The following is a 71,084-nucleotide window of genomic DNA, read 5'->3' on the forward strand; positions in this document are numbered from 1 at the left end:
ATTCATTTTAGGGGCTGTAAGTTAAGGGCCCTAAAACAGAGCCTTGTGGGACACCATTTCACACTATATGTTCAGACAGCTCCTCAATAAAACTGGGTATACACCTCAAGGAATGGGAAATAAAACGGCTGAACTAGAAACGGGAAATAAAACATAAATTGCTTTCTCTGTAATTATGAGGGAAAGGCAGACTTTATGTTTCACTTGTTTGCTCTTAGTGGATTCTTCTTGTAGTTTTTAAGTAGTTCTGGAGAAATTTCTCTTTGGTGTTTCCAGCTGTTTTTTTGTTTGTTTTTGTTTTCTTTTCTTTTTGATTAGATACCCACCTGGGTTAAGTACTGTACCAGTCACCCCTTTACAAAAGTGTGACAAAGGGCTGCTGTTTGCCACAGCCTTAAGCAGAGGAGTCTACAGGTGTGCCAGGTTGGGTCTATTTGGAGCTTCTGGGAATTGAAGTTGCTTGAAGTTATGGCACCTCGCCACTGTCGCCCTCTGCTGGCAGCCAGTGGCACAGGCTGGGCTCTTACAACTTTGTGACCTGTGCTGATCTAGTCTTTGGTGTTTCTATATGTCTGTATTGTATTTACTTTGACAATAAGCAGACATTAGTCATATATCTGAATTATTAGTTAGTTTTACACAATTACACATTAAAGCCACTAAATGAAATGACATGACGGGTCAGTTCTTATAGTCCATTGGTGAGTTTTACACAAAATGTAGACGGAAAAACAAATGCACTAATTGAATACAGTGATATAGAGATGACGTGTGTCTCAATCCCTGTACATAGTCTCATAACTCCAGATGGGAGTCACCAACAACCTCATGATTAGATAGGAGGGAAAGGGCGACTCTACAGATTCAGGAAATGTTTGAAATGCAATTCTGTGCTGGATTATCAAAAAGAGAGAGTAGCATATATAGAAACATTGATTCTGGCCAAGTTTGTTGACACCAGAGTGCTAATAAGCAGTAGTTGTTAAATCATTCGTCAACGCCCCCCACAATGAGAGCTGGAATGGAGCAAAAATGTGTAATCTCTGGGGGTCCAGAGCGCTGGTTTGAGAACCACTGCTGTAAAATGTTAGTCATAATTGTTCTAACAGTTCATATATTTATTATCTCTGCTTTCAGGATCTCGTTGCTGTCTATTCTAATGTGGAAGAGACAGGAAATCTTCCTGACTCAGAGGCTAGAGTTTCCACAGTCTACTCTTCTCTCAGTTCACCTACAAACCCCTCTGATTCTTCTCAACATATATATGACAATGTCTAGTAACCCGTAAGCCCCTATGGGTTTTCAGACCCTGTTTATTCTCACACTCAGTAACCATCTAGCTCTTTTGATAAGGACGTCTACTCCACATGTCCAGGAGTGATTTTAGTGCACAGGCTGAAATCCAGGAGCCCTGAGTGATTCAGCTTTTAATGAGATTTATATTTTCACACATCCAAACACAAACACTGATGATTCTGGTTTTATATGTTATTCATATCTGTGGCTGCTGATTGGCCAGTTTTATTCTGAATATCAGCTCTGATGGGGATCGGCGGCTCTATCAGACGCAGAAGAAGCAGCTCAGAAGAGCAGAAGTTCATGACTTCGATTCTGTCCAACATGTTGGTGGAAGTGACTAGAGTAGCAAGTTGTTATTTTTACCATTTTTCTACTAAAAAAACTGTAAATGTTCCCTTTCTTTCCCAGATCTTTAACTCTGGAGCTGTGTGAATATATGCACTGATTGTTCTGGGAAATATGGTCACTTTGAAACTTGATTTACATTAAGTTGATATTGGACTGAAAAATGATTTAATGTTTACAGGAAGGATGTAACATATATCCTTTGTTTGAATTGATAATTAAGTGTATGACTGTCTCTGGTTACCCATATTTAGCCTATTGAGTGCATTTTCAGTATTTTTCCTGGACAAAGAAACATTGTATTACATTTTTTTTTTGTATTACAGTTTTTTTCATTTTCATTTTTTTGTGAGCTGTAATTGCTGTAATATAGTCTGTTAAGCTGCTTGGAGTTGTGATTGTGTTGTGCTGTGTGACTGTAGTGCTGAACCAAATCCATGAAAGCCTATTGTACAATATTTCTTAAAAAGAGTCAATAAAAGTTGCACCCTGTGTTATTGCTGTGTGTTTTCTCAATTCCTCTTGTGTGTGTAGTGTTTACAGTGTTTTTGATGGCAGCATTGAGCACTTCAGATCATGTGGTGGTTATCTTTCCAGTTTAGCACAGAACCTCATATTCACAGCCTTCTGTAGACGGTTTATCACAGTTTTATCATTAAATACAGACTATTGAGAAGATCACCATCTCATTCTGTTGTACACTTCCCCCTTTAGCCACTAGATGGCAGAACACGCTAAACTGAGGATCTGATCTACTTGAGGACAAATGCTACTGAGCGTTTGAGAACATGTGAATGTGTGGAAGTTCTATTCTCTCAGAACCGAAAACGTCTAGAGCCCAGTCAAATCCCCCTCAGTGTATCCCTCCCTCTTTCATTAGCTTTATATCACTGCTGTCGGAGCAAAACCTCGTATCTCCATTTTTATTTTCCTTTTTTTTTTAAATAATTTGAAAATACCTGTTGCCCTTTACAAAGTGTCTAAATTTGATGATAATTGGACCTAAAGAAATGGCCCAAAATGACTTTAATTAATTCCACTGACTTATAATTAAAAGTACTTTTTTCCTTCCGACACTTCGTGAATGCAGCTGTAGATGATGTGCTCACCAATATTGACAACAAGCTGGTTGTTATTCCATGGATGTAACTAGGGCTGGGCGGTATGGCCAAAAATTTTATCACAAAAAATTTCATATCAGTCCATATTGATACATATCGTCTTAAATGTCAAATCATTATTTCTTTCAAGTTTCAACGCTGAATTTTGCTCCTTAGTGGTTAATATTTTTTTTAATCATTACTTTTTTTAATTTGTGATATTGTACTATTACCTTACTAATTTCTTATCTATTTTTGATCTTAATTTCTTACCATTTAAATCTCAAGTTCTATTTTTATCTACTTTTATCTTTTATTCACTGTTATTTTAAACTTTCTTTTAATTTAAAATGATTAAATGTAGTTATTATTTTCTTTCTCATGTCAATCCCTGTTTTTGTAAATGCTCGGCTACATTGAAAATGAGGGTTGCCCTCAATGTACTTCCGAGTCAAAATAAAGGTTGATTGATTGATTGATATTCACAACTTAAGGAAGAAAATATATACATATATTTTTAACTGTCTGGTGACAAGTGCTAAACCGTTTAGCTTCTCGACAACATTGGCGTAATACAAACAGCAAAAATTTGCTGACTCAGTACATCGTGATGGATCACACCACCTTCCTGCCATGACTCCTACACACATCAACCTCAATTTTAGAGCATAGCACAGCTTGCAAACAGCTAGATTTCTTTATTCTGTCGTAGTAGTTTGAGGGATGGAAGAGCCACAGCACATCCTGACACTCGCTGTGTAAAAGCAATAACTGCAGTGTGAATCTCACAGCAGGCAGAGTCCTGTTTAAACTGAAACCAGTGCTCTTTTGTCCTCATTGATCTACGGTAACATCACTACAGCCATGCTGTGCGAGTGACAGAGCACTGCTTCAAGTTAGCCAGCTGCTAAAAACAGCTGGCCTAGGAAGGTAGCGCTCTCCTGCTCTGCAACGCCCCACAAACAGAATCCCCAGTTTACTTCAGTTTAAATCAGGTCTGTAACCTGAACCCACTTCTTTCTTTCACTTTCATCGCTCAGGAACCCAACAGTACTAAAATATGACTGAGCACAGTAACAGTGCTGTAGTTGTGAGTATCAGACGTGATGTAACGCTGCTAAAGCTTGTTAGGATGTACGGAAAGAGGCGAGTTCACTGTAGGACAGTACAGTTATGCCACTTATCTCGCACACTGGGTCACAGGAGAACAGATCATTCTCAAACAGGGAATGCATATCTCCACGTTTCAGATAGCGCCAAAGTACTCATGTCACTCGTCGCCCCCTCCCTCTCTAATCATGTCCAAAATTCTGAAGTCATCCCTCTCATGGCAACAACAGAGTAGTGTCGCTTTCCTTGCAGTAGAAAACAGCACCAGGGCTGTCGTTAGATGTTAAAAGAGCATGGACTAGAGGAACATGAGGCTTGGTTTCAGAGGGGGTGTACACTTGTCAGAGGCAGATTTCACTGCAAACCTAGAACTAGTTTAACAATTTGTTCCCAGCTGTTTTCTCATTATAAGATGTCTTGAGAGACAGTTGGAAATAAAGGTTGATTTGTATTTATATTCAAGAACCCAAGCTGGGCCAACTCACCTGATTCGATCATCATCTCCTTCAGCACAACCAGAACAGAGAAACTCTCCAGCAGGTGATTCTCCCTCTGCTCCACTACGCTCTACAATACTTTCCACCAACTACATGTGTGTGTGTTGCAGGTCTGGCAATGTCCTCCCTTATCGGTGCTGGTTCAGTCTTAATAACTGCTGGTCTGATTACAGCACCCTGCTGCAAAACAAAACACAAAACCCTTGCATTATTACACTAGTTGATAAACAGTGTAGGCTCTAGACCTACGCAGATCACGCTCACCACAGTACTGAGCCTGTACTGCTCCGTACCACGACGGCTGCATCCAAAAATGTAAAACACTCTGCAAAAACCTCTTCAATCATTGCACAAGTTAATAAGCAGTGTAGCCGTCAGATCTGTGCTTGTTCACATTCATTGTGAAGTCTTGTGATATCCTGCCATTCTGAGCTGTGCTTTTTAATGATGGCTGAGACACTTGAAGCGTTTGAGGCCTCTTCATGATTACGTCCAGAAAAGACTCAAAGAGCAGAGTGACATCTGGCGGTTAGCAGAAATGATAGCAGCCATAATCTTAAGACTGTGGATGAAACACACACATTTATTGATATTCATCTATTTATTTAATTGACATGGAGGTGCTGAAATAAACAACCATGTGTTACAAATGCATTATTGATGGTTAAAGCCCGTCTGCTGTCTGAAGCTTGAAATGCCACCAGTCTAGTGACAACAGTAATGCAATAAAAGCTTCAACGCAATATTTTCCAAACGGTGTGTATTGCAAAAGAGAAATAAGCCTCAATACCAAACGTTTCATCGCTACGGTTTTTCCTCTGTGGCTTCTCTGGTTCTCTGAGTCCTGTGTCAACACAGTCCAGGTGATTCTGTTTTGGACTGTCTGTCTGATTTTGAATGACTGATTTCCAGATTTGATCCTGTGTGAAGTAAACAGTGGTTCTGTTATTCACTCTAATATCCTGCGCTTGAACTTAGTGATGGGGATTGAACTAATGTCATCAGTCAGTACGACTCCAGACACTAAGATGCTGCAATTTAATTAATCTGGAATAAAAAATAGCAAGACGTTAAGCAGAACAGAATACCGCAATTTTAGCCTTAACTGAGCTGAGTACTCTTTTTAACTGCAACAATCAGACAAGCCATAAACACACCACCCTACAACATACAAACCAAGCCATTAGATTTGCTTTGGATGAGTGGAAAACCAAAGTTCACATCTCCAAACATATCCATAACTTTGTCCGAGAGAATTCGGTTCTCCAGAGGGTAGTCCACAAGTGCAGCATGAAAACTGCTCTGGCCAAAAACGAGCAAAAATCCCAGACTGTTAAAACAGTAAATGAATAAATAAGCAGGCCCAAAAAAAGGCCAAAAAAAGAGATAGGTCTCACCCAGCTTCTTGGCTTGATCCCAAATATCAAAATTAGCCCCAGAACAATGATGAGAAATGAAGACAGGGAAGAAAATGGAGAATTAGATTCCTTTCATGCTGGCATTGATGCTCCCATCAATCTGTTCCTCCAGGCTTTGTTCTCCTTTAAGATGGGGCTGCCACCCCCCTCGCTCCCTGACGTGCCACTATATCCAACTTAAAAGTCCCGGGTCCTGTCTAAACAAGGAATTTAACCAAAAAAAGCAAGCAATAAACATAATACACCGAGTTAGACATGCATCCCTTTTACAGGTAATTAGTCAGACAGTTTACATAGACCATCTAATGGAGTACCTAAGCTACATGAAGGCTGCACCAGAGCATAGCGTCTTGCGTGTGGAGGTGAGTGCTTAGGTACTCAACAGGTTCTATTATGTGGCAGCGTCCCAATGCTCACTCTGAACCATTTGAGGAAAATGAATCAATTGCTCTGATCTGATTCAAAGTTTAGAAACCAAGGTTTCACACATGACCTGGGGTAGGGCACCAGGGTTTTTTATTTATTTATTTATTTTAAATATTTGGTCCAAATTGACAGCTCTGCTGAAAGCTAAACATGTTCAATTTCACAACTGAGCATTACATCTCCATGTTTGTGCATAACCCATTATAATTTATGTGGAAAATTGTTTATACTCAGCCTAACCTGCTTACTCATGCTTACCCCCCCACCTCCCTCTCTCTCTCTCTCTCTCTCTCTCTCTATCATTCATGAAGATTTACCCAAATGTTATTAATTACAAATGTGGAAGTTCTCAGCTTTAACACTTTTATTTCCCACTGTTCATTTCACTGCTTTATCAGTATTACACAGCAATGAGACACGATAAGTCAGTGTTACTGTATGCAGAAGAAAGATGTGTAAGGAATTCTGATCGCATGGAGCTGAATCCACTATGCAGGGATGCAGAGAATGCATTTCAAACCATTTTGAAACCTGTTAGAAAGCTCAGTATTATACTCTGTGTTCAGGATCAGCATCATATCAATGTTGAAACCACTTACTAACAACAGCGTAATGATCTTTAGTGCACCCGTCCTAGCCGTACACTTTGTCTCACCCCTGGTCTACCAGTGCACTTCTCCTTTGTTTCACCCACTGGCTGCTGAACACACTTCTCCTTCTTTGACATATTAAGACCAGTATACCAATGAGATGTATTGTTCTTATGAAACACTAAGACAGGGAGAGCTGGTGGGGGGGGCCTAAGGGAAGCACGACAAATGACCCGGCTCATCACGAGGTAATGGGAGGTGTCGGCTTATCTGGAAACTGGAAGCGGGGTGTAAATCTAACCACTAAAGGTACAAAAGCAAGACGCGCCCAGTGTACTTTGAACATTTGCCTCTCTACTATGTTCTGCGTGTAACTGCTCCCTTGCTGCCAGAAGAAAGACTTCAAAGACATCTGTGATCTCAGGCTGAATATTTCAAAAGAATTTTTCTGTCAAAAGCTCTGCCTTAAATCTGAATTCAAAATTAATGATTCAAATGAATGATTTGAAGATTCAAATTGTGGACAATAATCTTGGTTATTTTTACCATCCCTGCTTGACTTTTAACGCCTGTTGTAGAGCACATTGTTACAGTAGCACAGAATCACTGAGATATTATCATTTGGTAACATACTTCAGTGCATCAAAGTAAAACAAACACTGTGAGACAGAAGAACATAAGATCAGCTTTATTTTCAAAGGGGGGGGGGTTCCATTGACTGTGGTATAGTGTCACTTTGCTGGCCCAGAAACAGTCCTTAGCCATGGCGCCTCATTCTGCAACTATGGTGCATTACACAAGAAGGCAGCCCGGGAAGCCTCCAAGGCCTTCCTGCAGCTTTTCCTGCAGCTGAACACCACCGGTCCGGGCAGCCTCATAGCTGCAGTGCAGCGACACCCAGGTGGCCGGCCCTGACAGCAATGTAGCTGTTATGTAGCGTCGCTTTACGAGCTGATTCAAGAGGCCTCATAGTTGCGGCATAGCACTGTTTATGCAGCTGAACGCTACTGTTCCTGAGAGCCCCACAGCTGCAGCGCAGCATCATCCAAACAGCTGGCTCAGGTCACCATGCATCTGCTCTGTAGCATCAATTAGGTCCAATGTCTCCTTTCTGTTTTAGTATTTTGTTTATTAGCATTGTTTCCTTGTTTGATCACCTTTGTGGATTTGTGTTTTCAAAAAAAAAAATACAGCCTGCACTTGCATCCTGCCTCTTCATCTCTCTCAGCATTATGATCTTACATGAAGTGATTAAACAAAGCAGTGATGTTTAAAGCTTAGTAGTTGTCAAGAAAAATATCAAATGGGTAATGCTGATACTTAAGGTTACAATATCTGTATCAAGTGCCATAAAGAAGTGGTGAAACTAAAAAGAAAAGAACACATTGATTCGTATTTATGTCCAGAAGCCCAAGCTAGGTAGTCACCCACATGGCCAGTTTACATCACCATCTCCTTCAGAACATCCTGAACAGATGACAGTTGAATCTCCTTCTGATCCACTACACTACGTTTACATTTACAGCATTTGGTTCTTATCCAAGGCGACTTACAATTTGATCATTTTACACAGGTAGGCCAAGGTGGTGTTAGGAGTCTTGCCCAAGGACTCTTATTGGTATAGTGTAGGGTGCTTACCCAGGTGGGGATTGAACCCCAGTCTACAGTGTAGAAGGCACGCTGTAGATCCACTACACTAACCAACCACTACACAATTTAATTCTTATATTTTGTTAACTTATACTTCTCCTGCTGATCAATAAACAGCTCAGAGTATAGTTTTCACAACAGCTCTTGAGGTGGCAAAAGAAGAATACTAGTTCAAAACTAAGACACTATTATAGTTTAGTGTTTGAAAAATCTGGAGCAATTTTTGAATTTGCAGGCAAAGAAAAACAGTTCAGAGAAAACGATAACTTTACATTAGTGCTATAAAATTTGTGTACATTGTACAGACAACAGGATTCACTCCACTGGTTTTGGTTGGGATGAAGCCAAAAGACACACAGACGAAGATTTAACGAGGGAGTAATTTTGTAAAAACAGACAAAAAGGGAACTGAAAACACTTAAACTCTTGCACAACATTAGTGCTGAACTGTGGTGCATTTTACAATGCAAAAGAGCGTTTTATCAGCACAACAGGCAAAAGGGTGATGAAAAAGCACAAGATAGAACATGCTTCATGCATCATCTTCAGGGGAAATTTGAACTTCTTAATTACTCAAGGTCAAAAAAGGAAGTGGGAATGCCATCACTCTCTGGATTAGACCCAGCTGAAGACACAGTACTGTCACAATCACCCAGGGTAAGCGACAGAGTGTACGTTGAAGAACCTCTGATATCTGAGCTGGTGTTAGTCTGTGATGCTGAACTCAGAATGAAGGTCCTCCTCATCTTCACCCTCTTCCTGATTTCAGGTAAGGAGATGCTCTTCTAAATAATCAGCACTATCAGCAGCGTCAAATGAAGCCTTTATTCAGATGGACGTTTGTCCTCTTTTAGTAGGTGGAGGAGAATCAGGGAGAGTGATGGGATATTCAGGAGGAGGAGTCCTCATCAATTGTAGATATGAGACACGATACACATCAAACCCAAAATACCTCTGTAAGGGTCCATGGTCAAACTGTGGTGACAGGATCAAGACCGGAGTTAAAAATAAGTGGACAAATAGAGGAAGATTCTCACTGTTTGACGACACCAGAGCTGCACAGTTCTGGGTGGTGATCAGGGAGCTCACTGTAGAGGATTCTGGAACGTACAAGTGTGGAGTTGATTTAGATTTGGCCATTGACATCTACAAACCAGTGGAACTGAATGTAGAGGAAGGTGAGTCTCTCACAACACTGCACTTGTTCGCTTTCCTAAACTTTCAGCATCATTAACATCAGCTACAGTGAGGATGACTGTATAAACTCCTATAAAAATCAAAGATCAGAAACTGTATTGTCTAAAAGTGCTTTTCTACTGTATCACTTTAAAGAATATAATTACTCTTTTAACAGTGTGATCTAAATGTGCTTCTAGTACAGCAGAGTGAACTATAGAGAACTGACAGGTTAAAAAGGGGGGAGAGTCAGTGAAATACAGAAATGAGAATGAATACAAAACAAAAACCTCAATACTTCTGTCATTTCTGATCATCTGTCCGGTAAAAGGAGCTTTTAAAGTGCAGTTAATGTCTGTGAAACAAGTAATCCTGACTGATCAAATCAACATGGACCAGTTTAAGAATCACTAATCAGAGCTAAAAGCAAATCTACAGCTCAGACTCAAACGGTATCACAGGACTAAACGCAAGTCTGGATTAGTTTGATGACCCATGAGTTCAGAGATTAATTGTGCAGTTCAAAAGAGTAAATCAGTAGAATTCATTAGATGTTTCAGTAATTAATGATGAATTTAGAATTAGGAAAACAAGAGAACTGTTTTACCATAAACAAGCTACTGGAAATGTATGCAACTGTTATATCTGATTATATGATTGACAGATCTGTCCTACGAGAAGAGCATCAGTGTGACTGGCCATGGAGGAGGAGGTGTGAACATCAGCTGCAAATACCCACAATCCCACAGCAGTGACCCCAAGTTTCTCTGTAGGAGATTGGGCATTGTTAACTGTAGTCATAAAACATCAGTTAAGGAGAGCAGAAGATGGATAAATGAGGGAAAACTGATTCTACATGATGATGGAAAGCAGATCTTCACTGTGGTCATCAACCATCTGACTGAGGGAGACTCTGGTGAATACTGGTGTGGAGCTGAATCAGACTGGACATCTGACCATGGATACAAGGTCTATATCACCCAGATCAACCTCACAGTTACTGGTGAGTGTATGCCATTTAGAGCATTTGGCAACCTAAAATTTGATCATTTTACACAGGTAGGCGAAGGTGGTGCTAGGAATGAATAATTATAAAAGTGAAAGAGATTATAGATTGCATAGTCTAATAAACATAAACTGTAATAAATGAATGGATAAGCATTTTAAATATGAATGAGGTTGTAGTTTGATATATAGAAAATAGATTAATCTATATGAATAAATAAGGACAGTGGAGTGAAAATATAAGATAAGACGATATTTGAAATTTTCATCTCCATTAACAGAAGCACCAGCAACATCACCATCAAGCTCAACTCCACAGAGCACAGAAACACCCTCCTCTACAACTACAGTGATTCCCTCATTTAAGACTTCAACGGGTATACAATTCAGACTGTATATATCCTGGAAAACTTGGGTCAGTCAGCAATAATGACATCTACACAAACACCTAAACAAACTGACATTTTCCCTTCAGGTCCAGATGTTCTACCACAATCATCAACACACATCAGTTCATCAACCACACAACCAACCACATCCTCAACTCCTAAAACCACATCTGCTACAAGTGATTTCACTTAAAGTGGACATGAAACAGGAGATGCAGTTAGAACCCATGCTAAAAATCCTTATAAGTTTAACACTGACAGTTAAACCTGATTTAAAAAAAGATGGTCAGTGAGTTTTTGATAACATCATCGCAATCAAACATAGGATAAATAAAACAATGGCGCACTGTAATCATCCAAAACTCGACAAAATGAGGGCGTTTCATGTCCACTTTAATATACAGGACACACATAGAACATCTGCTTATGTACTGTTAGCTTGATCAGATCGTTGTTTGTGTCTGATTCTATGATTCTGTTTCTCAATCTCCTGCATTTCCAGTTTCCTCTGTAATCACTGTTGTGTCTGTGGTTGTGATGCTACTTCTGATTGGACTCTTAATCTTCATAGTTACATTTCGAAAGAGACGCAAGACTCAAGGTACAATCACATACAGAAACATGCACAAATATAAGATGGATACATACGCAGATATTCAAATTTGGGCTCCTCATTTCACCATAGAGAATAATTCATTTAAAAACCTGTAGTCAAGATTTTAAAATGAAAAGTGGTTATCAGAAATCATAGCAGTCATAATCTGGAGACTGTATATGAAGCACATTCATGTCAAATTAAATTCAGTTTGGGCTTAAGAACACTTGTTCATTCTGATCTGTTATGTCACTTAATATTTACAGTGAAGTTTAGATTTATTCCATTGAAATAATGTAAAAATCTGCATTTGTTCTCTGTTGCTTTTCTTCTTTACCAAAAGGTCTAGAAACAAACACACAATTTTCCAGAGAAGTGAGTACAACACTACATTTTTTTTCAGCAATTCATTTGTCAAAAATTTAAATCTCTTATTATTTTACCATTTTATTTCAGAGTACTGGGAACTTTGAAAATGATCCAACTTCATGTTCTCTTCAACCAACAAAAAACACCAACCAATCAGATTCAGCCTACCAGAGTCTAGACCCCACCACTACCCAATCAGATTCAGCCTACCAGAGTCTAGACCCCACCACTAACCAATCAGTGTCAGCCTACCAGAATCTAGACCCCACCACTAACCAATCAGATTCAGCCTACCAGAGTCTAGACCCCACCACTAACCAATCAGTGTCAGCCTACCAGAATCTAGACCCCACCACTACCCAATCAGATTCAGCCTACCAGAGTCTAGACCCCACCACTAACCAATCAGTGTCAGCCTACCAGAATCTAGACCCCACCACTAACCAATCAGATTCAGCCTACCAGAGTCTAGACCCCACCACTAACCAATCAGTGTCAGCCTACCAGAATCTAGACCCCACCACTAACCAATCAGATTCAGCCTACCAGAGTCTAGACCCCAACACCACCCAATCAGATTCAGTTTACCACAGTCTAAACCCCAACACAAACCAATCAGATTCAGTCTACCACAGTCTAAACCCCACCACTACCCAATTCGATTCAGCCTATCAGAGTCTAAACCCCAACACAAACCAATCAGATTCAGTCTACCACAGTCTAAACCCAAACACAAACCAATCCGATTCAGTCTAACAGAATCAAACCCCCAACACCAATCAGAATTAATCTTACAGTATCTAAACCCAACCACAAACAATTCGAATCAGACTCCCAAAGCCTGACCCATCAGCTGACCGATTACACTCAGTCTACCAGAGGCTAAACTTCTGCAGCAACTTAACACAATCATTGACTCTACGTACAGACTGAGCAAATGGTCAGTGTGGTTGTGATGCTTCTACACTTGATACATCTTCGCTTGGTCAACTTGTCATATTTTATTATTTGTTTTTCAATTTTTCTATATTTTTATACCTTTTTCAACATTGATTCATCTTTATCTTTGATCGCCTGTTTGCTGGAATTCTTAAACTTTTATGACTTTTCTTTAGATTGTGATTATTAAATGTGTTTGTCTTTGGCTGTATTTTCCTTTTTACATATATCAACGCCTAACAAGAGATTTATTACAATCATATTATGCTGCAACAAGCAAAATGAGAATAGGGTGTGTTGAGCTGGACATTCATCATGGGACATATTTAATAAAAAAGTAATCTTCTAAAATAGTTTAACCTTTAAAATAATGTTTTATTTGTTAACTATGTAGCTATATACAGAGGAGAATGTTTATTTTTAATTGTATTTTCACTCATAAAAATAGTTTGATTGATGCACCTGATTCTGTGTAATAAATGTGTGTGTGTGTGTGTGTGTGTGTGTGTGTGTGTGTGTGTGTGTGTGTGTGTGCGTGTGCGTGCATGTGCATTCAATAATGTAGTGTCTCATTTCATGTCAGTTAAAATTTCAGGATTGTGACAGGCAAGCCAATCAGATTCAGTCGATCAGAGTCTAAACCCATCACTAACTAATCAGATTCAGTCTAACAGAGCCTGAAGCCCAACACCAACCAATCAGATTCAGTCTAACAGAGCCTGAAGCCCAACACCAACCACTCAGATTCAGTCTAACAGAGCCTGAAGCCCAACACCAACCAATCAGATTCAGTCTAACAGAGCCTGAAGCCCAACACCAACCACTCAGATTCAGTCTAACAGAGCCTGAAGCCCAACACCAACCAATCAGATTCAGTCTAACAGAGCCTGAAGCCCAACACCAACCAATCAGATTCAGTCTAACAGAGCCTGAAGCCCAACACCAACCAATCAGATTCAGTCTAACAGAGCCTGAACCCCAACACCAACCAATCAGATTCAGTCTAACAGAGCCTGAAGCCCAACACCAACCAATCAGATTCAGTCTAACAGAGCCTGAACCCCAACACCAACCAATCAGATTCAGTCTAACAGAGCCTGAAGCCCAACACCAACCAATCAGATTCAGTCTAACAGAGCCTGAACCCCAACACCAACCAATCAGATTCAGTCTAACAGAGCCTGAAGCCCAACACCAACCAATCAGATTCAGTCTAACAGAGCCTGAACCCCAACACCAACTAATCAGATTCAGTCCATCTGAATCTCATGAGTTTGAACCCTGTCACAATTCAATCAAATCCAGTCCACAAGAGCCAGATCCTGTCCCTACTACAGTAGTATCTGATGTTTTAGTCCCATTATTAACCCAAATATGTTTTTTTTTTTTTTTTAAACAGTCATCTCCAAATTTGGGACTAACTGTCGAGTCATCAAAAGAATGTTACTTTGCTGGCAAGAACTTCAAACTATGTCTGTTAATGAATAGATGCATGTTACTGCACTATTAAATATTCATGTTCATGTCATGATTCTGTGCTGGTCTGTGCCAGAACAAACATCTAGGGCACAATATGTGTAACTGAGGAAGAACATTTCAGAGGGACTGAACACTTTCACTTTCTATAATCCATAGAAATGTGATGAAATGTAGAGAGACACAGAAACAGGGCCACTGATGGATCACAAACATTTATAGTTCTACTCTTGGAGACAAATCTCCACATATTCCATCCCTACCATTATCATTATCTGTAGTTTTCATTATTTTATTGTTAAAGGTATTGTTCTCAACTGACAACATTAATTGTAATGTCAAAGTGTGAAATATAGATGTTTCCGCATTTTAAACGTAAAGGTTCTATAATCAAACATAACATAATCCAACATTTCGGCTTCATTTAACACTTAACATTTCAAACAATTATATTTTCAAGAGTGTACTGCCACCTAGAGGATACATGATTAGAGTGCTTGAAGAAGAGCTCTATTGTTATCTCTATTGTTATCTCTATTGTTATCTCTATCGTTATCTCTCATACTTCTTATTCTTCTTCCACCCTTTTCTGCGATTAATACAGCCCGAACCACTTAATGTACAGACACCGTTCAAACTGCTTTTCGGAGTCCTCAGCGCTGTGACTTGTGCTCTGTATTTTTGGAGTCGATCGGATTGGTAGTTTTTAATAAAATTAAGTTTAAAAATAAAAAACCTCCCATAAGAATGAACGGCGGAATGTTCAGAACTTCAGATTTTAACTGGCATCGGTGACAAATCAGACTCAAACAAGGCTTCTCCACTAAGAGCTGCATAATAACAGAGTGACAGTTCATTTGAATGACCCCCCCCCACATACATCGCTCTCTCTCTCTCTCTCTTTCTCTCTCTCATACACACACACACACACACACACACACACTTGCAGCTCTTTTCGAGCAGTTTTGCAGTTCCTTCAGGAAATGCACATCTAGAAATATGTATCATTCACACAAGTGGGAAAAGTATGTTATGAATGAGAACTTAAACATCTATTGATCAGCATTATCTCCAAATAGAAGTGAACAAAAAAGAGAGGATCGTGAATAAATAAATCTTGTATTATTGACCATGGAAACACCAGCAGATGTGTATTTATTTGTATGTGGTTGTAACACAACAATGTAAACACAGCACATACATAACGTTTTTTTTTTTCTGTGCTATGTAAAGACCGATCAGGAAAGCAAAGTGAAGATAAAAGATTTCCAATTTAACATTTATCTGATTGATTAGTTGTGTGTTCAGACTCTGAATGACTAACTAACACATGACTAACCAATCAGATTCAGTCTCCCAGCACCCAACTAACCAGTCAGATCAATTTTTAGTCGGAAAGCTTTTATCTTCTCTTTGCTTTCCTTGTCTCTTTATGTAGCACAACAGAAGAAGGCATTATGTGTGTGCTATGATTGCTGATGACCACTGGGATAGGCTCCAGCACCCCACCCCCACGACCCTGAGGGAGAAGCAGCTTAGAAAGAAAGAGAGAGAGTGAGTGAGTGAGTGAGTGATTGAGAGTGTGTGTGTGTCTGTGTGTGTGTCTGTGTCTGTGTGTGCGTTTGCACTGTTTTATTACAACTACTTATGAATAAATAAGCAATTATTGGTATTTCCAGATAAAATAATACAATATGTTTACAGTCTTCTCTTTTTTATTCACAATTATGTAGAGACAATGGTGACCAATGGACACGTACGTTCTCATTCATAACATAGTCCTCCAACTTCTGTGAATAATAAATAATATTTATCCTCTAGATGGCAGTAGACACAATGTTTTTGGAGCAAATACATAGCTGAAAATCAAAAAAACATGTAGGAACCTTTATTCTTAAAATGTAGAAATGAATATTTTGACAATTCAGTTAGTTTTATCCGTTGAAAACATTAACTAAGTCTACAAAATGACATCTAAAGATAACTTTGCAGCACTTTGGCACTACTGAATATGTGCATATGTAGACAACAGCATGACAATGGACTATGTGGAGGTTTTTCTCCACGTGTAACAATATAAACATTAGTTTATATAGTTTATTAGTTTATGTAGTTGTATATTAGTACCACTATAGTATATGACTATAAATGACGACCCATCGGTATCCCTCTATCTGTAGTTCCCATTATATCAACACATTTGTACTGAATATAGAAAAGAGGGGTCAGTCTTTTTGAGATGTTCTTCAGTTACACACATTGTGCTCTAGATGGCAGTAGAGTTCTTCTGACACAGAGCAGTAGAGCACAAATAACATGAACGTAAATATTTAACAGTGGAGTAACCTGTATCCTTTCACTAACAGAGATAATTTGGAGTTCTTGCGAGTAAAGTAACTGTCTTTTGATGTACCAAATTGTATACCACTAACAACAAAAACATTTTTTAAAAATGTACAGATTTGGGACAAAAATGGGACAAAAACATTCATACTCTAAACAGGATGGGATCTGGTTTTTACACACCTCCAGGTACATCTTTGGACCACAGCTGAATTTTCAAACTGTGCACTGCAAAATAACTGAAGACATGAGGAAATGGCGGATAGCTAGGGCTTGAAAAATGAACTCGAGTTTGGATTATATCCCTCAAAGTCAGGAATGATGCAGAGAACATAATGACTGACCAGAAAACATTTATAGCACTGACAGAAGTTCAGTTTCACTGTCTTTAAAATGAAGTTCAATAAATAATCTCTTCCCATTTGATTGGACAGCCCTGTGATCAGTGTGTGCAGGCCCAGGCTTACCCAAGCCTACCTGTGGCTGCCCCTCTGATACACACCGCAACAAGCTAAAGGCGAATTAATTAAAACATGAAGTGCTGTAGAAGCTGCTTCAACACAATGGAAAGCCACAATTTACTGTAACACATATCTTTGAAAGCATTTTATACATTTTCATTTAAACTTTGCTCACATTTCACACATCATCTTACTGAGAGGTCTGCAGCTCTCTCTTTGTCGTGATCAGCAGGGGAAGTGGGCATGAATACAGTTTCTATTTAAGATACAGTTGAAGATATGACAGAGTCAGAGTCAGACACATACAGAGGAACCACACAAGTTTCAATACCTCTCTTATCTAGATCTATGATGACTAGTGCGAAGTCGAGCTGGTGTCAGTCTGTGAGTCTGAACCCGAAATGAAGGTTCTCTTCATCTTCACCCTCTTCCTGATTTCAGGTAAGGAGATGCTCTTCTAAATAATCAGCACTATCAGTAGAGTCAAATGAAGCCTTTACTCAGATGGACATTTGTCCTCTTTTAGCAGGTGGAGGAGAATCAAAGAGAGTGATGGGATATTTAGGAGGAGGAGTCCTCATCAAGTGTAGATATGAGACACAATACACATCAAACCCAAAATACCTCTGTGAGGGTCCATGGCCCTGCATGACAAAGCCAATTTGGACAGACGCTAAAAATGAGTGGATAAACAGTGGAAGATTCTCACTGTTTGACGACACCAGAGCTTCACAGTTCTGGGTGATGATCAGGGAGCTCACTGTAGAGGATTCTGGAACGTACAAGTGTGGAGTTTGGAAATCTGGCATTGATGTCTACACACCAGTGGAACTGAAGGTAGAGGAAGGTGAGTCTCTCCTACCACTAAACCTGTTCGATGTCCTGCATCATCAGCATCAGCTACAGTTGACTACTTTCAGCTTCTTTTAGGTTGCTCACTTCTCCCATTCTTTAGAACATGTAGTTTTGTATGTCTCTTGTCCTTAGGTTCTGTTAACAGACATGTAGAACCTCTGTCTGGAAAATTTGAATATCAGAACCACATTAAAGCAAGCCTTCAACATCAAAAAATGACAGGATTGCACTATAATGTGGAGGTCAATGTAAATGCTTTCATCTGATGGTTCTGGTTTATAGATCTGTCCTACGAGAACAGCATCAGTGTGGTTGGCCGTGTAGGAGGAAACGTGAACATCAGCTGCAAATACCCACAATCCCACAGCAATGACCCCAAGTTTCTCTGTAAGAGAGTGGGCACTGCTGACTGTAATTATAAAACATCAGTTAAATTTAATAAATCATGGATAGACAATGGAAAAAATTCTCTGTTTGATGATGGAAAGCAGATCTTCACTGTGATCATCAACAGTCTGACTGAGGGAGACTCTGGTGAATACTGGTGTGGAGCTGAATCAGACTGGACATCTGACCATGGATACAAGGTCTATATCACCCAGATCAACCTCAGAGTTACTGGTGAGTAGATCTTTTTTTACAGCAGTATATGCAGAGCTTTATATTTAAGATCCTGTCAGTGAATTACACAGAGCCTAGAGCCTACACAGAGTCCAGCCAAGGTCAGACTTTTTATCCCTCAGTTAAATCAAATCTCATGATATATGCAATCTCATTCATCTGAGGTCATGAATTAATACAGCCCAATTTCTAAAAAAAGTTGGGTCATTGTGCAGAATGTAAATAAAAATAAAAAGCAATGATATGGAAATCATGTAAACCATAGTTTTTACCATAGTAAACCATAGAAAAATCCTGCAAAGACATCATCAAATGTTGAATCTGAGAAATGTTACTGTTTAAAAAAAATATTTGCCCATTTTCAATTTTATGTCAGCAACACATTCCAAAAAAGTTGGGACCGGGACATGCTTACCACTGTGTTTCATCACTTCTTTTAACAAAACTCTGTAAGCATTTGGGAACTGACGAGACACCTACTGTAGTGTAGAAAGGGATGTATTTACTTGATGTAGTACTTCATCTACCTCACAGTTCAGGGACACTTTTGTCATATTTCTCCTGCCAAATGTTTTCAGTGGGTGGCATTTCAGCATGCTATGGGTAGTAATGCATCCCTTTACCATCAAGAACACAGGCTTTTGAACTGTGCACTGATAACAAGCTGAGTGGTCTTTAGCCCGTAGGACCGTGTGCATGATTCCCAAAATGAATTTCAAATGTTGATTCGTCGGACCACAGGACACATTTTCATTTCACCTCTGTCCATTTTAAATGAGCTTGGGCCCAGAGAAGGTGCCAGCATTTCTGGATCATTCAACCACCACAACTTTACTAGCCGTTTCAACAACTGTTGTCTTTGTACTGTTTTCAAAAAAAATATAGGGTTTAAATTATCATTGCACTTTGTTTTTATTTACATTTTGCACAGTGAAAGCAGGGTGCATTCATTATTCTACCAAAATGATCTATAAGTGTTCGTACCAGTCCAAATTGTCTTCAAAAGTCTACGTCTCCTTTACCAGTGCAAGAACTTCCAGCAACATTATCTTCTTTATCACCATCAAGCACAACTCCACAGAGCACAGAATCTAACCTTTCTTCAAGAGCTAACACCACTGGAAAATCCTCACTGAGGACAAACACATCAACAGGTACAACATACATAGAAGGTGCATATCTCTTTATCTACAAGACACTTATTTATATGAGTGCAGGTATTTCCTTTAGATGCAAATATCACATATTATGTCACATCAGTTTGCTGACGACTAAACTAACCACATCCTCAACTACTGAAACCACACCGTCTTCAGCTTCTGCTACACACAACACACAGTACAGACAAAAAGTCAATCTGCTCATATACTGTTAAATCATTAGATTATTGTTTGTTATTGGTTCTCTAATTATGATTCTGTTTCTCCCTCGGCAGCAATTCCAGCTTCTTCTGTGATCACTGTTTGTGTGATTCTGGTGCTGCTTCTGATTGGACTCTTCATTTTCATTTTACGAAAAAGACTCAGGCCTCAAGGTACCACCACATACATACATAAACATACACGCTACTAAAATTAGCAAAGCCTTCACACAGTGAAGCAATGTTTCTTAAAGACAGGGCCTGTACTATGATGCTGTACTTCACATCAGGGGTCAGATTATTAATCTCATCCCAAAGTCTCACATATCTAGGACAATTTTTACTGTGAAAAAAGTTTTACTGTAGTCAGTTAACACTGAATATAACTCTATATACTGTTGATAATGTTGTACCACTATGCTCATTTTGAGTTTTAGCAATAGTCATTGATAAGTAAAATCAGGGTTGCACTGATATGGGAAGTGTGGCCCCAGTCAGTACAGTAAGGGTCTTTACACATTCATTAGTGAAGGAAAAAAGCAACAAGCCTAAGTGGACTAATAGTGATGGAGAGATGCTGACCTCTACTGGCTTTAAATGAACACGCATCAGGAGACCTAGAGTAAGAATATGCTGAACACACTCTCAGGTCAATCCCACAGGCGGTTCATCCTTCAGTTGATCACACATACAATTTAATATTGGAAATATATTAATTGATGGTTAATTTGATCTCTTTCAACTCAGACCCAGCAAGAGCCTCAACCCAACCCCTCAGAAGCTCCTCGAGCAATTACATGGTAAAGCATGAGTTTTAAAGCAGACCCTTATTGGAACAGATATCCACCTGTGAAATATTTAATAATGATTCCTCAATAAAAAACACTGATCTGTTTCATCAGTATAACAACTATAACAGCAAGGAGTAATGAATTGCAATCTGATCTCAGGTTTCCCTTAAAGACACCAGACGCCTTCCTGGGTCTGACACTGGCGTGTCCACAGTCTACTCTACTGCTCACCTACCTACAAACCCACCAGAGCCTTCTCAGACTGTGTATGATAATGTCCAGTTATTTACAAACCCCTCAGAACCTTCTCAGACTATTTATGATAATGTCCAGGTATTCACAAACCCCTCAGAACCTTTGCAGACTATTTATGATAATGTCCAGGTATTCACAAACCCCTCAGAACCTTTGCAGACTGTTTATGATAATGTCCAGGTATTCACAAACCCCTCAGAACCTTCTCAGACTATTTACTATAATGTCCAGGTATTCACAAACCCCTCAGAACCTTCTCAAACTGTTTATGAGAATGTCCAGTAATGCTCAAGCTGTGATTTCTCAAATCCTGTTTATTCTCCTGCTCAGTTACCATCAAACTCTACAACTCAGTTACTCACAATCCTTAGTGGTTTCTCAATAAAGGGGGAAATCTGCCAATTATCTCAACTGTAAATTTGTATCAAGTATACAGATAGTTCTAATGATGCTGTTACTATGGCAACCTCCAACAAGAAAAAAGACATATGTGACTATGCTACACTCAAACACGTCAGCATGTTATTTTTATCCATTTCCACCAAAAGTAGACTATGATATAATTACTGATGGGAATTCACAATTTAAGCATGAAGAAATGTGCTTTTATTTTTGCTTATTTCAAACAATGTAGGGTTTTAAAATATAGCTGAATAAACCAATTGTGTTTTATTTATTTTTCATTCAAAGTTGTAAGTTTTTGACTAATACTACACTGTTTAAATATTTTGATATAGCCAGCTTCCACTTTGGGACTTCAGTTTTAGTTAGTCAGGTGACTGTTTGTATCATGTCTTCTAACATCATTGTACTAGACATTATTTTAAGATTTTCCTACTAGAATACTGTCCAGCTCAGACAGAACTCAGACACTCGCTGACCACACTGGACTAAAACAGCTTTATTATTAAAAGGGGAATCTAAAATCAAAGTCAAAAATCCATGTCAAATAGTCCGGATGAAGAAAACAGTAATCATAGGGGCAATCCAAAAAACAGTCCATGAGTCAGAAGAAAACAGGTGACTTGAATCAATAATCAAGTGAAGCGGTCTTTGGAGAGTCACATGAGGGAGGTCTGGGGGTCATGTGATCTGGTAGGGAGTTCTGGGAAACTGAGTCCAGAGGCTGAGAAGTGGTGACAAGAGCCTGATGGAATTTTGACAGTATCAATTAGGTACTGATGTTCCCCTCCATGCCTCCTGGAGTCCAGCACCTCGGAAACAGCATGCATGGAGGTGGACAGCTCCTCATCCAGCAGATCCGGAATCATAGGCTTGAGGAGGGAGACGGTGAGGAAGGTGAGAAGATACTGAGCAGGTATGTAACTTCATTACTCAGTTTGATTCAAGTTGATAACCACACATGATCAGCAGGCTGCAAGGACAGATCGTTCCATGGCAAAGGTCTGCTTGCTACCTGCCACACTGGACAGCTGCTTCAATCCTGCAGTGTGTTTTCTCCCAGACCTCCTCACTCCACTTAATCCAGTTGTCAGTGGTTGGTACATTCAAGAGTATGAAGGTCCAGGGTGCCAGAGGAGGCTGATAGCCAACAATACACTGGTATGGGATCACTCCTGTGGCTGAACACAACACACAGTACAGACAAAAAGTCAATCTGCTCATATACTGTTAAATCATTAGATTATTGTTTGTTATTGGTTCTCTAATTATGATTCTGTTTCTCCCTCGGCAGCAATTCCAGCTTCTTCTGTGATCACTGTTTGTGTGATTCTGGTGCTGCTTCTGATTGGACTCTTCATTTTCATTTTACGAAAAAGACTCAGGCCTCAAGGTACCACCACATACATACATAAACATACACGCTACTAAAATTAGCAAAGCCTTCACACAGTGAAGCAATGTTTCTTAAAGACAGGGCCTGTACTATGATGCTGTACTTCACATCAGGGGTCAGATTATTAATCTCATCCCAAAGTCTCACATATCTAGGACAATTTTTACTGTGAAAAAAGTTTTACTGTAGTCAGTTAACACTGAATATAACTCTATATACTGTTGATAATGTTGTACCACTATGCTCATTTTGAGTTTTAGCAATAGTCATTGATAAGTAAAATCAGGGTTGCACTGATATGGGAAGTGTGGCCCCAGTCAGTACAGTAAGGGTCTTTACACATTCATTAGTGAAGGAAAAAAGCAACAAGCCTAAGTGGACTAATAGTGATGGAGAGATGCTGACCTCTACTGGCTTTAAATGAACATGCATCAGGAGACCTAGAGTAAGAATATGCTGAACACACTCTCAGGTCAATCCCACAGGCGGTTCATCCTTCAGTTGATCACACATACAATTTAATATTGGAAATATATTAATTGATGGTTAATTTGATCTCTTTCAACTCAGACCCAGCAAGAGCCTCAACCCAACCCCTCAGAAGCTCCTCGAGCAATTACATGATAAAGCATGAGTTTTCCAAGTTCCTGGTTAACCCTCTCACATTGTCAATTAGACTGAGGGTGATTACCAGACTAACAGTGACCACAAGAAGTTCAAAAAACCCTTTCTATACATAAGAGTTAAATTGTTGGCTCTGATCAAATAAAAATGCCCTCTGGTATAGTTTCTGAAAATGTGACTGTAAATAGCCTGAGCTGTCTGAAATGCATCAGGTATTGTTGAACTGGAAACATGAGAAGAAAAGTGACCAACGAGTTTGATGTGGATTTAGACGTTTGGCTAAATGCAAGTATTCTAAGTTCTTGTGATCAGTGAGGACCAGAAACAGATGCTTGGCTCCCTCTAACCAGTGGCGCAATACTTCTAGAGCTGGTTTAACTGCAAGTAACTCTCCTATACTGTAGTATTGTTCTGCAGGTGTGAGCTTGTGTGAGAAAAACGCTATTGGGTAAAGTTTAGAGGGATCACTGCCATGTTGTTACAGAACTGCACTGACAGTTGATTCAGATGTGTCCACCTCTACCACATAAGGTAAAGATGGATCTGGGTGCTTGAGAATGGGCATAGTAGCGAATGCCATTATGAAGGCATTGAATGCTTCTTCTGCACTGGGATTCCACTCTAATTTCTTGGTGGCTCCTTTAAGAAGAACTGTAAGGAGAGCTGAAGTTCCTGATGAACCTTCTATAAAAGTTAGAAAAACTTAGAAACCCTCTGAAGGTCTTTCATGGATGCAGGGATGGACCAGTTACCCACAGCATCTACTCTGTGATCATCCATAAATACCCTTGTGGTGCTAATTACATAACCCTAGAAAGATACTGTCTGAAGATGAAATTCACACTTCTCTCATTTTACAAATAGTAAATGATTGTCTAGTAGCCTCTGAAGGACATGGCAAATATGCAGAATGTGAGTGTTAAGATCAGGGGAATACACCCAGAAGTCATCAGTGTAGGTTATTACAAATCTCCCTATCATGTCATATAAAGAACTGAAAGACAAAGGGGGCATCAGAGAGCCTGAACAGCATTACATGGTACTCATAGTGCCCCCGAGCGGCCACAAATGCTGTTTTCCATTCTTTGCCTTCTCAGATTCTGATTAAATTATAAGCACTACATAAATCTAACTTGGTAAAGTACTGTGCTCCTCTGAGCTGTTCAAGGGCTCCAGGGATCAGTTAAATGGGGTACACAAATTTCTTTGTGACTTCATCAAGTGCTCTATAATCTCTACAGGGCCTGAGTCCACCATCATTCTTCTTTACAAAGAAAAAGCCAGAGGCTTGGATAAAGCCTTGAGCTAAAGCTTCATTAATATATTCCTCCATGACTTTTTCCTCTTCCAATGTAAGTGGGTACACTCTGGATTTAGGGATAGTGGCACTTTCAAATAAGATCTATTGCACATATGAGCAGTGTGATGGCAGGTTAGTAGCATTGGATTTGCTAAATACCTGTAACAGATCTGACTAAACTTATAGAATCTGAATGGGATGATCATTGTCAGGGCTCTCTATTGTAGTGGAGTCCAGGAACAGGAACAGGAGGCAAAGCTAGGCTGCGATTTCTTTATCGGACCATGACGTTTGAGGATTGTTTTTTCTAACCATGGAAGACCTAGTATGACAGAAAATTCTGAAGACTCTAAGACTAAGAAAGTAGTTTTACCATTGTGTAGTGAGCTAGTTTGCAGTTCAACAGGATGAATATCCATGGTCAGGCCCACGAGGGACAAAAATGCAAAGCTCTACAATATTCAGATTCACAGTTTATTCAGTTTTTTTTTGTGGCATAAAGTTATATTTGTGCCATAAAGCTATTTTTCACACCACATCTTGAATAAGCCTGCAGCTCTCTTTCTCAGGGTCAAATAGGGAAGTGGGCATGTCATCAGTCTCTGGTTAAGACCCAGCTGAAGACACAGCACAGTCACAGTATCAGATGGGGACAGAGACAGAGTGTAACTTTCAGGAGCTCTGATATCTGACAGAGTTGGTGTTGATCTAAGATCGTAAACTCAGAATGAAGATCCTCCTCATCTTCACCCTCTTCCTGATTTCAGGTAAGGAGATGCTCTTCTAAATAATCAGCACTATCAGCAGAGTCAAATGAAGCCTTTACTCAGATGGACATATGTCCTCTTTTAGTAGGTGGAGGAGAATCAGAGACAGTGACAGGATATTCAGGAGGAGGAGTCCTCATCAAGTGTAAATATGAGACACAATACACATCAAACCCAAAGTACCTCTGTAAGGGTCCATGGTCAAACTGTGGTGACAGGATCAAGACCGGAGTTAAAAATGAGTGGATAACCAGTGGAAGATTCTCACTGTTTGACGACACCAGAGCTGCACAGTTCTGGGTGTTGATGAGAGAGCTCACTGTAGAGGATTCTGGAACGTACCAGTGTGCAGTGAATATTTCTCAGCTGTCTGACATCTACACACCAGTGGAACTGAATGTGAAGGAAGGTGAGTAACTCCCAACACTGCATCTCTATTACTGCATTGGCATCAGATACAGGGAGGCTGAATGAGTCCGATGCAGAACAAAGATCAGGAATTGTGTTGGAAAATGTAATTGTCTAGATCCCTTTAAGAAGGACACATTCACTCATTTTAAGTGTTATCATATGGTCCTGACCTTCAGAGACTTTGATAGCATCACTTGAATGTTTGGTATGGAAATCCATTTATACTGATATTTACCATATTTGATGATTGTGTGATTGAGGATTTTGTATGTATGTACATTTGGCAAATGGACTTGCAAGATCTTGAGTACTGTAGCCTGTTCAAGAAATGTCCTGCGTGTTAATTCTGGGATATTTTTTTGCCAGAAATCATTTTCTAGGTTTGTTCTAACAAAGACTCTTATTGTGAAGGCGAGGCTAGCCTTCTTTTGCTGTGTTTGTGTTACAACAAAAGCTAGGTAGTGGGAGCTTGGAAGCTAGACAGTGAGCTAGTGTGGAGCTAGTTATTTGCGTAAAACCTTGCTTATTGTATGGTGTGTCTGTGGCCAATACTTTTATATTTAATATGGTATTTAATAAAAACAAATATCTTTCCTAGCAGTAAATGCAACATTTGGCATGAGAATAAAGGTTCCACCTAGAAGGGAGAGGTTTAGACCATTTAGCAGCTAAACTATGCTACAGAGCTCAAAAGGGAGATGGAGCACTCTGTTTACGTGACAGTTGAGGAGGACAATGCCAAATTTGCATCATCAAGAGCACCACAGGCAATATTGGGGGCAGAAAAGCCAAGCTTGACAGCAACACCATGACATGCCATTTCCCATGCCAGTGACATCAGTGGAAAATTTGGGTGTAGATGTAAACAAATATGGTGCACCCATGCGAAACCTTTAGCAGATAGTCCTGCAGTCAGAGCTGTGGAGGAGTCAAGTATGTGTCGCCATTGCTGGTGGAGGTGATGACTGAATTGATCCGAGGCCATAAGCTCAGCCATACAGCAGGCAACATGAGACTACTGACCAAGACATCTGGCTGGGGCTTGCCCACTGAACATACCTGTAGCCATACCTGCCAGTGGCATGGGACTGCTACCAGGGTTGTAGGTGTGGCCAGCTCAGACATTTGGCTAGGGTTTGTCCACTGAGAGTGAAGTCAGTAGGTAAGAATGCTGGCCTAGCCAAAATAAACAGCACCAGCAGCGAACAAACAGTGAGTAGGGCAGGGGGTAAATGATCATGACAGTCAGACAGCCACATTTCCATCAACACCAACAAAATTCCATGCACTGATCTGGTGGACACATGGTCAGCAGTCACAGTGGCCCAGCTGGTGGTTCATGCTAGGTTCAAGCTAGAATGCATGACAGTTTGTTTCTACATGGTGACTGTTGAGCTAGCACTGATCATAGGATGAGGACGGCTGACAGCTCGGGACATGAAGATGCACCATTTAGTCTGAACAGCTAAAGTCCACGGTGTCCAAAGTGTATTCAGGACTTCTTGAGAATCAGCAGGTGCCAAATGGAACTAAGGAGTTCTACAATGAGTTTGAGAGGTGGCCATGCAGTGATAATGAACCCACCAGATGCCCAGTGCAGAGCGGAGCACAGGAGTAACACCCTTGTTAGTGTTGACGATGCAGAGGTTGTCAGAGCAAGCAGAGGGCAAGTGAGAGGAATGCCACTGCTGCTGATGTTGGTGCCCCGAGGGGCACAGGATTTGACATGGTGAGCTGTGAGAAGTTCCACCATGCCCAGTGTGAATGCACAGAGCTGTTTATGCAATACTGTCACTCAGTTAAGAAAGGCCACTGCAGCAGTCACACACCAAAATTCAGTTTTTTCCACTCTGGAACACCAACAGAGTGGATGCCACAGAGTTGGTGTTCAGCTGCCCACCAGCAGCAGTCAGTACAGATGACTCCTCAGCCAATTTAGCCCTATGCCCCAGGAGAAGAGGGCAGCCCCCAGTTCGGTTCAACAACTTTTTGGTTCTTGGGTCTAAGAGGGGTGGGGTTCATGAAATGTTCTGCATGTTAATTATGGGTTGTTATTCTCCATCCATTATTTTCTGGGTTTATTCTGACAAAGACTCTTACTTTGAAGGCAGGGCTAGCCTTCCTTCAATGTTTTTCACATTACAGCAGGAAGAACTGGTCAGTGCGAGTTCAGAAGTGAGAGAGTGCAGACGTGAGCTGGGTGTAGAGCTAGCTGTTAGCCTAAAGCCTTGCTTTTTGTATGACATGGCTGTGGCCTACATTCTTTAATAAAGCACGATGACTTGTCTTCTTCCCTAGCAGTAACCACTACAGTATATTAACTGTGAAAAGAGCTTGGATTGAAAAATGGTGCCCTGGTCAGTTTGAATGGCCCTGAGAAGATCAAAATAGTAAACAGCACGGCTTTCATTATGACAGAGACTGTTATTTTTCCACTGATGAATGATTAAGATCAAGTGACTTATTGGTCTCACAATGGGGAAATTTCACTTCTGCATTTAACCCATCCGTGCAATGAAACAACACATACACACTAGTGAACACAAACACAAACACACACACACACGCGGTGGCAGTGAGCACACTTGCCCAGAGCGGTGGGCAGCCCTATCCGCAGTGCCCAGGGAGCAGTTGGGGATTAGGTACCTTGCACAATGGTACTTCAGTCACATACTGTTGGCTCTGGGGATCAAACCGGCGACCTTCCATTCACAGGTTTGGTTCCCTAACCTTGGGCAAAGGCCCAAGTGTCAATCAATCCATGTTCAAAAAGCCACAGCATGCAATATTTAAAGTGTGAATGTTAGATGAACAATTCTAAATTTAAATCATAGCAGTCTTTAGCCATGAATGAGTGATGCTGTAGACAGGGGTTCAAGCCCCCTACAGTTTACCAATAAGAGTACTTGGGCAAGACTCCTAACACTACCTTCGCCTACCTGTATAAAATGATCCAATTGCAAGTTGCTCTGGATAAGATCTGCCAAATGCCATAAATGTATTCGGTCCATTGTGTTCCATTCAATTTGTAAAATTATTGGAACCAATTCTCCCTGTAATTATAGTTTTGTCAGAATATGACAGGGTTTCACTGTGTGAACCATTAGGGGTCTAATTGTTTTCATCTGCTTGTTTATTACTAACAGATCAGTCCTATGAGAAGAGCATCAGTGTGTCTGGCCATGTAGGACAAAGTGTGAACATCAGCTGCAAATACCCACAATCACACAGGAGTGGCATCAAGTTTCTTTGTAAGAGGATGGGGTATACTACATGTACTTATAAAACACCTGTTAACGAGAGCAGAAGATGGATAGAGGCAGGAAAACTCTCTCTGCATGATGACAGAGTAAAGCAGATCTTAACTGTGAGCTTCAACAGTCTGACTGAGGGAGACTCTGGTGAATACTGGTGTGGAGCTGAATCAGACTGGACATCTGACCATGTATACAAGGTTTATATCACCCAGATCAACCTCAGAGTTACTGGTGAGTAAATGTGTTTCTTCATACACATTTTTTAAATGTGGCAACAGCCCTCAAACTATAGGTCAACCCTCACTTCAGGGTTGTAATGCAACACAATTATACACTATATTTTCAAAAGTACTCGCTCATCTGCCTTCACATGCATATGAAGCTGAATGACATCCATAGGGTTTAACATAATGTCGGCCCACCCTTTGCAGCTATAACAGCTTCAACTCTTCTGGGAAGGCTTTCCACGAGGATTAGGTTTATGGGAATTTCTGACCGTTCTTCCAGAAGCGCATTTGTGAGGTCAGACACTGATGTTGGACGAGAAGGCCTGGCTCACAGTCTCCACTCTAATTCATCCCAAAGGTGTTCTATGGGGTTGAGGTCAGGACTCTGTGCAGGCCAGTCAACTTCTTCCACACCAAACTGGCTCATCCGTGTCTTTATGGACCCGCTTTGTGCACTGGTGGGCAGTCATGTTGGAACAGGAAGGGGCCGTCCCCAAACTGTTCTCACAAAGTTGGGAGCATGAAATTGTCCAGAATCTCTTGTACCGTTCTCCTGGTAACTGCCAAACTGAGACTCGTCCATCAGATTTGCCAGATGGAGAAGCGTGATTGGTCACTCCAGAGAACACGTCTCCACTGCTCTAGAGTCCAGTGGCGGCGCTTTACTCCACTGCATTCCACGCTTTGCATTGCGCTTGGTGATGTAAGGCTTGGATGCAGGTGCTCGGCCATGGAAACCCATTCCATGAAGCTCTCTACGCTGTTCTTGAGCTGATCTGAAGGCCACATGAAGTTTGGAGGTGTGTAGCGATTGACTCTGTAGAAAGTTGGTGACCTCTGCGCACTATGCCCCTCAGCATCCGCTGACTGTCATTTTACGTGGCCGACCACTTCGTGGCTGAGTTGCTGTCGTTTCCAATCACTTCCACTTCCTGACAGTGGACTGTGGAATATTTAGTAGTGAGGAAATTTCACGACTGGACTTGCTGCATAGGTGGCGTCCGATCACGGCACCACGCTGGAATTCACTGAGCTCCTGAGAGCGGCCCATTCTTTCACTAATGTCTGTAGAAGCAGTCTGCAGGCCTAGGAGCTTGATGAATAGTTGATGAGTGAGTATGACTGAATACTTTTGGAAATATAGTGTATGTTTATGTACTTGTTTAGTGCTTTAAATAACTGTATTAGACAAAGTAAGAATCTCAGACTGAGGCTAAAGAACCATGGGACCATGTTGGAAATGAACAAATCTGTGTTTGTCTGGTTAGCAGGACAGTTAGTATAGAACAATGGGATTATTGTGGAGATTAATAAGGCTGTGTTTAGGTCTAGTTAGCAGGGCAGTTGTTACTGAATTATGGGATTATTTCGGAGATTAATAAATCTAGCTTGTCAACAGGACAGAGACAGAGAGGACCGGCCAGTGACAGACAGATACAAGTAAACAGAGTCTGTGCTGCATCATGTGGTGTCTTGTGTGTCATAGCGTGGGCCTGTAAAAAAAAAAATTCCTGATTGCTTATTACACAAACTATATAAGAAATTTTAAAAATATGCACTGATTTCTATTTAGAACACATCTGTTTAATCTGAACCACGTATATCTCTACTGTAGGTGACTGATACCAAACTGTTCTTACAGTGTGTAATCAGCCAAAGAAGGTCATGTTACTGTAAAATATCTGGAAGTTTCACTCTGACAGCTATTAGCCCATAACTGTGTAGTAGGTACACATGGTGCTAAGAATATGTGAACTCATAGTGAAATGGTGCATATGGTTTGTAGTAGTGTAGCCTCCATAGAAGACAAAATATGCACAGGTTCTTTTCTCTGACAAGATATCTAGCTAATAATAATAGTGTTTAAATGAGGAACTGAGAAAAGCCTGCGCTTGCACTTGGGGACGTTAGTGGCAGCTTATCTCTGGTAATTTCCTCAAATCAATTAATTTAAATAGCAAACTAAATTTCTAAATTTACCTGCGTGACTGTGGGTGATTTAGCAACTACAAACACACCTGCCGCACAAAAAGACTTTGTTTTTAGCTTTAACGTCTAAGCTTTAAATGTCTTCATTACCAGAATATGAACAACAAGCAACAAGATCGTCCTCAACAAGAACGACTCCACAAGGCGTAAAAGCAACTACGTCTGCAATATCTAAAACCACAGGAACATCCGCAATGGAGACAAAAACAACAGGTAAAATATCTAGATCATATTTATCTTGATAAACATGAGCAGCTGTATAACTGTCTGGTTTAGGAATTGCACCGCCTCCAACTGCAAGACCCTCTAACGAATAGCGAGGACAGCTGAAAAGATCATTGGGGTCTCTCTTCCCTCCATCACAGACATTTACACCACGACAGCTTCTTTACACAAGCCACTGGATTCCTCAACTCCCATGGACTGAACTGAAGGACACTCACATGGACCCCCACACACACACACAGCTGTCAGAACAAATCCTCATATCTCCAAAATGGTAACTTTACAGGAGAAGTAACATAGTAACATACTTTAATGTAGTCAATGCAACCAGACTTTTTTCCAAATATTTTGGCCAAGTTTCCAAGTTTCTTTGGTCCATTCATCTTGAAATCTACACACAATGTATTACACACAAGGACAACAAATGTTTACCAAATGATGTCAAAAGCTGAAATATGATATGGTGAGGAGGATACGACAGCAGCGATAACAATAACAATAACACCATCTCTTTGCTTGCAGTTCCGATTCATGTCCTTGAAACCGTATTTAAGATAAAATTACTGCATTTAACACTGAAATCCTTTGCTTCATATAATTCTTCCAATTATATAAACCCATAACATAAACATGGGTTTTTGCATGTTTTATTTCTTTAACAATATCGGCTGCTAGAATCCTGTAACAACCAAATACTGTATTCTGGTGCTGCCTCAGTGTCAGTGGCTGTTATGCTCATAAATGCTAGACTGTGTTATAGTATGTTGCATCCTGGTTTACACCATCTACATACTCTCATATGTACTGCCTGTGTTTTTGTTTTTGGCTTTGTCTTTTGTATTTAATGTACTGTGTTGTCCTGCACTTGCGTTCCTGTGTTGGTCCTTAAAGAATGCTGTATCGTTTGACTGTGCACCTGAAATGACCATAAAGTCTCTTGAACCTGTATTTAAGCAGAAACAAGTTCATGTAGATCTCCTAACAAACTCGTCGTCTTGCCTTGTTCAGTGTCATGCCACACTTCACCGGCCACAAAAACAACCACCGCCTCATCTTCTAACAGCACATTTGCTTTTTCTTCTGCTACAGGTGCTTGTATACAGGCTTGTATACTCACATGTAGTAATTTCCAAATGATTAGATGATTATTTGTGATTGACTCACTAATCATAATTCTGTTTCTACACCTTCAGAATTTCCCGTTTTCTCTGTGGTCACCGGTGTGTCTGTGATTCTGCTGCTGCTTCTGATTGGACTCTTATGCTTCATATATGCTCAGCGAAAGAGAAGCAAGACTCAAGGTACCATCACACACATTCACAGGCACCCTTTTTTGGGCTAAGAATTCTCCTAAATCTAAGAAACTGACATTATCTGACAAACATTAACACCCAGTGGACTAACATTGTGACAACATACACATTCTCAGACTAATCTTACTGATGTTATCTTTACAGTACCCTATACTATGCTCTGATTCAATGATGCAGACGTATTTCTTAATTCACCTGCTTTATCACCAAGTCTCCTTTTTTCCTAAGTGCGAATGTTGTACCAAAACCAATCCATCGTTGGCTCCTCAAGCAACCAGGAGGTGAGTCAAGATACTTCGAAGTAATTCACTTCTGTTCAAGAATCAACAAAGGAAATGCACACAATACTAAACTTTCTACAGCTGAAAGATTAACAATGAACTGATTTACAATGAAAGTAACTCCAGCTCTCTCTTTTCTCTCAGGTTCCCTATGTTCTGTCAGTCCATGAGGAGATTAAAAACATGTTTTCTTCAGATGCTGATGTTTCCACAGTCTACTCTACTGCTCAACTACCTACAAACCCCTCAGAACCTTCTGAGACGATTTATGATAATGACCAGTTATGCAAAAACCCCTCCGAACCTTCTGAGACCGTTTATGATAATGTCCAGTTACCCACAAACCCCTCCGAACCTTCTGAGACCATTTATGATAATGACCAATTACCTACAAACCCCTCCCAACCTTCTGAGACTGTGTATGATAATGTCCAGTTGCCCTTAAGCCCCATCAGTTTTTCAAATCCTGTATATTCTACTGCTCCATTACCACCAAACTCTCCTGATTAGGACATCTACTCCACAGCTCAGTTGCCCACAATTCTCTCTGATTCCTCAGCAAGTGCCACTTAGCATTCAGCTGTAAAATCTGCTGAAGGTCCAGCATACACAGCCGTGAATCTCAGCAAGAATGAGGACGCTTCTAATGAAGCTTTTACTAGGGCAACCTTGACCAAAGAGAAGGACTCATGGCTACATTACTGTGAAACATGCCAGCTGTTGTGGAAGGGTCAGCATGTTAGACCCGTTTGTTTCCATCAGTTCTCATCCATTTCTATAAAAATAAATAAATAAATAAAATCAGTTCATTAAATAAAAGACTTTTAGATCAATGTAAATGTTTTTTTTTGCTTCATTAAGGCTGATTTACATTAACAGTGATGTGCCTCTCAAGCAGCATGCAACAATATTTCGCCGGTACATTGTTGTTTAATGTATAGATGAGATACAAAACATCTTTGATTGGTATTTTGATTGGTATGGTGCTTATGCATGGGTTTTTTTAAACAAACAATCAGGGAATTCCATAATTTGAGTAATTCAGTCAGTGAGATGTGCACAGTCAGAGTACATTGATATGAAAAGTTCGATTGTAGAAAAATATACCAACTGATTTTCTCTTATGCACTATGATTTACTGTCCTTCAGATAACAATCTAGGAATGATATGAGGGCAAAAAAAAGTGTTGAGTAATATCAGTGATGTGCAATGTATGAGAAAAATAAGCTCTTCTCTCTCATTGTTGTGAGCCTGGTAGACAGATGAAACCAAATATCGCCGTCCTTAGCTTGATGCTATCGGTCACGCCTGGCTCCTCTCATTCCTCCATGTGCTTTCTGTTTACGTTTTGATCTTCCACCTGTGTCCTGTTACCCCTGTTAGCCCTCTTGTATTTAAGCCCTGTGTTAGCCCCTTGCGGTTGTTGGTCTTTGTATGTTTGTGCTGTTTGTGTTGGGTTTTTGGCTTGGTCCGTTTAGTAAGTGTATTGGTTGGATCCTGTGGTTCTTTTGCCATGTCTGACCTGCATTCTCTACGTATTGGCCATTTGACCTTGGACTGTTCCTGACCCTGGAATCTCGCTTTTCTCAGCACAACGTCCGCATCATCGCTCCACGTCACACTATCATATAATGGAGAGTCTCATTTTCCCTTTAGCAGAAATAGCAATGATCACTGTGGGGGTTTCTGACAAACAGATGCTGCTAATAAAATAAATATTACCTTATTAATCACTGTTATATATAAACTGGCATCACATGTACATGATGGTTATATTATAATGTATAATAATGTACAGTACTTCGTTCCAAACTATACTGTTGGGAAAGCTTCACCATAAGATCTCATTGTTCTATGGAAGTCCTTCAGTGAAAATAGTGATACACAGTGATCATCAAGCGGCCAGTTTTTTTTTTTTATGATTATTATATATAGATTTTTTTTAAATCAATTACTTTATGGTAAATATTGCATAAGTATTTTTAAAGAATGATGTTCAAAATTTTAAATAATGTCTTTATAAATGCCATATTGTGATAACGTCATGAATAGGGTTGGGTAATTATCATGATATATTTTTAATACTGGGCCATGCATAGTTATTAGTCATATTGTACCTTTCTTTCCCAGTTACGGGGGGGGTGGGCCTTCTGTTCCAGGCCAGTACAGAACTAATGACATGAACGAGTAGATTTAAGTATGGAGTAATAAATGTGAGCCCATTCCCAGAGCAAACTGTAATACCTGCTAAAAAGCAGCTCAAATGGTGAAACTCTTGCACAACAGAAATGTTAAACAGTGGTGTACTCAATAAGCGAAAGAATGTTTTTCGTCCAACGCAATCCTCTTGGGGTAAAAAAGCGGAAGTGGGTAATGATGTTAGTTTACAGTTAACACCAAGCTGAAGGTAGAGGACAGTCAGACAGAGAGCTCTGGAGCTCTGATATCTGAGTTGGTGTTAGTCTGTGAGCCTGATCTCAGAATGAAGATCCTCCTCATCTTCACCCTCTTCCTGATTTCAGGTAAGGAGTTGCTCTTCTAAATAATCAGCACTATCAGCAGCGTCAAATGAAGCCTTTACTTAGATGGACGTTTGTCCTCTTTTAGTAGGTGGAGGAGAATCAGAGAGAGTGATGGGATATTCAGGAGGAGTCCTCATCAATTGTAGATATGAGAGAAGATACACATCAAACCCAAAATACCTCTGTAAGGGTCCGTGGTCAACCTGTGCTGACCAGATCAAGACAGGAGTTAAAAATAAGTGGATAAACAGTGGAAGATTCTCACTGTTTGACGACACCAGAGCTGCACAGTTCTGGGTGATGATCAGGGAGCTCACTGTAGAGGATTCTGGAACGTACCAGTGTGGAGTTGATATAAGTTTGGACTTTGACATCCTCACACCAGTGGAACTGAAGGTAGAGGAAGGTGAGTCTCTCCCACCACTCAATTGTTTACTGTTCTAAACTTCCAGCATCATTAACATCAGCTACGGTGAGGGTGAACGAACAAACTCCTATTAAAATCAAAGATCAGTAATTTAAACAGTAAATATATAAAACTCCCTTTTCTATAAATCTGCATATCATTCCCTCTACATTATTTTGTCAGCCTATAATGTATTAGTATCCATTTGCTTTCTGTCACTGTCTCCTCCTGTGACATAAACATGCGTTTAACAGGCTGGCTTGGCTAAATGGTCATCGTAATATGTATTATGTTAGTACAGAAGAAGTAGATGTGTCTTACTCCAAAATCACAGCATTGTCATAATAGTTTAACTACATAAAACCTATGAGGCCTCATTCAAGAGTTTTAACCTTGTTTATGATTGACAGATACATTCTTTGAGAAGAGCATCACTGAGTCTGCTGTTGTAGGAGGAAGTGTCAACATCAGCTGCAAATACCCACAATCCCACAGCAGTTACCCCAAGTTTCTCTGTAGGAGAGTGGGCACTGTTAACTGTAGTTATGAAACATCAGTTAAAGAGAGCAGAAGATGGAGAAATGAGGGGAAACTGTATCTACATGATGATGGAAAGCAGATCTTCACTGTGGTCATCAACCGTCTGACTGAGGGAGACTCTGGTGAATACTGGTGTGGAGCTGAATCAGACTGGACATCTGACCATGGATACAAGGTCTATATCACCCAGATCAACCTCACAGTTACTGGTGAATAGGTCTCATGTTTTGTTAAATTGTGCAAGTGTAAAATATGTGCAAAATATTTTGACACTTTGATGTGTACAGCAATGTAATTTAAAATCCTGGTAGTGAATTTCATTCAGCCTTCAGTCTGGTCGAGAGGTCTATCCTGTAGTTTCCAACCCTGGTCCTAAACCCTGCTCGGCACATTGTTTTGTTTGTTTTAATTTTTGCCATAAACACACTCACCTCGCCTTAGAAAGGCTTGTCAATGACCAAAATAGCATGTGCAAAAGGTGCCTCAGACCATGGTTTCGACCAGAGAATTACAAAAAGGGGTGGTCTCGGTCTGGACCAAACTGAACCATGGTTTGGTTTGTTTGCAGTGTGAAAATGAGAAAAAACTGGGAGAAAAGTAAAAATCCCAGCATACTGGGAGAGGATATGAAAGAAAGGTTATTCAGTTTTTTCCATTCAAACAGAAAAGGCTGCCCACTGAACTGACCATGCTCTGATGTCAGATGCACGCTCCTCTACAAATCAATCAGTGTTAAGTGTAGTTAGACGCAGCCCACGTAGGTGATGATGACAGGATGTAGGTGTGTCATGCCAAGTTATTTAGTGCGCTTACTAAATTGTGATGTGAAACCAAAACTAACCAGATCAAACATACATACACACATTATCTAAACCACTTATTCATCTGGGTTGCTGGAACCTTGGATAGAAGGCAGGAAGAACCCTGGACAGGCTGCTTGTCCATCGCAGGTTACAGACATACATAATAACACACACACACACACACACACACACACACCTAGAGGCAATTTAGCATTTCTAATTCACCTGACTGAAGAAATCAGATCACCCGAAGGAAACCCATACAGACATGCAAACTCCATACAGAAAGGTCCCTGGTTACCTGGTCGGGGAATCGAACCCATGCCCTTGTTGTGAGGTTTAGACCTTGGTCTGGTCTTTCAGGTGTCTAAACACTCTAAAATGTTGGGGGAAAATGGATTGGCAATCACTGGTTTACCCTACAGACATTACCAGTGGTCACCAACCCTGGACCTGGAGATGTACCTTCTCGTGGAATCTAGTTTCAACCACTCTATCCCACATCTGCTCCAGCTACTTAACCTAATCAGAAGTCCTTGATCGGCTGAATCAGATTCATTAGTGTCAGGTGAACAGGCCCCATGTTGAATGCAGACAGACTGAACTGCACAGGAAGGTAGATACCAAGAGAACCACTGGTCTGTACTTTAGGTCTGCTAGGCAAGAGAGTTGGTGCAGAAGTATGGGCTTTTTCTGGAGATTAAGAAATATAAATGGTGTGTTTAAAAGAACAGCTGGTATAGAAGTACATGATTATTTTACTCATGGGCAATTAGAGTCTGTGCTGAATCTTGTGGTGTCTTTTGTATCATAGTATGGGTCTATAACAAAAATAAATTCCAGATAATTTCTTCCTATAGATCAATATACGATCAATATAACGAGACTCTGTGAAGTTAAAAAATAAAAAAAAAGTGTGGGGCCTTATGATCTGTGTGCAATCTGCCTAGAACACATGCACATTGTTCTGAAAAATGTATCTGCATACCAATGTATGCCTTCACAGTATGTAATAAGTATAAAATAAGTAGGTCGTTTGATTGTAAAACGTCTGGTAGTTTAGGTTTACTCTGAAGGCTATTAGCACAAAACAGTATGGTAGGCATGTTTGGTGCTAAGATTTTGTGAACTTATTTGTCTGTAGATATTTTATAATATTCAGAACTTCAAAATAGTTTAGATGACTTTTAGTGTAGTCTCTAGAGACAACAGGAAATGTGTGCACAACAACTTTTCTCTGACATGTGACTGCTTATAAATTTGAATAGAGTTTAAATGAGGAACTGAGAAGATCCTGAATTAGCACCCTAGCACATCAGTGCAAGTTTAAATTGCGGCAATTTCCTCAAGTAAAGCAATTTTAAAACCAAACGCCAACGAACATCAGTGAGAAATTCTAAAATGTGTCTTGAATCTGATGCTTGAGCAACTGCCATTCTCAAAACAGCTGACATCATTAGATCTAACATTATGATATGAGTGTGGGACAGAAGCCACACGAACCACAGGCTATTTCAGTGTTTATGACATGCATCCTTACATATACAGAAAATACATCCTTTTTAATACCTAAGCTTTATGTTCCAGAACGAAAACAAGCAACAACAGCATCCTCATCAAGAAAACCCTCACAAAGCATGGAAGAAACCACATTCTCAACACCTAAAACAATGGGAAGGTCTTTATTTAAAGCAAAAGCAACAACAGGTAAAGGATCTAGGACTGTGTATGTCTGGGTTAACATGTATTACAGCAGAAATAACTTCATGTACCCATTAATTCAACCAAGATCTTGTTTATTTCTTTTAGATCCTCAGAATTTTCCATGGTCACCTTCATGCATCAGTTCACAGACTACAAACCCAACCACATCGTCATCTTCTAAAAGCACATTAGCTTCCTCTTCTGCTACAGGTGCTTAAATAAAGCCTCTCTGCCCAAACACTGACCAGCCATAAAATTAAAAGCACCTCCTTGTTTCTACGCTCACTGTCCACTTTATCAGCTCCACTTACTGTATAGCTGCACTCTGTAGTTCTACAGTTACAGACTGTAGTCCATCTGTTTCTCTGATACTCTGTTACCCTGTTCTTCAGTGGTCAGGACCCCCATGGACCCTCACAGAGCAGATACTGTTTGGGTGGTGGGTCATTCTCAGCTCTGCAGTAACACTGACGTGGTGGTGAGGGTGTGTTAGTGTGTGTTGTGCTGGTCTGAGTGGATCAGACACAGCAGTGCTGCACGGAGTGTTTAAACACCTCAATGTTGCTGCTGGACTGAGTATAGTCCACCAACCTAAAATATCCAACCAACAGCGTCCTGTGGGCAGCGTCCTGTGACCACTGATGAAGGACTGGAGGATGACCAACACAAACTGTGCAGCAGCAGATGAGCTGTCGTCTCTGACTTTACATCTACAAGGTGGACAGACAAGGTAGGAGTGTTTAATAGAGTGGACAGTGAGTGGACACAGTGTTTAAAACTCCACTCATCCACTCAGACCCGCACAACACACACTAACATACCACCACCACGTCAGTGTTACTGCAGTGCTGAGAATGACCCACCACCCAAATACCTGCTCTGTGAGGGTCCATGGGGGTCCTGACCACTGAAGAACAGGGTAACAGAGTATCAGAGAAACAGATGGACTACAGTCTGTAACTGTAGAACTACAGAGTGCAGCTATACAGTAAGTGGAGCTGATAAAGTGGACAGTGAGCGCAGAAACGAGGAGGTGGTCATGATGTTATGGCTGATCAGTGTATGTAATCACTTCTGTACAATTAGATTATTGTTTGACTATTGACTCTTTCAGTAACTGCAACTATGCTTCTGTTTCTCCACCTCCAGCATTTCCAGTTTCCTCTGTGATCACTGGTGTGTCTGTGATTGTAGTGCTGCTTCTGATTGGACTCTTGTTCTTAATACTCACTCTGCGAAGAAGAGGCAAGACTGAAGGTACCATCACACACATACACACAGCCCTACTTGGACTACAAAGTTCACAACAGAATGAATTAATCAAAAAGGTCCAGAGGACCAACACTGATACACAGATGCTGCCCTCTGCTGGCTGTACTTTATGAGAAGTACTGTAAAGACAATGTACTCATTCTCAGATTAATCCCAATGATGTTGCCTTTACAATAATCCATACCATGTTCTTATTTAACTTCCACAATTATTTTGCTTTCTTCTGAAGTGCCAGCTTCATCCCAAAGCCGCTCCATCACGGGATCATCAAGCAACCACGAGGTGAGACCAGACTGCACTTCAAAATAAATCACTACTTTACAAGAACTACCAAATAAACCAAATATAATATTAACTTTCTTAAAGCTCACACGCACACACAATCGAGTGGAACAACTGCTGTAATTGACTATACACTGACAGTAAGGCGCCCTTTAACACAACTGACAAACCCTAATGTTCTCTCTTCCGTCAGGCCCCTGCTGTCCCTGACTATGAGGAAATTATAGACTTTCCTGTCTCAGATGCTGGAGTTTCCATAGTCTACTCTACTGCTCAACTACCTACAAACCCCTCAGAACCTTCTCAGACTGTTGATGTCCAGTTACCCTCAAGCTGTGATTTCTCAAATCCTATTTATTCTACTGTTCAGTTACCACCAAACTCTCCTGACCAGGTCATCTGCTCCACAGCTCAGTTGCCCACGATTCCGTCCGATTTCTCAGCAAGTGCCATCCGGCATTCAGCTGGAACGTCTGCTGAAGGTCCAACATACGCAACAGTGAATTTCAGCAGGAAAGCAAGCAGATCTACTGATACAGTTACCAGGGCAACCATTAACAAGATTGATACTGTTAAACATGAGAGCTGATGGGGAAAGGGTAGCATTTCCATTTGTTCTCATCTATTCCCAGCACTCTGGACATTCTGGACATTGTTTCATTCAGGTTGATTGACATGTGGCTCTCAACCAGCAACATTTCACTCATACGTTATTTCCTGTTTAACTCATAGAAGAGATAATTCCATAGTTTAAAAATTCAGCTTAATTCATCCACTGAGACGTGCGATGTTCTCTCCTGTGCTAAGATTTACTGTGTTTTTGTATTGAGTCAGATGACATTGCAATTACATTAAATTTATGAAGAGTTTACTGTATAAAATAGATGTTATGAGAATGGTGATGTATAAACGTCTACTAGCTCCACCTGCTCACATGATCTGGAGCTGCACTGGGCGTGAGCATTTAGCCTGTGGGTTGAGTAAGTTTAGTGCGACATCATCTACTCAAAGTCCCACAGTTACAGCGCTGTTCCCATGATGCACATTCCCTTATATCTGTTTCAAATATATTACTGTTTGCTGGAGGTCACTGTGTCACTGTTTGGACGCCTTCAGTGAAGTAAATCTCTAAAGCATCATCCGTTCACTAGACCAGGGGTGCACAACTCCAGTCCTGGAGGGCACAGTTTGGAGGTTTCCCTGCTCAAACACACCTATTTCACCTGGATATTAAAAGACGAATGTGATCAGGTGTGTTTGAGCAGGTAAATCACCAAAGTGTGCTGGACACCAGCTCTCCAGGACCAGAGCTGTGCACCCCTGCTCTAGACTAAGTGGTCTGTTCATCTGGTGCTGATTCTAATTCTTCATACTCGCTGAGCGAAAGAAACGGAACATTCAAGGTACCACACACACACACACACACACACAGACACACACACACACACACACACACACACACAGACACACACACACACACACACACACACACACACACACACACACCTTTACTTGAGCTACCATAATCACTATGCAATCTAAATTTCTTCTGTGACAAAGATTAAAGTCCAGTGGACCTCCAGATGATGCCCTCATTTCCGCTGCCTGCCTTCTTACCATGTTTATATTTAATTTCCACATTTCTCAGTCCGACTGTTTTAATATCAAGTTTTCTTTTATTTAGGTTCTCCGGTGGTTCTGGATAGTAAATAAAATGCCTATATTTGTGTTGTAGACATGGTGACCCCCGGTTCACATTAAACCACTCTGACTTTATTTACATCTCAACCATTGAATTCTGCAGGATTTCTGAAAGATCTGCTGATTTTTCCACTAAATTCTTTTTTTCCCCCAACAATTATTTTCATCATGGAGCAGAAACACCTCACACCTCCGCTAGAGGGCGCACTTTCTCTTCCTCTGTTTGAATCTGGTATGTGGTGCTGATGGGAGGAGCATGTCTTTCACATTCAAGAGAAAGAGGAAACAAGCAGGGTGAAAGAAGGGAGTACAGAACATGCTGCAAGTAATGGTCAACCTCAGTCACACTCCGCTGAGAGCAAAGGTGAGCTTCCAGATGCCTGAGAACAGAGTGCGTTAAAGTTGGTCTCACCATCAGTGAACCTTAGGATGAAGATCCTCCACCTTTTCACCTTTTTCCTTGCCTCAGGTCAGATATTTTACTCAGAATACAGAAAGACAACGATCGCTATTTACCAGGTTTTATTTATTTACTTCTGTTTTATTGACAGGTCTAGTGGACTGTGTTGACGTTGTTGGCTATGCAGGAAGAAGCGTCATCATCAACTGCAGGTATTCCACATCGCTTGAAGCTCAAGCAAAGGTGGTCTGCAGAAGAGTAACGATCTGTGAGACCAAGATAAGGACGAGCATTATAAACCAGTGGCTTCGTAAGGATAGATTTTACCTGTACGATGACACGGAAGCATCGGTCATCAGAGTGTTTATTGGGAATCTGAGTCTGGAGGACGCTGGACCGTATAGGTGCGCAGTTGTGCAGGAGTCTGTATACAGGTCTATCGGAGACTGGGAGCTGAAGGTGGAAGAAGGTGAGAGGATTGTGCCCGCAGAACTCCAAACTGAGCACTCTGATATTCTACTACTAATCCTACAACCACCACCACTACTACTACTGCTAATAATAATATTAATAATAATAATAATAATATCCTATCCTAGTATTAACAAATTGTCTTCTTCACACTGAAACTCTTTACATTAGCAACTAGGGAAATGATGTAAATTCCAGGTATTAAAGTGATCATTTCTCGCAAGCCTTCAGCTTGTTTTTCACTTTTTCATCTATTTGTTACTCTTATAGTGCCTTTCACATTAATTAAAAAAATATCGTGAAGGGATTTTCTCTAATCCTCGTTGCCATAGTGACAATTCCAGAAAGGTTTATCCAATTCCAAACTCCAGGAAGGCTACAACGCCTTATTTATTTATTTGATTAATTGTCACTCAGTTTTTTCTTCTATATATTGGTTGTGCTTACTTATAGAAAGACTGTTTATTTTTCATTTATTTATTTTTCAAGTCATTTTCATTTTAGGGTTTTAGTGAAATTTAAAGTGGGATCATCCTCTTAATTCCATTTTTTCCATCAAAGGTCCTCGTAATGCATTTCTGACAATCAGCTGTGCTTTGACGAGCATCTAAACAGCACTATCTTGTAGAACACAAACATGACTGAAATAATTCCAGTTACTTCGTACCTTTTTCTTCTGAACTGAACATATTGGAAAGGAAAATGTAGCAAATTTCATATTAAATGTTTATTTTTGTCCAGTATTTTAAACTGAGCAGTATTTAAAGCTGAAAAAATTCAGATTTGCAAGTAAGTGAAAAACGTATTTTCACTTAAAGTCAATCAACACCACATGTAATTTGACTCACTTGTATAAGAGTGTAAAACTATGTAAAAAAATCTATAAGTGGTGTGTCCAAACTTCTGTACGATAGTGTAGATTCTGTGATATATGAAAGCGTAAGAAACGGATTTAGTTCAGAACCACACTGTTAACATCAGAGGCTTCTTCATCTCTAACAGACTCCTGCTGTGGGGGGTCAATGACGGTCACGGCTCAGCTTGGACAGAGTGTCTCCTTCAGCTTTGGATATTCAGAAAAGACAACACTCAACGCCCAGCGTGTATTCAAAATGCATAAACACTCTGTCGACCGAATGATATCTACCACTGGAACACCAGTGAGACTGGACGAGGACATGAGAAGGTTCTCAATCAGTGACAACAGTGAGACAAAAGTGGTCAGAGTTAGCATCAAAAATGTGACCGTCGATGATGCAGGGCTTTATTTCTGCGGAGTGCAGATCAGTGGAAGCCCAGTCAGCTCCACCTCTGCGATCAAAGACGTCCACCTGATTGTCCACCCGACTGTGACTGGTCAGTATCATGAACCGAATGAACAAACAAGACGGTTGACAGCTGTGTTGCCAGAGAGATGACTGGAAGCAATTGTAATTTATACACACATGTGCATTCATAGATTAATTGAATCGTACTTTTCCCTGACTTCAGGTAGCAAAATGACCAGTTATGAAGGTGACACTGTTGAGGTCAGATGCCCTTATTCCTCAAAGTATAAGCCAAGTTCAAAGCATATCTGTAAGGAGGGGGAGTGTTTTACTGAACGAAGAAACCTTCGTTCTCAAGCTACTCAACGGACTCCAAACAAGACAGAGAGATTCTCCGTGCATGATGACATCACGGCTGGGGTCTTTAGTGTGAACATCAGCAGAGTGAAGGCAGAGGATGCTGGGAGATACTGGTGTGGAGTGGAAAAAGGAGACGTCTTGATGAATTACCTCTCCACTGAACTGCAGGTCGTCAGGAAAGAAGGTGGTCCATGGGGTCTTGATTTTGTGTGTTCAAGTCAAAGTATGAAATCTACGGAAGGTCATATAAGGTTTCATTTATCTTTAGTGCTTCAGGTCTTTGGACGAGAAACACTCAGTGTCTCCATCGAGTGCAGCTACAGAGGAGAGTCTCCAGAGAGTGATGGGAAATTCCTCTGCATGGGGCAGCAGCTGGCCAGCTGTGACAAAGGTGGAGTCAAAGTTTCATCAGAGAAAAACAGAACTGGCAGATTCTCTCTGAGTGATGATGCACCTGCTGGAGTCTTCACCGTGACCATCACAGATCTGAGAGAGGAGGATTCTGGGACGTACTGGTGTGGGGAGGAGAGCTTTGGGTCCTCCATCTACACTGAAGTGCATCTGCAAGTTATGAAAGGTATGAATTGTATCATTACTGCAAATTTTCTTCTTTTCTTCTTATTATTATTCTGATCATTCACTCAAAGGTTTACTCAGGCTAGTAACCAAAGTGGTTATTCCTTGGCATTTTTCAAAAACACCTTCTGGGCAAGATATGAAATCAACCTGGTGCTCTCTTATTTAAATAAATGACAGAGCATGAAAAGCACTTTTCTTTTTCTTGCTTTATTGCTTTTCTGATTAATGTTTCGTCTGCTAACTCATCAAAGTGTTTAGAACTCTAGAAGGTTCCGTCTGATTGGGAGTGCTTTTAGATGCCATTTCTTTGTGTGTAGCAAGATCTGTTCAAGATCTCAAATCAAATCAAATCAAATTTATTTGTTTATCGCTTTTTACAACGGATGTTGTCAAAAAGCAGCTTCACAGAATTCCAGAAAAGACAAAGTTTTAACAAGAATGTAAAACCCCCCGGTGGGCAAGGAGAACCGCCCTCATAGCTGAGGAAGAAACCTTGGGAGGAACCAAGGCTCACCAGGGGGGACCCATCCTCCTCTGGTCAAACTACCTACAAGTGATTATACTACAAATATTAATAGCAGTAGTATTAGTAGTAGTAACAGCTATGAGTCTATGAAAACATCAGTGTAGGGTGGACTTTTTCCCATAGGAATGAATGGTGAGATGCTCCTAAAAGATCCTGAAGGTGAGTCATTCTTACATAAACCTCTGATTCCTCTACAGACACTGTGTCACTACGAGGCTTAAAATTTGTACACCACAGTCATACAAATACATCATAGCAACCACTTAACAACCTAAGCAACCACACAGTAACATCCCAGCAATCACCTGGGGTTTGAAGCCACCTTGAAACATCTGAAACACCTGCCTGAAAAACCCTCACAACCCCCTAGCAAGCCACTTAAAACTTAGAGATATCATATCAACCACATAGCAACACCCCAGCAACCACCTGGAATAACATATGAACCATTTAGTAACCCCCTTAGCCATACTCTTGCAGCCACCAAGAATACCATAGAACCTATCAACATCTGTATAGGAAAGCCATCTTCACAACGCCGCCGGGCAGTTATTTTCTGTCAAAAACCAGACTTCTCTCTCTTTGAATGGGGAAATGCCTAAATACTCAAAACTGAAGGTCAAGTTAAAGTTTCAAAACCATATTTAAAATCACTGGTAAAATCTAGAAAAAAAAACTAAAACCATAGAATAGTTTGTAGACTTTGGCTGAACATCACATAAAAAAATTGATTTTCTTTTTAGTTTGTTTTCCACAATGAGGGTGCATTTTCCACAATTTTGTTGAACCCTCTCTGTTTGCTGATAGGCTCTTTTTAACTGAAGGGTGGTAAATGAATGCCATGTTGAGCTATCCTGTTCATATTTCAACCAGTAATATATCTCCTCATTTATAACGTCTCTGAAACTGCCAGTCAATTCCTACAATTAAAACCATATAGCAACATCCATGCTAATCCACAGAATTGCTCAAGCTGAGCAAATGCACTTTTTCAATTGACAGCACAATTTTGAGGAACATCTTATCATCAACGGTCATTCATTAACAAATGTAAAAGATCACTGTAGCATCAATAATGTGCTAGAAATATGAAAACACTTCAAGACTGCAGGCTTGGCGATCTGTACAGTCAGTTGCTGACACGTTTAGTTGCACAAGACAAAAGAAATTCCATTAGCACAGCTCTAAACCACAGAGGGCAGAATTAACATGCGAGATTAGATCAAGAGCTTTGCGAGCGTGACTATCATGCAGCACGCACTAGTATGATAACAATCAGTTTAGTTTCCACTGTATAACTTGAAGAAAGAAACGGGCTGAACAAGAACAGAAAACCAACGAGGTCGAATCAAAAAACAGAAAGGATGCATGCAGGTGGCTCTGAGGTTTGAGCTTTATGTGTGGTAGAGCAAGCAGAAGTGAGACAGACTGATAGGCTGAATGCAGACGTGCTAAAATCATTAGCCATGTCTACAGTTAAAGCATTAAAATGATGTAACTGCATACTGTAAATTACATTCAAATGTAAAAATGTTGTATTGTTTCTTAATATATTTACTTTACCCCATCTATCTTTAATTATGAATGCCAGTGCCATCATTCAGTGGCTTTATTGAAACATTTTGGCGTTTGTAGATCATGTCTTACAGTACACATAACATCTTTACTGCATCAACTATACACAAACACAGATTTTAACATCTGAATTCAGTTCTGTTATTCAATCTCACTTCTATCTCCAACTCCCATAGGCTGCACTCAAAACCGACAGCACCACAGCTACTAGGGTCTACAATGTCTGCTGTGACCCAACCATTCAGATAGATGGTGTTATGGTGTGTACTGCATGTGTTTATAAGCATTTAAGACTGCATTGACATCCATTCAACTGAGTGAAGTAACGCTGCTACTGGGTCACAACGATTAAGCAAGCTACACGCATTGATGTAGAGCAGAGGTGTCCAAACTTATCCACAGAAGACCGGTGTGGCTGCCGGTGTTCACTCCAATAAAGAAAGAGGTCACCTCCTAAAATGTTTGAAGATCAACAGATTAAACCACCAGAATCAGGTTTTCTTCAGCTTGTCTGGAGTGAAAACCTGCAGCCCAACCAGCCCTTTGTGAATGAGATCGGACACCCCTGATGTAGCGCTTTAGCTCCGTCTGGTGGAGGAAAACTGTATTCGTGTTGATCTGCATTCATATTTGAAAAGCTTAGCAGAGCCTCTCTGGATGGTCTCTTTGCAGGTTCTTCTGTGATCAGCATGACAGTGTGTTTATGCCTCGCTCTGCTGCTGATTGGAGGACTATTTCTGATTCTCTACAAGCTGAGATGCAACAAGACACAACAAGGTACAGTTTAAACTAGAGGTGTCACAATACCAGAATGTTGATTTCGATACTGATACCGAGAGTGGTATCACAAGACGAGATAAAATAGTACAATAATATATATATATATATATATATCCATCCATCCATCCATTCATTATCTTCCGCTTCTCCGGGGTTCGGGTCGTGGGGGCAGCAACCTAGGCAATGAGGCCCAGACCTCCCTTTCCCCAGCCACTTCCACTAGCTCTCCACGGGGGATTCCGAGGCGCTCCCAGGCCAGCTGGGCGATATAGTCGCGCCAGCATGTCCTGGGTCTTCCCCGGGATCTCCTCCCCGGTGGACTTGCCTGTGACACCTCCCGAGGGAGGCATCCTAACCAGATGCCTGAACCACCTCAGCTGTCTCCTCTCGACGTGGAGAAGCAGCGGCTCTACTCCGAGTCCCTCCCGGATGACCGAACTTCTCACCCTATCTCTAAGGGAGAGTCCAGACACCCTGCGGAGGAAACTCATTTCGGCCGCTTGTATTCGCGATCTTATTCTTTCGGTCATTACCCAAAGCTCATGACCATAGGTGAGGGTGGGAACGTAGATCGACCGGTAAATCGAGAGCCTTGCTTTATGGCTCAGCTCTTTCTTTACCACAACAGACCGGTAAAGAGCCCGCATCACTGCTGACCCAGCACCAATCCGCCTGTCAATCTCCCGCTCCCTTGTACCATCACTCGTGAACAAGACCCCGAGATACTTGAACTCCTCCACTTGAGGCAAGAGCCTATCCCTGACCCAGAGAGGGCTCTCCACCCTTTTATATATATATATATATATATATATATATATATCAATACACACTATTTTGTATTGAAACTCCTCAGATGTTAAATCAATGCGAGTAGAAAAGCCTTGTAAACATGACACGATTTAGCGAATTCTGAAGAAAAGATCAACAGTGAGAAATACAGTCCAGCCTGAAATGTAATGTGCTGTGTTTTAAACAGTTACAAAAGACATTATATTCCAGGTAATGTTGATGCTTCTAGGTCCCATATCAGCGTGGTTCAAAATAACAAAAACCAAGTATCTCCACTTCTTTATCTTTCTACATCATTTGGAGCAGCTGCCCTTTACATTGAGTGAACATTTCATAACAAATGAACCAGCAGTAATGCTCCAAAATAGCTAGGAAAAAATATTGAAACTTTCAAGAACTGTGTTTTCTTACTTTGCAACTGCAGGTTCCACTCTCTCTTTATCTGGGATAAATTTAAAAGACAATAAAGAAGTGAGTACCTATATGTGTGTGTGTGTGTGTGTGTGTGTGTGTGTGTTAAACATGTTCATAATGGTCATTCTTTTCTACTGAGGTTCCTCCTGTGGTCTGCAACTCTGAGGAGACTCATCTTACAGCTTTAATCACACAGTCAACCGTGACTGACCCCACATACGCCACTGTGAGCTTCCTGAAGAGTCCAGCTTCGCTCTGTGATACTGCGGTCACCTTCAGCACAGAAGAATCTACTTCAGAATACGCCACTGTTAGACGCCATGAAGTGCAGAAATAGCTGTGATTTTATCTGTAGCTGTAAAAGTGCATCACTGACATACTTTTAAAGATTTACCCACTATCTCCGGTCTAAATCAACTTGCATTGGTTTATTAAACAGATATCCAAACAGTCCAAAGAGCTTGTGGTTCAATTATGTCTTAACTATAATTACGAAACTCATTCATTCATTCCTTCATTCCTTCATTCAAATATATAGATTTATTTTCCCAACCTCATTGCATTTGTACAAACAAAGCTGATGTGTTCTACTCACCTGAGAAAAACTTTTAGGTACACAACTGTTGTACCTTTTGCGACTATAAAAATTGGACCTGCTCAATATCTGTTTTTCTGACAGTTTATCAGAGCCATCAAACAACAGCACTGGGAAAACCTAAAAGGCATTTGGACATACAATGCTGTGAGAAAGTATTTGCCTCTTACACGATTTCTTATATTTTTGCTAATTTGTCATGTTTTAAATCATAAAACTAATTTTAGTGTGAAGTGAAGACAACGAAGAAACACAAAAAGCAGCTTTTAAAAAGCAGCTTTCATTTACTGAAGATGAAGATGTATTCAAAAACCTGTATCACTCTTGTGAAAAAGGAATTACCCCCTAAACATAACTGGTTGCGCCACCCTCTTCAGTAACAACTGCAATAATAACGATAAAAAACAATAGTAATTTTTACATCACTGTGATGGAACTTTGGTCCACTCTTCTTTGCAGAATGATTTATTTGCGCCACAAGGTTGTTTAAGGTCTTACCACAACATCTCAATGGATTCAAGTCAGGACTTCCACTCGGACTCTCCAAAACCTTCATTTTTGTTTCTTTTGAGCCATTCAGAGGTGGGCTTGCTTGTGTGCTTTCTCAACTGTGCTTGAGCCTCAGGTCACAAACTGACAGGTGGACCTTCTTCAGGATTTTGTAATAGAGAGCAGAATTCATGGATCCATCAGTTACTACAAGTCATCCAGGTCCTGCAGAAGCAAAGTGGCCTAAGACCATCCCACTACCACCACCATGTTTCACTGTTGGTATGATGTTCTTATGGTGGAATACAGTTTTAGCTTTATGACAGATGTAACGGGACTCATGTCTTCCAAAAAGCTCTTTAACTCATCAGTCCACAGAATGTTATCCCAAAAGTCTTGGGGGTCTTTTTGGTAAATGTGAAATGAGCCAGTGTTTTTTTTTTGGTCAGCAGTGGTTTGAGTCTTGCAGCCGTCCTGTGGATGTTATTTTTGCCCAGTGTCGTTCTTATAGAGAAATCATGTACATTAACCTTAACTGACGCAAATGAGGCATGAAGTTCTTCAGATGTTATATGTGGGTTATTTTGTGACCTCCTGGATGAGTCATCAGTGTGCTTTTGGTGAATCTTTGGTAGGCCGGCCACTCCTGAGAAGGTTCACCATTGTTTTCTCTATTGTGGATAATGGCTCTCACTGTGGTTCACTATGTATTTGTTCTGTTTTATGGGGAGTGTTCTGTTTTATGTGTTGCTCCTGTCTAAAGTTTATCGTTATTTGCGGTCCTCCGCTGCCATCTACTGGCAAATGTTAGTAATGTTCTACATCGAAGGAACCAATTGATGATGTCATGTTAAGTGGACGTTATTCTATATAGAAATCAGAGCATTGTGCGCTACTCTTGTTCGGCAAGGCTAAATTTCTCTTTCCCTTCTTCCTGGGCATCAAGATTCCTTTGAAGGCATCGTCGTTTTACCCTACTTCACGACCATAAAAGGTGAATTGAAATCTGTCGTCTGGCGTGGTTTGTTGGAGAGGAGTTAGCTTGCTGTTGACCCTGGCAAGGCGTTGGGGCAGAACAATATAGTATTTAAAGAGTAAAAGGGCGAATATTTAAATAGTTTAATGAAAGAATGTTTCAAATATCTCCATTGTATGGTGGATGATGTCAATTACCCAAGGGTCGTCGAGAACAGAATCAGGGCATGGCTTCACACTGGCTCTAGGCATGTACTGTAAAATTAAAGGCTAACTAAATACAGTGATCGCCACTAGCGGTCTATAATTAGCTAATTCTTGTATTATGTATTGCTGACGACTGGATGCTTCTTTGGAATTCTAATAAGACCTTACAGACCACCTTCTCAGCATTCCTGACCCAGGAGTCTATCACATGAGTAACATGAGGCAGTATTTCTTGCTTCCCCAGTTAACTTTCATTTAGGTTGGATGTAACACTAGGTGGCAGTGGCAATGACATTTTTTTACCATTACAAATGCTCTAATTTCTACATAGTTAGATTAGAGTATGATTTCCTCTTTGCTTTCTGGCTACTCTCCCTCGTTTTCTTATGCGACCGGCTGCATGTTGCTTATTCGCAGAGAAATAAACAGAGAACTCAAAGCCTGAACCAGACAGATGCCAGATCAACTGTGACATCTTGTTTGACTCTAAACCAAAACAAAGGGCACAAAATGAACACTGAAAAAAAAGCTTTCAAGTGTTTTTTTCCCCCTCAAATTCTGTTCTTTTCTTCATTTGTCAGTTTCAGATGCACGCTTTTTTCTTTTTTTTTAATAACCCAGTTGCGCTTAGGGCGCCCCCTGGTGGCCGCAGAGCCCTAAGCAGCTTATTCAGTAGAGTTGGCACTGAGGTTCCAATTTAGAGCAGATATTGCTTAAAGCTTAAAGATAAAAAGAAAAGACAGATTAACTGGAGTCTAACCTCCTTTTACTACTAAATTAGAAAGCCTGATGTGTTACTTCTGCACTTCTGAGCTGATGAACTGTAGTTTAAGTGTTTCTGTGATTGACAGGTGCTCTGAGGACTAAAACAATGAGCCCTTTTCTGGGAGAGACCGTCACTGTCAACTGCACCTATTCAGAGGATTTCAAGACATTCAAGCTCTGCAAGTGGATTGATTGACACTGAAATGAGGTGATCGGTACTGCACAGTCTCAGGGCAGCAGGTCCTCCAACTCAAGTTTTCAGTGATGTGAGAGACGACTGTGCAGATTATTCATATAAAGGGAAGAAAGATGACAGTTATTCCACCTTCAAAAGGATTTGCCTTTGAATTTTAGATGCACTTCGGAGTGTGTACTGTATGTGTATAAACGCTTATTTACTTTGTTGACTTGAGAATTTGGTATCATAAGATTTAAATCAATATCTGACCACTAGGGACCGGTCAGTTAGTAGTGCCCACAATCAGAACCAATCAGGGTGAGACAGCATTCGGTCACTGTGCTGCTAACCGCTGGAACAAACTCTCAGATGAGGCCAGATATGCTCCAAATGCAGGCCTCTTTCTTTTTTTGTGCCTTATCATAAGACTAGTTTTATTATTTTATTTTCTACTTTATTATCTTTGCAAATGCCTTTCTGAAGTCCTAGATCACAGGACATCACAGGCTTTATTATTTCATATTATTCAATGCTTTTTATTTTTCTGTGTTTGTGTGAAGCACTTTGAATTGCTGCTGTGGGTGAAAGGTCCTATACAAGTAAACTTGCCAAACTGGCTAAACTTAAGAGCAACTAAATGCTATTTTTATTGCAGTATCGGCAGAACCTACTAGAAATGGGCTAGTATGATTATATGTGTTCAATTGGCCCCAAAAATGTGAGCTTTAGCTTAAAAAAAAGGCCGAAACCAGCAAAGATGTTAAGTGATACTTTCTTAATCCCACAAATGTGGAGATTCCACCTCCACATTTAACCCATCTGTGAAGTGAAACACCACATACACACTAGTGAACACACACACTAGGGGGCAGTGAGCACACTTGCCCAGATTGGTGGGCAGCCCTATCCACGGTGCCCAGGGAGCAGTTGGGGGTTAGGTGTCTTTCTCAAGGACACCTCAGTCATGGACTGTCGGTGCTGGGAATCGAACCAGCAACCTTCCGGTCACAGGGCCAGTTCCCTAACCTCCAGCCCACGACTGCCCCCAAACCACAGGCTGTAAACAAATCACAGTCACCCATAAAGTCATGACTGGTCCAGCCTGAAATTGCCTAGAGGAAACAGCATTAGGCAAAAAGGAGAAATGAGATACAGCAGAGCTCGGCTTTCGCCTCCAGCAGATGGAGCTCTATGTCCGATTCTTTTGGTATGTGGTGAGTGATGCTGATGGGAGGAAGTGTGAGGGTGAGAACATTACAAGTAAAAGAGGAGCCAACAAGCAGGCAACAGCACACACAGAGGACCACAACGTATGAAGAATAACAGTTTAACTTTGGACGACATTTTAAAAGCTTTCTGAAAATTTTAGCCCTCAACTGCACTTCAGAATGAACACCCTCCTCATCTTCACCCTCTACCTGATCACAGGTCAGAAATATTTCTAATACGACGTCAACCGCAGTTACTTTTCATCATTTACTCCTTCACTGTAAACAGTGTTGGTCCTGTGTGCTGCAGTTTGTTGTACTGTAAGATATAAAACGTGTGGACGTGTCTTTTTTAACCGGCAGGTACAGGAAACAGCTTTGAGGTGATTGGTTACTCAGGAGGGAGCGTCATTATACAGTCTGATCTGCTGTGGAGTTTAAAAGGTGCTAAATACTTTTGCAGGGCAGTAAACAGATGTGCAGACATAATTAATGATCAGAGTTTTGATCATGGACGATTCTCCCTGAATGAAAACACAGAAGGAAAGTTTACAGTGTGGATCAAAGATCTGAAGCCAGATGATGCTGCAAAGTATGAATTCGGAGTGAAAGAAGAAAAGAGTAAGAAGAAGGAAATAGAGCTGAAAGTTAAACAGGGTGAGAATATTAACCTTTTTAAGCTGTTTGGAATATAAAACATGAAAAAAAGGCCATACACAAGGCTCTGCTCTCAAACAGGCTGCTGAGCTGATGAACTGCAGTTCATGTTTGTTTATTTATGATTGACAGATTGTTGTGGGGGAACAACAGCAGTGAACACTTATCTGGGGGAGGACGTTACTGTCGAATGTAAATATCCAGACCTGTTTGAGGAACACGACAAAGTCTTCTTCAAACTGGAGAATCGCTCCTTCACTGAGATCACTAACACTGGAAAACCGTCTTCGGAAGTCCAGGGAGGCAGATTCTCCATCTCTGAGGACAGAAGCTCTAAAGCTTTCAGTGTGAGGATCAGTGACGTGAGAGAAGCTGATGGAGGACTTTATTTCTGTGGGGTGTGGAAGAGCCAGCAGTCAGACGGTTATTATTCCCTCTACACACAGATCCAGCTACAGGTCACTGGTGAGTTACATTAACTTCCCATCACATTCTGATCTTTGGAATTGTACTGAAAACTATTGGATCAGGACAAAACAGTACTTTCTAACTTTTCCCATGTGCGTTGTCAGTAAACTAAAGAGGAACAATAATACAGGCAGACTGGCCTCATTAGCATATGTCTCATAAAGTCCTACACAGCACTGAGAGACCACAAAGAACAGGAAGCTACAGAGTCTGACTTTAGCCTCACTTGGTCAGTCTGGTTTTGGCCAACAGAGAGAGAGAGGAGGAGAGAGCAAGAGCGAGAGAGAGAGAGAGAGAAAGAGAGAGACAGAGAGAGAGAGAGAGAGAGAGAGAGAGAGAAAGAGAAAGAGAAAGAGAGAGAGGAGGAGAGAGAGAGAGCATGAGAGCCAGAGAGAGAGGGACAGACAGACAGAGAGAGACAGAGAGAGAGAGCATGAGAGACAGAGAGAGAGAGAGCGCGAGACAGAGAGAGAGAGAGCGAGCGACAGAGAGCGAGAGAGAGAGAGAGAGAGAGAGAGAGAGCGCAAGAGACAGAGAGAGAGACAGACAGACAGATAGAGAGAGACAGAGAGAGAGACAGATAGCGAGAGAGAGACAGAGAGAGAGAAAAGAGAGTGAGAGAAAAGAGAGAGAAAAAGAGAGAGAGAGAGAGAGAGAGAGAGATGCACAGAAGGATGCATTTACTACTACATTACACAAAAAATCAGAAACCTACATATAATACTAGTAAAAAGAGAAGTAGTGAGCAAGTTTATGTTCTCAGTGGTCCACACAAGTAAATGGAGCCATGGGGCTACTCCCTGCACTGGCACTAGAGGCTCATGGGAGGTGCACAGGTACACATTAAAAAGATTTTGTGGTTAATGTTGTTGTTCTGTATTGTGTGTGTTGCTTGTGTTTTATTGTGTCGTGTCATGAATTATTTTGTGTTAGTTGATGGGGAGAGCTCTAGCTAGTGATGTTCTCCCCCTATGAGTGGGGATAGCACCCCCAGTGGTCTGGAATGTAATGGCGCATTGAAGAGCTTAAAGATGGATGGCAATGAAGACAAAGACTGGTGGAGACTGCACGGCAAGGCTTAACAGGGGAGATGGCATGGGGATGGCAGGGCCGGCGCAGGAAGGCTCAGTGATGGAGCCGGCACAGCAAGAATTGATGTCAGAAGGCGCAACTGTGGTGCCAGAAAGAGGGAAAGTGAAACTGTCACAGGCTTCAGTGTGTGAGTGTTGAGGTGAGTAGTGGAGCGGTTGGTGAACCAGCATTGAGAAAACAGACATCAGTGTATCAGGTGGTGCCATGAACCTGGGCCAGTAGGAAAACGGAGTTTCAGCTAGAAGGTTCGGCGGCAGGCCAAGTGCAGAAGGCTCACTGTATTCACTGTCAAAGGCTTGATATCCCTACTATGATCAGCCATGCTCAGATACACCAAGAGAAGCACTTCAGACAGCTAGAAGATGACGAACCTTCAGCTGAGGTCAGACACCAGCAGTGAAGCTGAGGCAGAGGATCAGGGCTCCAGTCGCAACAGAATCATGGCTTCTCCCATGTCGTCTTCTAGGCCAACACCACAGTACTACAAAGGTTCAGTGTTTCTGATAACCAAAATAAAAATCAACTGCAAGCTCAACTCTGAAACAGCAGGTCCCCATCAACAGATGAGAACCATCTTGGCACATGTTACTGTGCTTTTATGATTATATTTGTTCTAAATCACTTTTTATCCATATTTTCTAGTACTTTGTGTTTTACCTCTTGATTTTCTCTTCATATTTTAAAGGATCCTTCAGGACCATGTCAACAATACCAACGTCGATCACATCTAATGCAGATCATTTCTGTAAGAACTCAGCCATTATTCATGAATCCCTTTTTCATTCTATATTCATGTCAAATGTGTTCAGGCAGGAGTTCAGTGGTTTAGGGTTCCACACCTGAAACTGGAGCAAATGTGGAGCCAGAGGGGTCCTGGTTTGATTCCAGGTTACTTCCAGGAATCTTCTGGTTCTAAAACCCTTCCTCTGCACCTCTACACCTGCAAACAAGCCTTCAAACAGAGCAGAGACCCTTCTGTCAATAAAAGAAGCTGGTGGTCATGTGTAAAATGTTGATTCTGATTTTCTGTTCTTGTCTCTGAGCTTCAGGTTCCTCTGTCATCGTCATCATCATCATTGTCTGTGTTGCTCTGCTGCTGGTTGGAGGATCAGCACTGATCTACACACTGACATGCAAGAAGACACATGGTACTATTAGCACACACACACGCGCCAAATGTATCAGTGTCCTCACTATGTATTGATATTTTTAACCACTGGAATATCTGATACAGCTGCTATAAAGTAGATGGTAAAAGCCCTATAATAGTCACTAAGACTTAGTTCATTTCACTCCCTCTAGTAGACTCAGCATTTTGTGAGTGATTTCTCTCTTTATACAGGCTCCTCCTCCATCGGCAAAAGATCAAGAACACTTAACACAGTAAGTGCAGATGGTTCATGAAGCAAAACACCTGAACAACTTTAAATCAGTGGTCATCAGCCGTCTTTCTAATATTGTGTTCCCCTCCTTTATCTGACCCTAATACATCTGATAAAGCCAATCCAGGACTTCTGAATAGTAATAAATTACCTGAAGTGGCAAACTGTGTTTGAAATTGTTCTTCAGAGGAACTTCAAGTTGATCTCCAAGACTGGGGTTGTTGACCACTGCTTTAAATAATTGCCCACTGAAAAATGAAGACCCATAGAAATAGTTATGTTTTTCATGAACTTCTGAGCATTCAGTACTGAACACATGGGGGACAGAGCTCAAATAGCTATATATCCTAATTGTTTAAATAAGAGAGTACAATAGAGTGAGTTTAATACACTGTACAAGCCTAGCAGGTGATTATGTAATATGTAGGCCCAATTCCCATTTCACCCCTTGCCACTAACACTTAGCCCTACCCCTCCATTTTGCGTGTTCACGTCTAGGGGTAGGGTTGTCCCGATTGTTGTTGAGGTGGAGGGGTAGGGTGAAGTGTTGGGGCTATTTGGCCCTTCAAACTGAGATTTTTCAGAGGCAGTACAGAGCGTTATGAGAAATTCCAAGAATTCTATGCGAATCATCAGTAAGACGGCTGCACAAGTGGCTAAAGACAAACATTATAAGTATTTTCTCTGTTAAAAAAGCCGCTGTCCTGTAAGAACCACTGTTACAGTGGTTTATGGTCATTTCCTTCATAACACGCATAAAAATCGCTAGTAATACGCTGATGTCTCCGTCGCTACCTGGTGAAATTTCCTGATCTACCTTAATTCTTATGTTCTGGTACGTGAGGCTGCCTCACCATTTAAGGTGGAATGGGAAATGGATCATGAAGCTGGCGATTAGAAAGCTAAGTTCAGCTTCATATCACTGAAGAATTCTTGGTGGCAATAATAAATAACTGCCCCCGTCTTTGAAGGCGTATGACGCCCTAAATGTATTTAAGCAGTGAGGAGCTGAACTTTTCCCTCCTCTGCTGTCACTGCAGATGGGCAGGGTGGCCTACAGAGCAGCGCTAGTAGCTGTTAATGAAGTGATGTAGTTTTGTGTTTGGGCTCTTTTTTTATTCGGTGACCCGTTTGATTGACTGATGTGTAAACCTGCAGTTGTGAATGAATCGCGAGCGCCGATGCTTTCCAGTCTCCTTCAGATAAACGGCAAATGTCAGTGTGCTATACCATTATTGCTGTAGCATGGAGACAAAGCAGGAAAACACACCCTGATTATTTTCCGGGCTATTTCTAAATATGATTCACCTGTCCTGTCATGTGACACACAAGTGAGGTCACCACAGCTGGAGGCGGCGTATCGGAAATGGCCAGAAAACACTGTCTCGTGTGTTTATGGAAAAGTCGCTGACGACAACTGATGACGTATCCGGTTCTTGAAGGGTCGTCCCATTTCATAGGGGGGAGATTTGAACCACTACCCCCTGTAACTAAGTTTCAAGGGGGAGGGTTCCACTCGAAAACAAGGAGTAGAGGTAAAAATAAGAAATGGGATTGGGCCGTAGTCTATGAAATGTCTCTTGATGATTAGTTCATTTGTACTTACTGTGTTGCTCTAATTTCAGGCTAATAGTGATGATGAGCAGAACAACATCAGCATGATTCCAGTCAACCAGAACCCCAAGACCAACCAATCAGATTCAGTTTACCAGAGTCTAAACCCTGACACCAACCAATCAGATTCAGTTTACCAGAGTCTAAACCCCAACAGCAACCAATCAGAATCAGTATACCAAAGTCTAAATCCTGACACCAGCCAATCTGTTTCAGTGTACCAGAGTCTAAACCTCAAAACCAACCAATCAAAATTCAGCCTTTAAGAATCTAAATCCCAATACCAACCACAGCTCACCGTGTCAAGCTGTAATTCATGCCAACGTTCTATAAAACGTGTCCAATCTTGAGAAATATTTGCGAAAGAATGTGACACTTCTTGACACTGAAGATACATGTTTTAAAAATATCCATTTTGAAGGAACTTCAGCACTGTGTTTGAGGTTTAACTTATTTGAAATGGGCTACATTACATACATATTGCTTTTTTTTGTTTGTTTATCATCACTATTATCATTGACCCTCACAGGGTCGTGGCAGCATTTGGGCGAGCAGAGAATCTCAGACCACTCTGTCCCCTGCAACTTCCTCCAGCTCATTCCCAAGGACCCCAAGCCGATCCCAGGCCATATTTGAGATATAATCTCCCCAGCAGGTCCTAGGACCACCTTATGGTCTTGTCCCACTAGGCCATGCCTGGTACACCCCCACCGGGAGGCATCCAGGGGACATTCGGATCAGATACCCAAACCACCTCAACTGGCTCCTCTCAATGCGGAGGAGTAGTGGCTCTACTCTGAGCTCCTCCCAGATGACCGAGCTCCTCACCCTAATATAGTGTAGCCCACCACTCTGCAAAAAATGTACAATTCCGCTGCTTGTATTTGCGATGTCATGCTTTCAGTCATTATCCACAGCTCATGACCATAGGTGAGAGTCAAGATGTAGACTTCGCCTTATGGCTCAGCACCCTCTTCACCACTATAGTCCAGTACAGTGACCGCATTAACTGCTGTCCCCTGTCCCAGCCTGTGGCCGATCTCACAATCCCTTCCCCCCCCCATCACTCATGAACAAGACCCTGAGATACTTAAACTCCTGGGGCAAGTCCATTGCCTTTACCTGGCTAGAACCACGAACTTGGAGGTGCTGACCCACACACCAACTGGTTCACGCTTAATGCAAAGCTCTTCATTCAGTGCTGGAGACATTCATGTGATCCAGCCAAAAGAACAACATTGTCGGCAAACAGCGGAGACACCACCCTCCGGCCTCCACACATAATTCACTCCTGACCTCGACTACACCTTGAGACCCGGTCCACTTATATCACAAACAGGAGTGGAGACAGGGCATAACCCTGGTGAAGTCCAACGCTAACACTGAAAGAGCCCGTCTTAGTGCCTAATATACAAACACAGTTCTCAATCTACAGAAACCGAAAGGCCCGGAGTAGTAGCCCTCGCACTCCATACTCCCAGAGTTTGTGTGCATTTATAAATTAATAAGCAATTTCATATAAATCTATTCTGAAAGCTCTTAAATGCCATGGATATATATCATTTTAAATGCTTTATCTCTCTTTTTTTGCCATTCTTGTAAGTTGCAAATGTACATCTTTGGTAGGTCCTGATTAATACCAGCACATGGATATGTACCATGGAATAAATGTAAACTATTCACCTGAATAAAGGATTTCTATGTATCTTTATCTTATACGCCTTGTTTGATGATGTTGGGACAGTGTATGAAGTACTAACACACACATATCTATGATAGATAAATATAATTGTGTACATATACATTTAGTGCACATTTGACATCTGTAACATTCCAATACAAGGTGAAAGCTGGGACAGGAGTATGTTTACCACTGTGTTAACATCACCTTTCCATTTAAAAACACTAACTGTCTTATTATTTGTCATCACTGTATGTGTCTGTGTGGCTCTGTTGCTGATTGGAGGATCAGCACTGATCTACTACAAACTGAGGAACCACATGATACAGGATACAAATTACTAGTTTACATGACGTCCTTTAGTCCTTAATTCAAAAGTTAATGCTAAAGCTCCCTCTAGAGGACAGTGACTGAGATTACACACAAATATTTGTATCTGATGATTTTTGACATTATCTATTGTGCTGTGAAAAAGTGTTTCCTAATTTCGTCTATTTTCTTAATTTGACACATTTAACTGTTTCAGATCATCCAGCTATATTTAATATAAGATGAAGACACCGTGTGTAAACACAAAATGCAGCTTTTAAATAATTCCATTTAATGAAGAGGAAGATTGATTCAAAACCATATGACTCATATGAAAAGGTACACCTAAACCCTAAACACCTAAACCTATACTTAATTACTGCCACCCTTGGCAGTAACAACTCCAATCAGATGTTCACAATAACTTGTGATGAGTCTTTTTCTTTGCTGGAGGAATTCAGTCTCACTCTTCTTTGCAGAACTGTTTGAATTCAGCTACTTTGGAGGGTTTTCATGCATTAACTGCCTGTTTATGGTCTCAGCATCTCACAGCATCTCAATGGGGTTCAAGTCAGGACTTTGCCTTGGCTACTCTAAAACCTTAATTTGGTTTCTCTCAGAGCCATTCAGAGCTTGTGCACTTTGAATCTTTGTCCTGCTGCATCAGCCAACTATGCTTCAGCTTTAAATCAAGCTGACAGGCAAACATCACCTCCAGGACGTTCTGACACAGAGCAGAATTCATGTCAATAATGACAAGTATTCACATCAATGATGACACGTCATTGAGGTCCTGTAGAAGCAAAGCTGCCCAAGACCATCACACTACCACCACATTTCACTGTTGGTATGATGTTCTTATGGTGGAATGTGGTGTTAGCTTTACACCAGAGGTAAAATTCCAAAAGGTTCAACCTCTGACTCATCAATCCACAGAATACTATTCGAAAAGTCTTGGGGGTCATCTTTTGACAAATTCAAGACAAGCTATTGTGTCAGCTGTGAGTTGTGCCATTTTTACCCAGTGTCTTTCTCATTGTAGAATTGTGTACATTGACAACTAAGGCAACTGAGGCCTGTAGTTCTTTAGATGTTTGTCTGGGTTCTTCTGTGACCTCCTGGATGAACTGTCAATGCAGACTTGGTAAAATTTTGTTATGCCAGCCACTACTGGGAAGGTTCACCGCTGTTCAAAGTTTTCTCCATTTGTGGATAATGGATCTCACTGTGGTTCACTGGAGACCCAGAGCCTCAGCAATGGCTTTGTAACCCTATCCAGACTGGTAGATTTCAATGATTTTGTTTCACATCTATATTGTATCTCTCTAGAACCTGGCATCATGTATTACCCTTTGAGACCTTCTAGCCTACAGGTCTGGCAGTAATCATGCATGGGTGTGGCTACGGAAATTAAACCCAATAGTCAACTACATTTGGTTAACGGTCTGATTTAGTAGATAAGCGGGTCATTACTTTTTCACATTCAGCCAAGAAGGTCTGAACAGCATTTTTCCTTTAATTAATGAAATTATCATTCAAAATTAGCACTGCGCGTTTACTTGAGTTATCCTTGTCTTAAATTAAAAGTAGCTGGACGATCTGAAATATTCAAGTGTGACAAATATAGACCACAACAGAAGAAATTGGGAAGGGGCAAATACATTTTCACATCACTGTATTTTCATAGACTCGGCCATGATTCTAACAAAATGAACCGACAGACAAAACAATCTTAGTTTTTTGATTAAGCTGCCAAATTCATGGGATATAATGTCTTTTTTTACATCTATTACATGTGGACTGCAGAGTATTTCTCTATAGTCTGTTCAACTGTGTTCTCTGATGATTTTATGGTGATGATGAACATGAAAATTATCCATGTAGAGCAATACGAGAGATTACTGGGCTCTTCTGTTCAGGAGAAACATCTGAGCAGCAGGAGACTTGAACAAAAGTCTAATTTGTCTTTCCATCTGTCCACATTGCTGTCCAGGAGTAAACTACAAAGATACTAAGGAGGTTAATTTTTTATTTATTTATTTTAGGTCAGGCTATAGCAAAATAAATAACAGAGCTGAATACAGCTGCCTGGTAGCACACAAACCTTCACTGACACTGAAGGCATTTCTTCTCACAGTTCTGATGCTGATCATATTACTGAAACTGCAGGTTCAAATTCCTTTTAACAGGCTCATTTCTAATGATGAACCACTGAATCATGGTCATTTTATCAGTCAGGACTGTCACGGAGCTGAACCAGCATTCCTCCTCCAGCAGATGGAGCACTTTCTCTGATTAACTTGGTACGTGGTCAGTGATGCTGATGGGAGGGACTGCTATCTTGAGAAAGACGAACCAATAAGGAAGCAACATCACACACACAGAGAGAGAGAGAGAGAGAGAGAGAGAGAGAGAGAGAGAGAGAGAGAGAGAGAGAGAGAGAGAGAGAGAGAGAGAGAGAGAGAGAGAGAGACAGAGAGAGAGAGGACTACAACTTATAAAGAACGACAGTTTAGCTTTGGGGAAAATTTAAAGAGATTTTTGTGAAAAGTTTTGATTTTAGAGAACTTCATGATGATGATTCTCCTCATCTTCACCCTCTACCTGATCACAGGTCAGAAATATTTCTAATACGACGTCAACCGCAGTTACTTTTCATCATTTACTCCTTCACTGTAAACAGTGTTGGTCCTGTGTGCTGCAGTTTGTTGTACTGTAAGATATAAAACGAGTGGACGTGTCTTTTTTAACTGGCAGGTACAGGAAACAGCTTTGAGGTGATTGGTTACTCAGGAGGGAGCGTCATTATACAGTCTGATCTGCTGTGGAGTTTAAAAGGTGCTAAATACATTTGCAAGGTACGAGACGGATGTGCAGACATAATTAATGATCAGAGTGGAAGCAAGAGAATTGATCAGGGACGATTCTCCCTGAATGAAAACACAGAAGGAAAGTTTACAGTGTGGATCAGAGATCTGAAGCCAGAAGATGCTGCAAAGTATGAATTCGGAGTGAAAGAAGAAAAGAGTAAGAAGAAGGAAATAGAGCTGAAAGTTAAACAGGGTGAGAATATTAACCTTTTTAAGCTGTTTGGAATAAAAAACATGAAAAAAAGGCCATACACAAGGCTCTGCTCTCAAACAGGCTGCTGAGCTGATGAACTGCAGTTCATGTTTGTTTATTTATGATTGACAGATTGTTGTGGGGGAACAACAGCAGTGAACACTTATCTGGGGGAGGACGTTACTGTCGAATGTAAATATCCAGACCTGTTTGAGGAACACGACAAAGTCTTCTTCAAACTGGAGAATCGCTCCTTCACTGAGATCACTAACACTGGAAAACCGTCTCCGAAAGTCCAGAGAGGCAGATTCTCCATCTCTGAGGACAGAAGCTCTAAAGCTTTCAGTGTGAGGATCAGTGACGTGAGAGAAGCTGATGGAGGACTTTATTACTGTGGGGTGTGGAAGAGCCAGCAGTCAGACGGTTATTATTCCCTCTACACACAGATCCAGCTACAGGTCATTGGTGAGTTACATTAACTTCCCGTCACATTCTGATCTTTGGAATTGTACTGAAAACTATTGGATCAGGACAAAACAGTACTTTCTAACTTTTCCCATGTGCGTTGTCAGTAAACTAAAGAGGAACAATAATACAGGCAGACTGGCCTCATTAGCATATGTCTCATAAAGTCCTACACAGCACTGAGAGACCACAAAGAACAGGAAGCTACAGAGTCTGACTTTAGCCTCACTTGGTCAGTCTGGTTTTGGCCAACAGAGAGAGAGAGGAGGAGAGAGCGATGTACAGAAGGCTGCATTTACCAAAGCATAACACAAAAATGAATATATTACTAGTACAAAGAGAACTAGTGTGCAAGTGTTTGTTCTCAGTCGTCCACACAAGAAAAGAATGTAGAAGTTTCTAGTAGATCAGGTCTATTCCTAATGATGTGTAGTGTAGTGTCCTGCTATTGGCTACGCTGGCCCTAAAGGCTCACGTGTTCTACTGTGTCGTGTTGCGAGTTGTTTTATTTTGGTGGGAAGACCTATGGCCAGTGATCAGCACCCCCAGTGGTCTGGAGTGGAATGGTGCTTTGAAGAACGTGGAGATGAATGGGAAGGAAGACAGAGAGACTGGCGAAAGGCCGCACTAGTGGAGACAGCACAGCATGGCTTGACAGGGGAGATGGCAAAGGGTCAACGGAAGGGCTAGCACAGAAAGGCTCAACAGTTGAGCTGGTACAGGAAGGCTTGATGGAGCCAGCGCAGGAAGATTTGACTAGTGAAAATGAAACTGGCAGTGAAATTAGCAGTGAAATTGTTGGTTGAACCAGTGTTGAGAAAAGAAAGGCCAACGTGCCAGGCTGCGCAGTGAACCTGGGCCGGTGGGGAAGTGGAGGTCAGCTGAGAGGGGCGGTGGCTAAGCGCAACATGGATGGCAGACGGCTCTTTGTGCTCACCGTCACAGGCTTGCCGATATCCCGACTATGATCAGGCGTACTCAGACACACCAAGAGAGAAGCACGCTGGATGGCTAGACGACTACGAACATCCAGATCAGGTCAGACACCAGCAGTGGGGCCGAGGCAGAGGATCAGCGAGAAAAGCAGTGGGCGGCTGAAAGAAGTGCTGTTGCTGTTACTACCATTTATAGCAGTGCCAGATGTGATGCAATGAGCTGTGAGGAGTCCTGCCATGTTCAGGAGGAGCCATGGTGGCAAGGATGCTTGCTGCCAAGGAGTGGGCGCCACATGTTTGTGCTGGCCTTGACTACACACACCTCAGGCTAGAAGGTCATCAGGAAAGTTGATCTTTGAAGGAGGATCTCTGTAGCATCCTGGTAACAGTGCCATTGGCCCTAGAGGCTCACAGGAGGTGCACGCTCACCGTAAAGAGACTTTAATGAGAATAATATTGTTGGCCTGTTAGTTTATGATATATGGCCATGTTGCCTGTGTTTTATTCTGTCATATCATGAGTTATTTTTTGTGAGTTGGTGGTTACCATAGAGGGGAGCGCTATGGCTAGTGGTGACCTTCCTGCGAGTTTGGCAGTTTTCAATACTAATCGCAGCAGAATCATGGCCTTTTCTGTGTCTTCTACACCAACACCACAGTTTCATTAAGATTCAAAATTTCTAACAAGCAAAAATAATAATAATAATAATAAATAAATGAAACACTAGCTCAAATCTGAAACCAAGAACAACTTCCTACAGGACCACATCAACAGATGAACATTTTTGTAAATATTACAGTTTTGAAGGATCTTTCAGGACCACATCAACAGCAACTACAATTGATTTCACTAAGAACTTATTATTCATTCGTCATTATTCAGAATTTCTTTCACTCTATACTCATGCAAAATGTGTTTAGTCAGACGTTCAGTGGAGCAAAAGTGGAGCCAGAAGGGTCCTGGTTTGATTCCAGGTTACCAAGAACCTGCAGGTTGAAACACTCTTCCTCTGCATCTCTGCACCTGCACAGAGGCCTTCAAACAGAGCAGGCTGACCAGAGGTGCTTCATGGCACTAAGTCATGTGTGAAAATGTGTTTATTTTTTCTGTTCTCTCTGTCTCTCAGCTCCAGATTCCTCTGTGATCATCATCATCATCATCCCTGTGTGTGTCTGTGTGGCTCTGCTGCTGATTGGAGGATCAGCACTGATCTACTACAAATTGCGAAGCAAGAAAACACAAGGTACTATAACACACACACACATAGTCCTCACTATGCATCAATAATTCAAACCACTTCTTTGTGTAACTATAGTTGACAGTGGAAGGCTTGTAATAGTTACTCACACTTAATTAAACACAAAGGCTCACTCTAGTGCATACAACATTCTGTGAGATTTCTCTTTTTCTACAGACTCTCCCTGCATCTGCAAAAGATCAGGAACAACTAATGCAGTAAGTGCAAATAGTTTACCTGAATAACTTTAAGTCGGTGGTCACCAGTTCTTCTCCTTGAGGTGTACATTGCTACATAACTGATTTACAAGGTACATGTAACGTTCTGTTCCACTGCTTTACTCGACACTAATCCGTTTGATTCAGCCAATCCAGGACTTTTGAAGAGGTTATTTAGCTGGTGTGGTTAGAATTGTTATGCACAGGAAGGTTCATCCCCAGGAATAGGGTTGGTGAGCACTGCTTCAAATAACTGGCCATGGGAAAATAAACATTCATGAAAATACTTAAGGTGGCACGGTGGGTAGCGCTGTCGCCTCACAGCAAGGAGGGCCTGGGTTCGATTCCCCGGCCGGGCGGCAAAGGTCTTCTCTGTGTGGAGTTTGCATGTTCTCCCCGTGTCTGCGTGGGGTTCCTCCGGGTTCTCTGGTTTCCTCCCACAGTCCAAAGACATGCAGTCAGGCCAATTGGACATGCTAAATTGCCCCTAGGTGTGAGTGACTGTCTGTGTCTGTCTGTCTGCCCTCTGATGGACTGGCGACCTGTCCAGGGTGTATCCTGCCTTCCGCCCGAAGACTGCTGGGATAGGCTCCAGCATCTCGCGACCCTGACGGAGAAGTGGCTTAGAAAATGGATGGATGGATGAAAATACTTATGACTTTCACTCTTATAAAAATACATTATTAAATGCACAGGAAAAAACTCAAATAGCTCTATGTCAGAAATGTATACACACTGACGTGCCAGAAGTCATTGGATTAGCAGTATGTAAATTGATTGAGGAGGCATTACCTCAGGGGACAACTTGGGAACGCCCTATACTTGTTTAAGTGGTGAGGTGTTATCTTGTGAGTGAGGCTGAACACAGGTCAGCTTGCTAATGGTAAGGTGACGTGGAATATCGGCATGACAGTGGATGCCAGACAGATGGGAAATCTCATTTCTGAAGTTTTGTGGGCATTTAACATTCCTCGATTCATAGTGTCACTTTTGTACTGGGAATACATCATAGAGGGCATTACCACCCACAGTGGACAGTGCAGTGGCCACCTACAGGTGCTTAATGATCACGAATAGAATTGTCAATGCGAACAGACAAGTGACTCTGGCTGATATCACATCCACATTCAATGCAAGAGGCCCCACACACGTATCCCATAGGTCAGTGCTGCATTCTTTAGGCTCCATAGAATAAGACCCTCTAGAGTGCCTCTGTTAACATCATGACACTGGAGGACTCGTGAGGTTGCTAGATGGACCGTAGAGGACTGGCAACACGTGGCATGGTCCAATAAGTCACGGTACTAATTGTTTTGGGATGATGGCAGGGTTCATGGGTTCATGGGGTCTGCACTACACATGAACCCTGCCATCAGCCCAAAACAATTAGTACCGTGACAGCTGTAAGCAAGGCACTGTGCTGTGTGGGCTGGTGGGGGTTCCATACTGGTGTGGGGTCTGTTCTCATGGCATGGGTTGGGTGCACAGGCCCACATGTCATTGACCATTTCACTGCTATTCAGATAGCATGGCTCAACATCCCTCCAGACATCTACCGTCCACTTGTGGAATCAAGGCCACGTCAAGTTGCTGCACTACACCAGGCTAGAGGGGGTCCTACAGAATGCTATTTCCTATCCCATGACTTTTGGCATGTCAGTGCATAATAGAGTATGACAGAGTAGGTCCAACATACTGTACACAGGCCTAGGAGATGGTTATGTAGTATGTGGTGTATGAAAGATTCCTTAATTAGTTAATTTTACTCACTGTGTTGCTCCAATTTCAGGCTGACATTGATTATGAAAATGATCTACCTGGGAACCAGAACATCAGCATGATTCCAGACCCTAAACCCCAACACCAACCAACCTGAATCAGTCTACCAGAGTCTAAACCCCAACACCAACCAACCTGAATCAGTCTACCAGAGTCTAAACCCCAACACCAACCAATCGGAATCAGTCTACCAGAGCCTAAACCCCAACACCAACCAACCTGAATCAGTCTACCAGAGTCTAAACCCCAAAACCAACCAATCAGAATCAGGATAGCAGAGTTTAAATTTTACTACAGTCTAGACCCCAACACCAACTAATCAGATTCAGTATATCAGAGTCTAAACCCCAACACCAACCAATCAGATTCAGTCTACCAGAGCCTAAACCCCAACACCAACCAACCTGAATCAATCTACCAGAGCCTAAACCCCAACACCAACCAACCTGAATCAGTCTACCAGAGTCTAAACCCCAAAACCAACCAATCAGAATCAGGATAGCAGAGTTTAAATTTTACTACAGTCTAGACCCCAACACCAACTAATCAGATTCAGTATATCAGAGTCTAAACCCCAACACCAACCAATCAGATTCAGTCTACCAGAGCCTAAACCCCAACACCAACCAACCTGAATCAATCTACCAGAGCCTAAACCCCAACACCAACCAACCTGAATCAGTCTACCAGAGTCTAGACCCCAACACCAAATAATCAGATTCAGTATATCAGAGTTTAAACCCCAATGCCAACCAATCAGTTTCAGTCAACGAGAGTTTAAACCCCAACGCCAACCAATCAGAATCAGGATAGCAGAGTTTAAATTCTACTACAGTCTAAACCCCAACACCAATCAGATTCAGTCTACAAGAGTCTTTGTAGATTCAATGTACAATAGTCAAAAGCCTAATGCTGATTCATCCTTGCTGGCAAAATAATCGCAAAAGAACGTGATCAAATGATCAGATTAAATTGACCACATCCTTAATTTCATTAATTTCAATAAAAACCTTGACACTTCTGGACACTGAAGATATACATGTTTTAAAAATATAAATGTTAAAGAAACTTGAGTACTGTGCTTAAGGTTTAACATATTGAAAATGGCCTACATAATTACATGCATATTGCTTTGTGTTTATTTATAATTTAGTAAGTATATCCACATAAATCTATCTTAAAAGCTGTTCAATGCAGGTCTGTGATGGATGTATATATTTTAAATGCTTTATATCTCTTTTTTTGACATTCTTGTAAGTTGAAAATGCAAATGTATATCTTTGCTAGGTCCCATTTGACTGATTAATAACAGCATGCAATAAGAACATGGAATAAGTGTAAAATAAATATTCATCTAAATAAAGGATTTCTATGAGTCATTATTCTACATGCCTTATGTTAGGACAGTGTATTAAATGCTAATAAAAACAAAACAGTGATTAGTAAGTTCTTTTTGATAGTCTGTATATTAAATTCAAACCAGTACCAACACAATATTTTATGTTTTACTTTGTGAACTGTTTTGAATTGTTTTGTGTACTGTAAATATACATTCAGCGGACATTTGCCATCTGCAACACTGCATTACAATAAAAGTTGGGACAGTAGCATGTTTATAACTGTGTTAACATCACCTTTCCATTTAAAAACACATTGTCTGGGGAGTGAAGGGACAGAGTGACCAAATTTTGAAAGTGGAATTTTTTGCCATTCTTCTGATATACCAGTCTTCAGCAGTGAAACTGTAGGAGGCCATTGTTGGATTTTTCACATTTGTTATGGGAGACAGGTCCATGTGCATCACCCACTCATTCCCCATGCTCATCATGATACACAGATCAAATCAAATCAAATCAAATTTATTTTTATAGCGCTTTTTACAACGGATGTTATCACAAAGCAGCTTTACAGAATTTAAACAGAAGCTTTACAGACTGTAAGAATGTACAGAAACCCCCTGGTGGGCAAGCCAGGGGCAACAGTGGCAAGGAGAACCTCCCTCAGAACTGAGGAAGAAACCTTGGGAGGAACCAGGCTCACCAGGGGGGACCCATCCTCCTCTGGTCAAACTACCTACAAGTGATTATATTTAATATTAATAGCAGTAATATT

The 71,084-nt window shown here is 41.1% G+C and overlaps 6 protein-coding genes across 8 annotated transcripts in view; all 6 read left to right on the forward strand.

Moving 5' to 3' along the window:
* The window catches only part of LOC108411742 (CMRF35-like molecule 8), a 10,244-nt gene extending 8,103 nt beyond the window's left edge, over positions 1-2,141 (forward strand). For both annotated transcript variants that reach the window (XM_017683468.1, XM_037543581.1), the window contains one exon: positions 1,138-2,141. In XM_017683468.1, the coding sequence (XP_017538957.1) occupies positions 1,138-1,278 (141 nt within the window). In that variant the 3' untranslated portion in view covers positions 1,279-2,141. The remainder of the gene's footprint in view (positions 1-1,137) is intronic.
* Positions 2,142-8,995: 6,854 nt separating this feature from the next.
* On the forward strand, positions 8,996-13,296 carry LOC108411734. Its single transcript, XM_017683454.2, has 7 exons — positions 8,996-9,204; positions 9,290-9,613; positions 10,276-10,614; positions 10,898-10,993; positions 11,508-11,606; positions 11,944-11,975; positions 12,057-13,296. Exons 1-7 carry the CDS (start codon positions 9,033-9,035, stop codon positions 12,723-12,725), a joined length of 1,731 nt encoding a protein of 576 aa, XP_017538943.2. The 5' UTR covers positions 8,996-9,032; the 3' UTR covers positions 12,726-13,296.
* Positions 13,297-17,574: 4,278 nt separating this feature from the next.
* LOC108411731 (polymeric immunoglobulin receptor-like) lies at positions 17,575-23,502 on the forward strand. The gene is made up of 9 exons (XM_037543338.1): positions 17,575-17,629; positions 17,715-18,035; positions 18,326-18,664; positions 19,690-19,818; positions 20,100-20,198; positions 20,772-20,824; positions 20,975-21,148; positions 22,282-22,388; positions 23,439-23,502. The coding sequence occupies exons 1-9, from the start codon at positions 17,590-17,592 to the stop codon at positions 23,500-23,502; spliced, it is 1,326 nt and encodes a 441-aa protein (XP_037399235.1). The 5' UTR covers positions 17,575-17,589.
* Positions 22,201-34,101, forward strand: LOC108411746 (CMRF35-like molecule 8). The gene is made up of 10 exons (XM_017683476.2): positions 22,201-22,388; positions 22,536-22,633; positions 22,767-22,865; positions 25,362-25,559; positions 25,645-25,968; positions 29,117-29,458; positions 31,537-31,656; positions 32,862-32,969; positions 33,210-33,262; positions 33,407-34,101. Exons 4-10 carry the CDS (start codon positions 25,520-25,522, stop codon positions 33,770-33,772), a joined length of 1,353 nt encoding a protein of 450 aa, XP_017538965.2. The 5' UTR covers positions 22,201-22,388; positions 22,536-22,633; positions 22,767-22,865; positions 25,362-25,519; the 3' UTR covers positions 33,773-34,101.
* Positions 34,102-35,690: 1,589 nt separating this feature from the next.
* LOC108411745 (polymeric immunoglobulin receptor-like) lies at positions 35,691-41,697 on the forward strand. The gene is made up of 8 exons (XM_017683475.2): positions 35,691-35,785; positions 35,871-36,191; positions 36,602-36,940; positions 39,122-39,241; positions 39,344-39,448; positions 40,388-40,495; positions 40,740-40,792; positions 40,986-41,697. The coding sequence occupies exons 1-8, from the start codon at positions 35,746-35,748 to the stop codon at positions 41,379-41,381; spliced, it is 1,482 nt and encodes a 493-aa protein (XP_017538964.2). The 5' UTR covers positions 35,691-35,745; the 3' UTR covers positions 41,382-41,697.
* Positions 41,698-41,784: 87 nt separating this feature from the next.
* Positions 41,785-50,108, forward strand: LOC108411744 (polymeric immunoglobulin receptor-like). 2 transcript variants are annotated; one of them, XM_017683473.2, is made up of 8 exons: positions 41,785-42,962; positions 43,045-43,362; positions 44,367-44,720; positions 44,856-45,176; positions 45,261-45,569; positions 48,345-48,449; positions 49,666-49,712; positions 49,795-50,108. In XM_017683473.2, the coding sequence occupies exons 1-8, from the start codon at positions 42,923-42,925 to the stop codon at positions 49,990-49,992; spliced, it is 1,692 nt and encodes a 563-aa protein (XP_017538962.2). In that variant the 5' UTR covers positions 41,785-42,922; the 3' UTR covers positions 49,993-50,108. The 2 variants fall into 2 exon arrangements, with proteins under 2 accessions (XP_017538962.2, XP_017538963.2); XM_017683474.2 differs by lacking the exon at positions 49,666-49,712 and having other exon boundaries at positions 49,795-49,936.
* The last annotated feature ends 20,976 nt before the right edge of the window (positions 50,109-71,084 follow it).

Source organism: Pygocentrus nattereri, chromosome 12, assembly GCF_015220715.1.
Source record: "Pygocentrus nattereri isolate fPygNat1 chromosome 12, fPygNat1.pri, whole genome shotgun sequence".
NCBI lineage: Eukaryota > Metazoa > Chordata > Actinopteri > Characiformes > Serrasalmidae > Pygocentrus > Pygocentrus nattereri.

What these genes read in the sequence shown, in the direction of transcription:
- LOC108411734 (XM_017683454.2), top strand. Translation starts at nt 9,033, where the DNA reads ATGCCATCACTCTCTGGATTAGACCCAGCTGAAGACACAGTACTGTCA. An exon ending in AAAGAGACGCAAGACTCAAG is followed by an intron (nt 11,607 to 11,943) that starts GTACAATCACAT and finishes CTTTACCAAAAG; the next exon opens with GTCTAGAAACAAACACACAA. An exon ending in ACACACAATTTTCCAGAGAA is followed by an intron (nt 11,976 to 12,056) that starts GTGAGTACAACA and finishes ATTTTATTTCAG; the next exon opens with AGTACTGGGAACTTTGAAAA.
- LOC108411731 (XM_037543338.1), top strand. Translation starts at nt 17,590, where the DNA reads ATGAAGGTTCTCTTCATCTTCACCCTCTTCCTGATTTCAG. An exon ending in GGAACTGAAGGTAGAGGAAG is followed by an intron (nt 18,036 to 18,325) that starts GTGAGTCTCTCC and finishes TCTGGTTTATAG; the next exon opens with ATCTGTCCTACGAGAACAGC. An exon ending in GGTGAGAAGATACTGAGCAG is followed by an intron (nt 22,389 to 23,438) that starts GTATGTAACTTC and finishes CTTTCAACTCAG; the next exon opens with ACCCAGCAAGAGCCTCAACC.
- LOC108411746 (XM_017683476.2), top strand. Translation starts at nt 25,520, where the DNA reads ATGAAGATCCTCCTCATCTTCACCCTCTTCCTGATTTCAG. An exon ending in GATCAACCTCAGAGTTACTG is followed by an intron (nt 29,459 to 31,536) that starts GTGAGTAAATGT and finishes CTTCATTACCAG; the next exon opens with AATATGAACAACAAGCAACA. An exon ending in GCTCCTCAAGCAACCAGGAG is followed by an intron (nt 33,263 to 33,406) that starts GTGAGTCAAGAT and finishes CTTTTCTCTCAG; the next exon opens with GTTCCCTATGTTCTGTCAGT.
- LOC108411745 (XM_017683475.2), top strand. Translation starts at nt 35,746, where the DNA reads ATGAAGATCCTCCTCATCTTCACCCTCTTCCTGATTTCAG. An exon ending in TAAAGCAAAAGCAACAACAG is followed by an intron (nt 39,242 to 39,343) that starts GTAAAGGATCTA and finishes TATTTCTTTTAG; the next exon opens with ATCCTCAGAATTTTCCATGG. An exon ending in GATCATCAAGCAACCACGAG is followed by an intron (nt 40,793 to 40,985) that starts GTGAGACCAGAC and finishes CTCTTCCGTCAG; the next exon opens with GCCCCTGCTGTCCCTGACTA.
- LOC108411744 (XM_017683473.2), top strand. Translation starts at nt 42,923, where the DNA reads ATGAAGATCCTCCACCTTTTCACCTTTTTCCTTGCCTCAG. An exon ending in CACCTTTTTCCTTGCCTCAG is followed by an intron (nt 42,963 to 43,044) that starts GTCAGATATTTT and finishes TTTTATTGACAG; the next exon opens with GTCTAGTGGACTGTGTTGAC. An exon ending in GGAGCTGAAGGTGGAAGAAG is followed by an intron (nt 43,363 to 44,366) that starts GTGAGAGGATTG and finishes CATCTCTAACAG; the next exon opens with ACTCCTGCTGTGGGGGGTCA.